Source organism: Pelodiscus sinensis, chromosome 18 (genome assembly GCF_049634645.1).
Source record: "Pelodiscus sinensis isolate JC-2024 chromosome 18, ASM4963464v1, whole genome shotgun sequence".
NCBI lineage: Eukaryota > Metazoa > Chordata > Testudines > Trionychidae > Pelodiscus > Pelodiscus sinensis.
Window position 1 is genome coordinate 15,093,823 of NC_134728.1, and position 71,008 is coordinate 15,164,830.

At 44.3% G+C, this 71,008-nt stretch overlaps 3 protein-coding genes across 8 annotated transcripts; 1 reads left to right on the forward strand and 2 right to left on the reverse strand.

Moving 5' to 3' along the window:
* Positions 1-333: 333 nt before the first annotated feature.
* On the reverse strand, positions 334-16,959 carry CSTF1 (cleavage stimulation factor subunit 1). Of its 2 annotated transcripts, none has more exons than XM_006129399.4 (6): positions 15,877-16,959; positions 10,392-10,587; positions 6,773-7,050; positions 5,956-6,153; positions 5,137-5,527; positions 334-1,226 (listed from the first exon to the last, which is right to left on the reverse strand). In XM_006129399.4, the coding sequence occupies exons 1-6, from the start codon at positions 16,021-16,023 to the stop codon at positions 967-969; spliced, it is 1,470 nt and encodes a 489-aa protein (XP_006129461.1). In that variant the 5' UTR covers positions 16,024-16,959; the 3' UTR covers positions 334-966. The 2 variants fall into 2 exon arrangements, with proteins under 2 accessions (XP_006129461.1, XP_006129462.1); XM_006129400.4 differs by lacking the exon at positions 15,877-16,959 and adding an exon at positions 11,261-14,883.
* Positions 16,960-17,089: 130 nt separating this feature from the next.
* AURKA (aurora kinase A) lies at positions 17,090-30,530 on the forward strand. 4 transcript variants are annotated; one of them, XM_075901162.1, is made up of 9 exons: positions 17,090-17,496; positions 18,369-18,427; positions 21,341-21,629; positions 22,189-22,240; positions 23,801-23,992; positions 25,226-25,364; positions 26,405-26,553; positions 27,203-27,377; positions 29,749-29,899. In XM_075901162.1, the coding sequence occupies exons 2-9, from the start codon at positions 18,374-18,376 to the stop codon at positions 29,764-29,766; spliced, it is 1,068 nt and encodes a 355-aa protein (XP_075757277.1). In that variant the 5' UTR covers positions 17,090-17,496; positions 18,369-18,373; the 3' UTR covers positions 29,767-29,899. The 4 variants fall into 4 exon arrangements, with proteins under 4 accessions (XP_075757277.1, XP_075757273.1, XP_075757276.1 ...); XM_075901158.1 differs by having other exon boundaries at positions 17,137-17,496; positions 29,718-30,530; XM_075901161.1 differs by lacking the exon at positions 17,090-17,496 and adding an exon at positions 17,524-17,610 and having other exon boundaries at positions 29,718-30,530.
* FAM210B (family with sequence similarity 210 member B) lies at positions 21,314-46,947 on the reverse strand. Of its 2 annotated transcripts, none has more exons than XM_075901163.1 (3): positions 46,320-46,947; positions 40,837-41,012; positions 21,314-21,626 (listed from the first exon to the last, which is right to left on the reverse strand). In XM_075901163.1, the coding sequence occupies exons 1-3, from the start codon at positions 46,782-46,784 to the stop codon at positions 21,620-21,622; spliced, it is 648 nt and encodes a 215-aa protein (XP_075757278.1). In that variant the 5' UTR covers positions 46,785-46,947; the 3' UTR covers positions 21,314-21,619. The 2 variants fall into 2 exon arrangements, with proteins under 2 accessions (XP_075757278.1, XP_014432179.2); XM_014576693.2 differs by lacking the exon at positions 21,314-21,626 and adding an exon at positions 31,913-36,412 and having other exon boundaries at positions 46,320-46,939.
* Positions 46,948-71,008: the final 24,061 nt, after the last annotated feature.

The following is a 71,008-nucleotide window of genomic DNA, read 5'->3' on the forward strand; positions in this document are numbered from 1 at the left end:
GCATCATGTTGGCAACTCTTTCAAATGCTTTGATCTAGTTCTCTTTAAAAGGGGACCAGATCAAAGTGTATAAATGATTGTCAACGAGTGCATCAGCAGGATGCAGTTATCTCATGAAAGGGGTATGTGTGTGTGCATATGAAACAGTGTGCATAAAGATTCACACTCCAACTTGCCATGAATTAAGTTTACATATACAAACCCTGGGTGATAAGAGACTACTTGAATCAAACTGAAACCAAATGCATGCTATACACTACCTGACACATGTAATCAGGTCTGATGGGCTGAGGCCAGGTGTTAGTTAAGAGAAATTAAAATGAAAGTCAGCCATGAGATTTCAAGTCTGAGCTTTAATATCAGAACTAAAACATCTTTTGTTGAATTCATCTAAACCACTTAAAAATGGATGTTCAAATTCTTATGGCACAAAATTCTGGCTCAGAGCTGGTGGGTCATTTGGCCAATTAAAAAAAAAAAAATACAAAAACAGGGCTTTCACCGCACAATATATGAATCAGAACTGAGCAACATCTTAAAGCTTTTTAAAAAGTATCTGGCCAAATTCTACTGAGAATTTGTGCAATCCATTCTTTTTAAAAAAATACTTTTAATAGGTTTGCACAAGTGTAATGGAGAATTTTACACAGATTGAGTCTCACTTAAATTACTAACATTTTGAAAATTTAGACATACAAGAGCAAATTTAAAACTATCCCTGCAGTAAGGATTAATTGTTTTTAGAAATAATGGTTGAGACTACTTACAAAAATTGATTCCACATATACTAAAAAGGTCAATGAGTGAGAGAGAACTAAATTTCAGTAATTTCATCTTTTCCCACCATGTTTGACAAAAGTTAAATACAGACACAGAATGGTTCTTGTGCAGGCATCTGTTGGCAGTACACTTAATATAAGATGGTATAATGCATCTAGGTAATCTCACTGGTTTATGAAACTGTCTTTAGTCTGTGGTTGACCTTCGGTACCAAAATCGAGCTCTGTAGTCATCACTGCATGTCATGAAACCAGGATTGGTCGGAGAATGAACAATACAACGGACAATACTGTTATGCCCCAATGACAGAAGATTTCGCCGTTCTGCAGTTCTTGAGTCCCAGCAGCAGAGACTTATGGTCCTTTCATCAGGTAGCAACACATAGTCCTCTGTGTGGTTAAAGACTGCCTGTGTTCTGTGTACCTGTCGTCCACTCAAACCAGCTCCTATAATAGCAAGGACATGATATTCATTGTAAGTGTAAATAAAACATGTAACCTAGAGTAGCCTTGTTTAAAAGGGAGACTGTCAAAAGCCTAACAAGGAGTCTCTCCTTTAGATATTACTTAGTAAGGACCATCAACAAAGGTCAGCTTTGTGTTCACTGATGAATATTTTAGAAAGGTTTTGAGAAAGTTCTGCCATAACATGTCTCCTCCCACCCTCACTACAAAACGCCTATTTGCCAAATCCCCAGTAGCACAAAGAAAAGCAGCAATAGTCACAGCCCTGAAGAATGACAATTATGCTAGGGAAAATGCCCTTCCAAACTGTTCATACACAAGGCAACGCACACCCTCCTGATAATATAATAACAAGATTAGTATTTAGATGCTGAACACAACTCAAGACTAATTTGAGAATTGGATCACTAAAGGGCATCCAAATTTACTGAAACTAATACCGGACCATCAGAAGTCAGAGCACTGCAGAAAGAACTGTGAAATGAAGGCATGTCTTCTTCATACTATTTTTAAATCTTTCTGGGTAGTTATAATTCAGATCACACTTCAAATCCTGACTTACATAATAAGAGATGAGTTTGGGAATAATTTGAGTATGGTGAATATTTATATTCAAGAGACTTAAAACTATTTTAATAGGGATGGTGAAATTTTCTTGTGCTCTGTCCAACATTGCATGGCACGTTCCCTAGGGATGCAAGCGACTAGTCGACTATCCGATAAGCATAAACTTACTGGATAGTCGAGTAGTGACTTGACTCCTTCCCCATTCCCCCCGCCGTTTCTGTCTCTGTCAGGGAGATGGGAGGACATGAGCCAGGGCTGGGGGTAGCTGGCTTAAAAGACTGTTCTTTCTCTCTCTCTCTCTCCCCCCTCCTTCTCCAGGGGGTGCTAGCCCTACTCCAGCTCTGCCGAGTGGTCCTATCAACTAATGATATAGTTGATACAAATTGTATTGACTATACAATAGCTCGCTAACTGCAATTTAACATCCCTACTACACCTGCCCACTCTTTACCTGACTCAAAACCAACAGCATTAGACTCTTGTGTGCAGAAGCATTAAATTCAGAAGCTCGCTGAAAGTGTATGCACAATACAGAAAAATTCATTATGTTACATATCCCTACAATGTACTTATGCAGAAGTCACAGCTATCAGTATTGGCATTAGGCAAGCTAGATACGGTTTTGCTAATAAAACTATATATGTTATTTATTTGTTGTGGCTTAAAAAAAGTCAGTGTAATCATTTTCAACTACAAGTGACTTTCAATTGGTTTGTTTTGGTAGGAGCTTTTTGATTTTATGGGAGGGAGGGCGGGGTACTGTTAGAAAGAGACAGACAGAAAGGGCATCGGGCACAATCTTTTCCAGAATTCAGCATCAAAGAGATGATTGGAAATAAAAGGTTTGTTTTTGGTTTTAAAACTGGAGTTCCACATTGTACTAATCAATATCTCCACAGTGTGAGGGTTCTTCTTCCAAAAACCATCTTGAAGAAAATCTATACACATTTCAACAAAACCGTTCACCTATAAAGTATTCACAGACCATTTCATAGAAATATAGAGAATTAGGGATGTTAACATGTAGTCAACTATACAATTAACTGATAAGCCTAGGCTTATAGGTTAATCTTGTTGACTACACACCTCTGCCCCTGCCCACTTGCAGCCTCTGTATCAGAGGCAACAAGTGGAGTGAGGGGGAGCTAGTGCCCATGAGGAGCTTGCATTAAGCAGGCTCCCCATGACCAATGGATTTGCCTACCTCTCCCAGCCTCATGCTGAAGTGCGGCAGATGAGGGGAGTAGGCTGGCGGTGATGTGCGCGGGAAGTCAATTTTAAAACCAGATTCTCGCATGTATTGGCTCTGTGGACCCACCTACCTCCTACAGAGGCAGCAGCATGGGGGACAGGGAGAAGGGCATGAGAGGCTGCTGTGAAGCAGCTTTTGCCCGCAGCAGGCCCAGGCACACAACAGACTGAGGCTGCTCCGCCTCCCATGGAGAGCTCCAACCCCCCATGGATAGGAACTGCTGACACCCTGCATTGCTGCCTCTCTATCAGAGGCAGCAGCATGGGGTGGCAGAGGGCTCCCTGGGAGTGGGGCCGGGGCGCACTGGCTGGCAGCCCTGCTCCCAGGGACTATTGAATAGCCATGCAACTGATAATATTTTGTGTAATTACACGACTATTCAAATTACACTATATCTAACATACTATAGAAAATATGTGACACCCTTCCCTTACTGAATCAGTCAACCAAATCAAAAGACCTTCATAGCACATAAGGCATGAGCACAATGGGAAATTCTTTGCTAACAGGGTAGGAACTGTTAACTAAAATTGGAAAGAGCACAGCTAATGGAGGAAAATGCACGTTATTATTCATATCTACATATAAAATAGAAACACTATCTAGCTTAGTCATTACTCCCACTGCAAAAGTTAATACTGAACTTTCTTATAAAAATGTTTCAGATATACTATGGCACACACAGACTTGACTTAATTAGAAAGATTATGTTTTGCTTACTTCTTTATCACGTAAAGTGACAGCTTTGCAAACATATTGTGGTTGTTTAATTAAGGCTATACTGCACCCTGCTGGTTAAAAATGTTACTAGTTTATACTTTGGGCAACAAGGACACAGGACTCCTTAAATTACACTAGCGCTTTTGCAGACAGAATCAAAGTGCCCTTGAAGGCAGGGGACTGGACTTGATGATCTCTCAAGGTCCCTTCCACTTCTAGTATTCTATGATTCTAATTTCTTGTTTTGGCAGATCAAACTGTCCTAATGTTTCTAGAATGTATTTTACAGCAACACAATTTCCAGTAGAGATTACAGAGGACTGACAGACAGAATCAATCAGCAAATACTTGCCAAAAAGATGACGATGTTTTTGCTTTTAACTTCCTTTTTGGAGTAACACAAGAGAATTGTATTTGATTATGCATTCCCTGAACAGACAGCAAACCAAACAACACAACATTTGAAAAAGTTAAGTAATGATGGAAAGCTATCCAACTCCACTATAGATTAGGGTAGGATACTGACCAACACATAAACAAACTTATGAACAGAATGAATTGACTTATCTGTGACCAAGACTAGAAAGAAAAATCTTGGGGAATCATAACACATCATCTTCACAGAATAAACTTACAATTAATTTTATAGATCACCATCCAACAGCACAAGGCTATCATGATCTTGTGAGTAAATTGTGAAAAATCTTTCACATATTTAAAAACAGACAAGTCTCGAGGGATAGCTGTTTTTGTGTTTGTATCTGACAAAGGGCATGTCTAGACTACATTCCTCTTTCGAAAACAATGCAAATTACGCAAATCGAAAGTGCAAATGAAGCACAGATTTAAATATCCAGTGCTTCATTTGCATATTCGCATATGATCGCTGTTTCGGAAAAGGGTGTTTCTGAAGTGAAACTGCAGTCTAGACTGCATACGAGTTCCTTCGGGGGAAAAAAACCCTTTTTCGAAAGAACCCGTATGCAGTCTAGACTGCTGTTTCACTTTCAAAACACCCTTTTCCGAAACAGCGATCAGATGCGAATATGCAAATGAAGCACTGGATATTTAAATCTGTGCTTCATTTGCACTTTCGATTTGCGTAATTTGCATTGTTTTTGAAAGAGGAATGTAGTCTAGACATTGCTAAAATGGCTTTTACCCATGAAAGCTTGTGCCCAAATAAAATCTGTTAGTCTTTAAGGTAACACAAGACTCCTTGTTATATTTAAATGAATGCATCAATCCCAGGACTAAACACTTACAAATTTTGAACTGTATTAAATATTCAATCCCATTACCAGACGATTACTTCATGAACAATTTTTGCTTGGTAAGTCATCTGCCACATACCTGTATATTTGACCAGCGTTCGACCTGTGGATATCTCCCAGAGTTTACCTACAGAGTCTTTTCCACTTGACAGGATGTACTTTGAATTTTTTGAAAAGATGGCAGAACAGACTTCAGCCCCGTCATGGGCTTTCTCAAAAGTAGTGATGCACCGATTTGAAACACCGTCCCATAATTTGATGCATCCATCCTTACTTCCAGTCACATACATATTAGCACTAGCATTATAGTTTACGGAACATATAGCATCGGTGTGTTGATCTTGAGGATTGCAAGACACAAAACACTGGAATGTATTGATATCATAAAGCCGTAAGGTAGGGTGCTGGGTACCAACAAGTATGAAGTCGCCAGAAGGATGAAAAGAGATGGAGCGTAACATTTCTGCTTCCTGCATGATGAGAAATATATAAATCAATATCAAGAACCTATTTCAAGAGAGAAAATCCTGGTAGATTCACAAGTCTGAAGTTATAGTTTCATATTTACAAAGTTAAATTCTTAATTGGTAAAGACAACCAAAGGACTCCAATTCTGTTCATAAAAGAAATGCCAGCACTACTCCTTACATTTTCAGGTTTTGCTGGTAGCACATTTAGAGAGGAGAGTGGACATCAGCTTTGAAAAGATCACAGGCACACATTTTATGTACCTAATTTGTGTGCTTATCAGAAGACTATACACAAATTGGATAATTGCATACTCCTGTGTACCTAGTCATTTCTGCATGCAGACACAAATTAGCTGTTACCATGGTAGTTATACACCTCAAGCTTTTTTGTTTAACCTCCTTACCCCCCTGAAACGATAGCCTCTCACCTGGATATATTTGAAGGCTCTCTTGGCAGAAGGTTTTGAATAGTCAAACAATTTAAGTGTATAGTCCCTTGAACCAGATGCCAGGATCTGTTCTGTTGGATGGAAAGCTAAACATGTAACCTCATCTACGTGGTCATATAAAGTCCGGATAACAGGATGATTTTCCATATTCTGCTGTGCTGTCTCATTCATCATGACCTTCAGAAAACATTGAAACAAGTCAATAAATAGTGTCTCCTTCTGACAATGAATGAACCATAAAACACTCTCCCACTATTTATGTCATTACTCTATCCATTTAAAAGAAAAACCCAATCAAACATGTAGGATTTCCTGGAAGAAGAGAAAAAGTGAATTTTAAACATGCATCAATTAAAAAAAAAAAGAGCACACAATTTTCTCAAAGTTCTTTGCAAATATTGGTCATAAACATCCCTATGACAAGTGTACAATATCCTTCTTTTACAGAGAAGCAAACAGAAATTGACAGAAGTTAGCAATTTGCCCAAAGTCAAAATGGAGTCAACGGAAGAGGGAAACCCTCCCTCCCCCCCAAATCTCAGCATTCCCAAGTGTTAGCTGTATGCTCTAATTCAAAATACTACCCTTCTTGAATAAAAGTCACCTTTGTAATTAAGACAATTTTGCTCATGGCAACAGTCTTAGGTTGTGAACTGCCACTAGTGTGCAGAGTCCACACTACAACAAAAAATACTTTTCCGTAAGTATGCTATCACAGGCAGAACACATGCTATAAAATGGATGTATAATTTTTATCACTCACTGACTGATCATCACAATTCATGTGATACTTTACCTCAATGGGCATAGCACTTTTTGCCAACATTCTCTCTGTATCAAGAATTTTTATTGAGGCATCAGCAGATCCTGTAGCTATTAACTGCCCATCTCTGCTATATGTAGCTACGCGACATGGTCCTTTATGAGATGTGACATAACAGGTCTCATATTCAGAAGCCTCTGGTGACATAGTCTGGACATCTGCGTCAAATTCTAAGTCAATCCCTGTTCCTGGAGCTACTGTATCGGAGCGTCCAATTGCATACTGAACTGCACTGTCATCATTCTCCATTCCTGAAGGACAAGAAATGAAATATATTTATTTTCTCCACAAAAAGACTAAGTCTTCAAAAATAACCTAAAAACTGCTTCGAGTAGCTATGATTATATCTACAGTGAGCTTTCACAGGAAATAGTAACACTGCATAGAATTAAAAAAAAATAATAAAAAATTTTTTTTACAGAACCTTTCCCATAGCAGCTCATTAAAGAATACTCAAGAAAAGAGTTTATGGCCACTATCACTACGGCTATATCTACATTATGGGGTTTTCCCGGGATACCAGTGGTATCCCGGAAAAACTCCGCTGCGTCCAGGGAATGTGTCTGCTCTTCCATTTTTTTTTGCGGAAGAGCAGATGCACTCTTTCGGAAGCCCTGTCTTCCTCCTCCTACGACGAAGAAGGGCTCTTCCGAAAGAGGAAGCTTTTCCAAAATTTAGCCCAGTGTAGACGGGCCAAATTTTGGAAAAGCCTCTTCCAAAAAAAAAAATCAGAAAAAGATACGCAAAGTGCAGAGTGCAATTTGTGTACTTTTTTCTGATAGATCATTGTAGTATAGACATAGACTACTATAATGAAGCAGTCTCACTAACAGGGTCTTGCTTCATGACCAGGTCTCCTAGGCACCACAATAATTCAATTCAGAATAATGAGAATCTTTATTCCTCCATATACATATAATCCATACTGAAACACCTTCTCTTCAAGGTCGCATCTTCATTGGTAAAATGAGAATTTAATATATTAGTACAGAGGTGGGGAACCTTTTTTGGGTCAAGGGCTGCTGACCCACAGAAAAATCAGTTAGTGGCCATACACAAGAGAGAAGCCAACTCCTCCCACCCCAAAAAAACCCCATCCTCAATGACATGGCCTCTGACCGAGAATCAGAAAGACACTCCCCACATTCCCTTCAAACACCAGAGCCCAGACTAGTAGACTTCGTGTACTCCAGCCCCGCGGGGGGAGAGGGCACTGGAGTGCCTGCGTGTGTTCCCCAAAGCTTGGGGATGGGGGGGAGGGGAGGGGAAAGGAGGCAAACCTTGGGAGATGGATCCAGGCAAGCCAGAGGCCTAAGGTTCCCCACCCCTGCACTAGTGGAAGCTGCAGCTTAAACAGGGCACAAACATTTTAAACTACATCATTAACGCTTCTCTGAGCAGAGGTATATGGTATGCCTGATTTATGTCATCTAGCTCTGTTCAGAGCGGAGCTGAATGACATGGTGTTGAAAACGCTTACTATTATCATCAGTAGTAAGTCAGAGATGCTAATTTTCCTAGTTTAGACAGATCTAAAGCTTACTATGTTTATGCTCTCAGAGGAGTCAAACTCTTATTTCAATTTGCTATGCACCCTACTATTACATTATTCAAGTAGAAATTGAGAGATCACGATGAAAGATACCTACACTATGACCTCAAATGACTTAACATTAAGACATATGTAAAGTTTAAGGCTGCACTTCAGAGCCCCTTGTAGTACTTTCATCATGTTTCATCTGAGCCAAACAAAAGCTAATTGAAATGCTGCTATTCAACTCAGGACACTCTACAAAATAAGAAGGCAGTTTGATCCTTTGTTGTGAGTTCCTGTCTCTCTCAAGTCCATTAAAGCTTGTACTGCTTTAAATAGTCTTTCAGGGTTTGTCTCCGCTGTGCCCAGCAACCAATGCTGCAATGCTCCATCCACCAGCCATCGATTTGTTGATGTCCAAGCACTCGCCTATCAACACATGTACTCCACCAGGACAAGAACAGCAGATATAGACAGGAGAGCAGTCCCAGCAAACCTTACTGCGCACAAGACGCTGCAGTAAGCGTGTCAACTTCAGATATGCTACTTGTGTAGCTGAAGTAGGCAAATGGCGGGGGTTAGTGTAGATAAGGGCTCAGTAATTGTATTAATATGATAGTTAATTCTGCAGCAGTTTTTGCCCATATAAAAATTATTCCAAGTATAAAATTATTTCTGCTCCATGGAAAAATTAGAGGTGCTTACTGAAAGCACAATACCTTAACAATAAAGCGTCTCCAACACTAATAGTGCAGTAGACATACACACGATAGCTATCTTCAAAGTAATCTTAGATCTATAAGAATGAAATACAAAGCTTTTTGGATTTCACTTACTTTTCCATTAGTATACTTCTGCCTAACACAATTACAAGATTTTACACAATATTCTGTTTGCATCTGAGTGTGAAAAAATTAGCCTACCATCTATTATTTATACTCCAGTAGCACATAGCTGTCCAGTAGCACACCCAAAGAGAGTCTGTCTCTTACTGTGACAATTCCTATCCCAAAGATCTTACCATGTTAATATATAAGAAACAAAAGGGTGAAGAAAACACAGATGTACAAAGATGTGAAGTGACTTGCCCAGGGTCACAAAGCAGAGAATAAAACCCAGGTCTTCTGAGTTCCAGTCCAGCATCCTATCCACTGGACCACACTGCCTCAATTACACTTGATTAGAAAGTAAACAACTTTTAACAGAGGTTTCCTATTAAGTTCCATCCTCCAATACATAGCGCATTCACCTGCTTAAAAAAGAAATGTTTAGACTTACACCAGCACTCAGACATTTGTCAGACAACCATAAAACTGAATTCTGATCTGGCAAGTAATACCAGTGAAGTAACATGTTACGTGTCTATTATTATACACCCTACATGCCTCTCTCCTCCTAACATGAAACCGTTCCTATGATAAGTGGTAACTGAACTGGAACCTCATATGAGAGGGGGAGCAACACGCAGTTAGAGCCCTGAAATTCTGAAACATTTCTAGATATATAACAGTCCACATTATGTGCCTTCAGGATACAATGTAACACTCACCATTTCTCCGCTGTCTGTGAGAACTGGTCTTGAGTAGATCTACTAGTGCTGATGATGTTCGACTGGGTGAGTTAGTTAATTTCTATTATATTTATACATGGATTATTTGATTTTAATCTGTGAGATCTAATGGCCCCATTTATTCAGTATGTTTTTAGAAGACTGCCAAGAATATTCAGGGCTTTAGATATGTACTATTATAATTTGAAAGAAAGAATCAGAACAAAAAAGTTTTACTGAAACAAAAAGTGTTTTCTATGCATAAATAGGTCAACTGTACAGCAACACTATTGTTGCTATATGTCTATATGTTACCTTTGTATAAGTTAATTAAAGCATTTACTTTTGATTGCAATGAGTCCACTACAGAGTTACAGAGAAGTACAGTTGGAAGGGAGCTGTAGAGGTCAAGTCCAGCCCAGTGCTGTGGTCCGGACCTATTTACCTGGACTTCATCAAGAAGTCTGCAATTCCTAGTTTATGCACACTAATACTACATTACAGTTTACCTAGTTTAATCAGATGCAGCAGTTGTTCAGAGGGTGCGCAGACTGACTGTGGCTTTATCTCATTTATCAGGCCATTGGCAATGTTTATATATCCATCGTACAGCAATTGACTAATAATCAGTTTGTAAAGTTGTTGACGATCTTTCAAGCTTACTTTTGTTCTATACATTGTGAGCAAGGAATGCCTTGCCGGTGCCTGAAACAAGAGAGAAGTAGCAATTACAAAACACAGTTAACATTACATTGGTATAATCGTTCATATAAAACATATCCTAATATCTTTCATGGCTAAACAGTACCATTACTGTGACAAATTTAAAAAGGTATATACCTAAAGGAAAGCAATTTTCTGATAAGATTCAAAACTAGATGGAGAAATTAGAAAATAAAAAGCTGTAACAGCAACAGCAACTACAGAGAAACCAGTCCACTAGCACTCAGACTGTGATTAAGAACTGTTAGGAAAATGAGAGAAGCAATGTTTACCTCCTGACAGCAGCGTTTCTTTAATTCAACTAAGCAGGTGTGGGGAGATGATTAAACAGTTGTGAATGGCAGGTTAACATACTATTTGTAGGGAAAACAAACGTGTGTTGTAGGGATTTCAGTGAAGCCACCACCTGTAACCCCGTATTATCTCTCCCCCAACCCACTCATTTCCAGCCCCGAAGATCAATCGATTGTTATAAAAGGGGAGGGGTGAGAGCAAACTAAGGGACTGGGAGAAACTGGCTGGAGGAGAGTGAACTGCCTAGCGGCTCCTTAAGACCGCGGCCAGAGGAAACGGCCTCCGGCAAGCAAGCAGAGCTGTAAAGCACTCAGCTCAGCAAGGCACATAGGAAAGTTGTTCACACCACCCCAGTACCTACCAGCCCGTATTTCTGTCTCCCTTGCTCTCCCCCTAAAATGGCGACTGGAGCCCGGAGAACATCGATAGATGCTCGAAGAGGCGGCGGCTAAATATTTCAATCACTCCAGCGCAATGTGCAGCTTTGCGCTACTGAGCATGCTCATGGAAGGTGAGCATGCTCACGAGCATCTGCTAATGAAGCCCCCTTTGCTGCCCGGATTAGAAAACGTGTTCCCGGACCCGCGTAACAAGGGGACAGGGAACAAACCGGAAAGGAGAGATGGAATCTGCACTGCTGCGAGCCAGCCTGCCTGCCCCAAACAGGCACGCAGCGAAAAAGAGAGGGAAAAATCAGGCGTGGGGAGCAGGGGCTGGGACTCAGAGCCCCTGCCAGATAACCGGGCTGGAGGGTGGGTCCTGGACCAGAGAAATTGGGGAGCTGTCTGTTGGGGTTGCAAAAATAGGCTACTGCATACCCTTTACGAAGCAATGTATCTCAGCAGAGCTAAATTCATAAAGGGACAGTGCCTCTCAATGCCTAGATGAGGCACCTCTTTCCTACTTGAAATGATGCATTGAGCAGCTAAAGAAGACAAACCCAAATTTTTCCCCTCTAAAAACTAGCATTCCCATATATGCTTTTAGTGTTTTAAAGAATTCCTTGTTTATGTCTACATAAAGCCTCTGAGCAGTTCATTAATTTGTCTGATCTACTGTCCCAGCACTCTGAATTAAATTCCCTTCTTTGTGAACCACTGCCAATATTTATTTACAAATATTTTAAAAAGTATTACTTTCTTAAACTTCATTTACATTCGTTAACACAGTGCAATGGCAACCATGTGCACAATTTATATTTTAACAGTAAACTAAATATAATAGCTGCTAGAGGTTTTAACAATCACATCGGTTCTTAGTATAAAATTGCATATATTTTTACTGTGATTTTACAGTTTTGAGGGGGAGGTTGCACAAACTTATTCTTTTGGATCAAATGACTAAGAGACTTATATGATAGGTTGGCATCAAAACTTTAGTTTCCCCTGCCTTTCTTAGATCGGCTTGAAACTGTGCGTCTCCTGGGCAGTAATTGGGGCAGTATTAAGCAGTTCACAAGATACCACCCCTCATCGTCCCTCATCCCTCTTTTATTAATATTCATGTAAGGATGTTTGATCATAGACAGAGATCTTCACACCAGTCTCTCAAATGCTTGACAGCTATCTCAACACAGTGCCTGGTACCCACTATCCTTTTCTTTAATTTTCCTGTACTACACACCACTCTTTGAAGTACTTAATGTCATACCACATGGATTATACTGAGCCTGTGTACAGAAAGGCTAACTGGAAATTACCTCTACTTCATCCCCACCCCACCCCACGACTAAAGTCTTGAATGGCTCATGGAGGACTATTATGATGACCAAACATAAGCCACAGCCTCATGGCAAATCTAACCCACCAGAGAAATCTGAAATAAAAGCAATAGGCGCAATTTGCTCCAATCTGACTCTGTCAAAAGGGAGCTTTGATTCCGTGGAAATGTAATCTGAGTATAGCAGAACAGTCTGTAGGTGTGGATTATTTTTTAAAGAAAAAAAAATACACATGCGATTACTCCCAGGGAAACATGAGAGGGTAGGAGAGTAGATGGGAATAAGAGCAGAGAGTTTGAGTTAGATCAAAGGAGAAGGGATAAATGGGTCTGGTTGGGAAGGACAGGGTTTGAGAAGCTTAGGTGAGGAGGAAGAAAGGTCCATGGAAGCTATAGGGGGCTGGAAGAATACTCCTTTCCCATGTACAAGCAAAAAATCTTAAAGGCCTCCAAGCCCATCTAGAGAGGTATCAATTGCCCTCTTCCCCTCACCCTTAGAATCTGTAGCTCCCCCTCCTGGTGAGCTGGAAACTGCGGGTCCCAGCTCCCACCAGTGGTGTGTCTGTCCCTGTGTCTATATTAGTATCTATATGGTTAGCCCCCACTGCCCAGATGTATTTCCCTGATGAGAGCCAAGCTCTAGAAGAGGTTGGTTGACATAAGATGGGTTGGAAGGTCTCACCTCATCTCCCTATTCCCTTCTCCCATAAGCTAGAAGATTATTATTTTAAAATGCTTATTTTTGTAGTCATTAAGCAGTGTTAATGGGGTGCTATTGTCAATTAGCTACAGCAAGGAAAGAAGGTTCCTGATAGTGAAGGATAAAACAGTAACAAGACATATCTGTCCTCATCCTTACTGTTGCACAAGATTCTGATAAAGTGTGCATCTACTACCTAACACAAAACCATGTGTGTGCATGCGCTGATTCCAAGCATTCATTAAATAAAGTAAACCATACTAAACATTGAGACTAAGAAAAAATGAAATCTGCTTATTAAGTCAGCTATTTGCTACTCATTTTAAAGTTAAGATTCTTTGTTCACTTAGAAACTGGAAAAATCTACTGTGTGACTTCTGGAAAACAAAGTTGTGGAACACAAGATCCTATTGGATGGAAACAACAGTTGGGCCACTCATCCCAAAAGTATTTAATGTCAAATTCTGATTACTTCTTAATTGTGGCAAGTTTTCTATTTTAAAAGTTTATGTTCCAAATATATTTCTATAAGCTAATAAAGACATCACTGATGTGAAAACTACACAAGAAATCTAAATTAGGCATAGCTTTGTTACATATTCCTAGTGAAGTCAGAGTATATGGTAAAGTAAACATGAAGAGTGGAATGTTAGATCACATTTACTCCAGTACATTAAAATAGGTCACAAGTATGGTACCCTAATGAAAGAAACTGAGTTCTTCTGTATGAATTCTGAATATTGCGTTTAATTAGTGAAAAATGAAAAACATGATAGAATCCAAAATAACACTGTAATAAGTAGGATAGAGTTAAATCTGCAAGCATCAAACAGTTTAAGGCAAGCAGATGAGGGTACCAACTATTATTTAAATATGTCCCCCAAAATATTTGTAAGTCATTAATACAGTTCTTGAAATAAAAAGTAACATTAATCAATCTACTTTTATGTACAGTTTTTGTAATTAGGAAATCATTTGATTAAATTGTATTGATTTTGCAGAGTACAAAAGCCTATTGCTGGAACCTTATCATATGCAAGAAGGAAAATTAAGATTGCATAATGTTAGAAACACAAAATTGTATTAGAAATACACACCATACGTTTGAGCAGGAAAGTAAATAGAAAATTGTTCATTGCACAAGAACAGAAGTTATGGCCCAGTATCTAGACAGTTGCACATAGAACAGATGGAATAACTTGGATAAAGATCAGAATTGTGGTAATAATTCTACATCAACCAATACTTGAACTGCAGCAAATAGTGGTATATTTACCAGAAAGTTAAAAATCACAGCAGACATTTGTGAAATATTTTACAATTCTGAATTAATTGAAATTATATTTGGCACAATGTTTAGTGTCATTTTTTCCATTTATTATATTATATTTCAAAGGCACAGTGTGACTCCTGCAAGAGGTGGGCAGGTGCCCTCTGTGTTCCACTACAAACACCCTAAGCAGTAAAAAGAAAGAGTATATAAACTTTGTGCAATTATAGTTGTGATATTTACAAAGTGGATATACTGTATAATTTTAAAATAGATTTTTTTTACAGTTATACAGTCAAAATACAAATGATTAAGTGTTCAATTTTAATGTACATTTAGATAAAGTCACAAAAATAATTCTGTTTCTAAAAATGCTGCCATGCAAAAGGCAGAAGTAAGCAATTCTGGTGACATATTATGTTGATTTGTAAACAATTCTGGTTACATATGATAGATGGGAGCACTCCCATCACAACTTTTTTCTGTGGACCAGAGAATGGGAAGAATTAGAGGTAGCACACTGTGATGGGAGTGCTCCCCTCAGTCATAATATGCTACTTTGGACGAGAAGGTGGAGAAGTATAGAGGGAGCCACAGTGCAATAACAGAATACCTAGATGGCAGTAAGTGGTATCCGCAGTAAACTGTACTATGAACAAGGGAGTACATGCTGAACAACCAAGGGTCCACTATCACCTGCTGGGTGTCTTAACCCATGGGCATCACAAAAATGTGGGCATATACAGACCCCTAGCAGCATGGAAAGGCAGGCTCTAGTCCTGATCTGGAAGCACAGGGAATTCTAACAACAGAAGTTTAGTCCAGAAGAATACAACTAATTTATTTCCAGTGGTAGGAAACGTGGGATGTAATAATCAAGGCATGGTACGCTAAGGAATGATAAAGGAGCAGAGATCAATGGTGATTTCTGGTCAGACATTAGAAAGGGATTAAAGAGCCTAGTAGGATCTGTAGTTGAAATTCAGAACTCCTTGAGTTCAATTCCTATTTTGATGGAGTGAGAGCAGCTTGATCTCAGGAGACTGGACAGGAGAACTGCTACGTTTTATTGGGTCTAGACTAGAAAGCCTAGGGATACTGCATGACATCGCCAATGTGCCACCCACATCCCAAGCCTTGCAGGAAGCCAGGCCTCTAAGATGACTGCAGAATTTAGTCGACAATAGGATGGCACTTTCAGACAAGGCACTTCAGGGGGCATCAGCTGAGGGCCTATCCCAAAAGAACAGCTCCCACCCCACCCCACCCCACAGGCGGTCCAACTCACCTCAGCCTCTAGAAAAGGCAGCCGCAGTGGCCGTGGCTCAGGAGGTAGGGGGCCCACGTTATTCAGGCCTCGGGGAAGCAGGCGTCTTTCACAGGCGGAGGGAAGGCGACGGCCTGACAGCCTCCTCACACCTGGCCTCGCCGCCATCGATCACTCGTCAGCGCCACACACCGAGACCACAATCACGCTTGTCCTCACGAGCGCGGGGGCAAGGGGAGCTGCCTTGGAGCACACGCCTCCAAAGGCCTCACGTTGTCCTCAGGCCGGATCGCACAATGGATCGAGGGCCCCTTGACAGCCCCGGTCCTAGGGGAGCCGCCTCACCGCTAAGTACAACGACACTGCCCAACGGCCCGCTGGCGTCGGTGCTCGAGCGCCCACGGCCCCGCCGGTGCGACACGATGGCTCCGCGTCTCCTTCGCGTTTGCGCTTCACAGCCCCCTGGGCCCCGTCACTGGCCGCACGTCACCGCTGGCGCGACACGCTGCCCAGTGACCCCCTGACGTCCCCGCGCGACGGCCACGGATCCCACGTCCCCGGCCACGGGTGCGACACGCTCGTAAGGCAACAGCCGCCCCTCTCCCCAGAGCAGGGGGTCTAAGCACCGTCTAGCGCAGCCTTCCCTGTCTCCACCCTCAGCCGCGCCGCGCACGCTCTCTGCGCCGGGCCGTAATGGCCGGCCAGGAGCCACTGATTGGCTACGCTTCAACCGCGCCGCCCGCCGATTGGTTCCGAAGCGTGCCTCTGGTCGCCGAGCGAGCCTGTCCCCACGTCACGGGCACGGCTCGAGCGCAGGCGTGCCCACGGCCTGCCGCGCCTTGCAGTCCCTAGGGTGGGTTTAACGCGACGTGCGTGCTTTACGCAGCAGTTGCCGCTCGCTTCTTCCGCTAGTTTCGTAGATGGAGGCGCCCGTTACGGAGTTTACTTTACACAATCACCGCGTGCTCGGTCTTTACGCAAATCGCGTCTCTCCAGCCCAGCTCCTGTCCACGCAGTTACTAGCAGCGGATTTGGACTTGCAGTTTTCCCGCGCTAGGGTTTATTTTGGGGGAGGGTGGAAGTTGCCAAGTTTGGTGTGTGTGGGGGTTGTCTTTTTAAAATGGTTGCTTCCAACTGACCCTCAGCGAGGGAAGCGTGGCGACCATTTTGAAAAGAAGCTCCACCCCCGCGCGGGCGTGAGCTCGCAAGCACGTCGCTTCCACAAAGATTTTTCCCGCCCTTCAAGTTAGCCAATGGCCGCGGCCCTGGTCACGTGGGATGGGGAGGCCAATCATGTATCTGAATTTTAAAAATAGCAGATTGGAGTAACAGGCCGCTTTGTGTTCACGTGGCTGAGCGAGACCAGTCGGGGGCCTCCGCGGGCGGGCACCTTAAACAAAAAAAAAACCCAAATCTCCATCAGCCGATCGTTTAATTATCTGTTGTACGGGCTATTCACCGCTACTACGCGGTGTGTGCGGGGGGAGAGCTAAGTTAGTTACAGGCGGTAAAGTGCTGAGCAGAAGCCGGATCCCGCCCTGCCCAGGGGGTGACTGGAGACTACACGCTTCATCCGTGGTGCAGCAGCACTGCCAGGGGCGAGCAGCGTTTAGTGTCCGGCAACGCTGCGCGGCGAGGGAGGTGAGACTGGGGAGCAGAGGCGGGGCGCTGGTCGGGCCAATGGAGAGCGGCGGCGGTTTAAAGGGTATCGCTAGGAGGGCGGTTTGAATTCAAACTGCTCTGACGGCGGTGACGGTGAGGAGACCTCGGGCGCTGGGGATGGGGTCGCCTCGGGGGCTGTAGTGTAGGGACGGAGGGGAACGGGGCTTCCTGGGGGCTGTACGATTGCGGCCGCGTTCGGGGGCTTCTCGAGTGGGGGGGGAGTGAGTTGGGGGGGTTGCAGCGGGGGGGGGCTTCTCAGATGGGGAGAGGGTGAGTTTATGGAGGGGTTGCAGCGGGGGGGTCAGTTTATGGAGGGGGTGCAGCGGGGGGGGGGGTCAGTTTATGGAGGGGGTGCAGCGAGGGAGGGTTTCCCAGGCGGGGAGTTTCCTGCAGGTGGGCGAACGTTGCAGCAGAAGGGGAATTGTGAGGCCTGTGCAGTTGCCTTTGAGGCAGTTTGTGAGCAGGAGCTGCGGGGAGGTGACGCCTTGTAATGGGGGAGAGGGTTGTCCGAGGAGCTGGATTTGAGGGGCAGGATCCAGGGACGGGGGGTTGTACGAGGAGGAAGAGCAGCTGAAATGGACACGGGGTTCCTAGACTCGGATTTTTCTGGCGGCTGGGAACCATCATCATCTACTCTCCCGGTGGTAACGAGAGGCGATTGAGCAGGACCGGATGTGGGAGACTACCAGTAGCGTGAGTGTGAAAACTGGATGTGGTGGTGTGGATGAGGATAGCAGAACGTAAGGGGGTGGGGGGCATGAGGAAGAAGTGTAGGGGGTGACAAGAAGGGTGCTCTGTTTATAAAAATTTCCATTTAATAATGTCTCTGCAATTAAATGTTCTCTATTTAGGTAACATGGAGAAAAATGGTAAAGAGAACCACAATGGGCTTCCTGGTCACAGTGTTAAGGTAAAGAAGTCTTGTACACTTGCGAGGCAAACACATTTTATTTGGTATGATCAGACAAAGATTCTACAAATTATCTGAGATAATTATCCAACTCTTGTATTGAAGCATTATACTCTGACATGGAATATTCACCAAGCTGCTTTGTCAGTAGCTCACTATTGTGAATACAACTTGTAAAGCTTCTATATATAGATTGCTTTCACATGTCGTAGGTGTTAAAACGTTTTCTTGTGGGGTGGCAGCTTAATCCATTCTGGGATGTATTGGTGGGAATGTTCCAAACAAGACACAAGATCTACATGTTTTGTTAGTCTTTAAAGTGCTGTTACACTATTTAAAAAAAAAATTTCAAGACACGAGATGTAATTCTTCCACCCCACTCAACATTGATAAGATCTGGCTGAAGTATTGTGTTCAGTTCTGAGCACCATACTACAATAAAAAGGGCTTCTTTTTAGTCTAGAGCAGTGGTTTTCAGACTACCAGTTGCAATCCAGTATTGGGCCACTGAATGTCAGGCACTGGGTCCCCTTGCTGTAGGATGACTAGTGGGGGTGGGAGGGGAACTAAAGCTGGCTTCCTGCCTGTCCTGGTACTGCACTGTGCCCTGGAAGCAGCCATCAGCAGATCTGGCTCCTAGGCAGAGGACCACTAGGTTATGAATACTGCCCCCCACCAAAAACACTGGCTCTGCACTTCCATTGACCAAGAGCTCAGGGTGGGGCAATGTTGTCTGTGGGCAAGAGCAGTATGCTTGCCTGCCTAGGAGCCGGGCCTGTGCCGGCATCTTCTGGGTGCGGTGTGATGTGCAGTTCCAGGACAGGCAAGAAGCCTGCCTTAGCACCCCCACTGTGGCTGCTTGCTGACTAGGAGCTGTCATAGGTAACCCTGTGCCCCTTCCTCCAAACCCAGCTCACTTCTGTACCCCAAATCCTTGGCCCCACGTAGGAGCTGGCACTTTAGTCAAACTTTGTTGGGTTACAAGCATCAATCATTTTCTTCAACTGGGTCACAAGAAAAAGTTTTTAAAAATCACTGGTCTAGAGAAGAGAGGGAATATAAGCATTTAAGTGCATGAAAGGTTGTTAGAATGAGGAGGATAAAATTGTTCTCCTTATCCACTGAGGACAGGATAAGAAGTAGTAGATTTAAATTGAAGCAAGGGAGATTTTAGGTTAGATATTAGGATAAACTTCCTAACTGTAAGAGTAGATGAATTCTGTAATAAATTGCTTATTGGAGGTTGTGGAATTTGTCAGAGGTTTTTAAGAATAGGATAGACAAATACCTGTAAGGGTGGTCTAGATCAGTGGATTTAAAACGTTTTTTTTCTTGTGTTGCCCCTAGGGATGTTAGTGATTAATTGAATAGTCATGTAACCGCATCAAATTTTAACAGTCCCTGGGGGCAGGACTGGCAGCCAGTGCGCTCCTGGCCCCACTCCCAGGGAGCCCCCTGCCACCCTGCTATTGGGGGTCTGAGCTACCTCTGGACAGAGGCTATGCCAGCATCCCTAGAAGCAGTTTCCCCTTTCCCATTGATGCTGCTGCCTCTGATAGGCCAGCTCCCACCTGCCCACCATCCTGTGGCAAGTGGCGTGTGAGAGTCAATCCGTGTGGGAAGCTGGCTTAAAATCCCGCTTCCCATGTATATAGGCTTCCACTTGCCCCCTCACGCTGCCCACTGCTGCTTCTCTGAGAGGCAGCAGCACTGGGGTCAGGAGGCAGGTGGATCTGGTGTTGGTGGGGAGCTGGATTAAAAATCAGCTCCCCACAGGCACCAGCTCCCTCCTCCTCCTTGCTGCCTCTGATACAGAGGCACTGAGGTTGGGGGCGGGGGGAAGGAGAATGTATGTATTCAATAGCCTGGGTTTATCAGTTAATCCTTATCCGTTAATAGTGTATTTGACTACACGTTGACATCCCCAGTTGCCTTCTCGGGATGGGGGCAGCATGCAGAGTCCTGTGCTGCCATTTCACCCCTCTCCCTGCCTAGGAGCCCACATCTGCTTCTGGGCCACAGCATGATCCATGGTGCTGGGACAGGGAGGAAGCCTTCCTTAGCTAGTCAACCTACAGTAAGGAGACCAGTAACCAATAGATTGTTGCACTTTTACATGTGGGTGGGAAGCTCCCTCCACACACACACATACACACCAATGCTGATACAGAGACAATAGTGTGGGGGGGGCTGCATGTAACCGTGCATGTTAAACAATGCTCATCAGGTAACTGGGTAAACATTTACGCTTTCACATTCCTAATGTCTACAGTTCAAAATAAAGTCATCTTAAGTTAAATCAACATACAGCCACCACAGGAAATAAAGTGGTGTTTTATGTCCACGCTGTGCTTCCTCAAAAGGAACGCTTCCACTGTTTTAATTGTGCGGGCCATTATGGCACACTGACAGCCAGGCCCCCTCTGCAAAGTAAGTAATGCTGTGTCTAGACACATTCTCTGTTGCCCTAACTACGTTGACCTAAGTGCTGTGCCTTATGGCATGTCAATGTAATGGGCAACTTACCTCAGTAGAAGCTACATTTTCATGTAGATGTTTACAGATTAAGGTTGACATAAGCTGCTTTATGACAACCTAGCTAGTATATACCAAGCCTTACTCCTGCCTCAATGCAGGGGACTGGAATAGATGACCCATCAAGATTCCTTCCAGTCATACATTTCTATAATTTTATGGTATCCTTTGTCTTTTTTTTTTTTTTTTTTTTTTTTAAATTCTTCATGGGTATATGAATTTAGTATAATGGAGCAAATTAGCCCATATATAGGCAGGAAGAACTCTTGCCTCCATTAATAAATGGACAGAACCTAGGAATAAACTATATAACTTTCTATTATGTTGTATTTGTTCTATTGTAATTAAATGTTTGATTTTTTTTTTTTTTTTTAAAAGATTCTACCTTCTATTGGGGATGGGCCAAAACGGCTCCCTGTGCATCAGCAACATCCTCAGAATTGGGTACCTGGAAGCGGAATCCAAGCACAGCGTGTTTTTTGCCCTTCAAATTTGGCTCAGCGAGTTCCTGTACAGTCACAGGTTCAAAAATCTGCACTGTCAAACCAGAAACAGTCTCAAAACCTACTGATGCAGCAATCTCGACCAACTTCTGTAGTTCAGCCAATTTCTGGACCTCCGGCTCCAAGTAAAAACAATGAGGAATCTCAACAAGCCTCAGTATCTGGTAAATATAAATGTGTAAATAAATATTTCATCTAAAAATCTGTGGTCAACTGCTACATATTAATTGAATCAGCATGTATTCTTCTGACATGCATGAGAAATTTATCTTGAACTATAATTTTTTTCTATTATTTTTATTAGCACTTCTGATTATCAGTTACGGACCAGGACCTAGCTGTGCTAAGTGCTGTGCAAGCACAGAATTAAAAAGTCCTACCCAAAATACCTTACAATCTACAAGATTGTACTAGTTGTACTTTTATTAACTTGAAGACAATTTAGAAGGATAGTTTAGACTTGAATAGAAAGTTCTCCTGGATTAAAAAAATTTCTTGAAACTAATGAGATGAGGCCTACTCTTCCTCAGGCCATATTAGTTTCTCCTACTGCAACTCTATATTAATCTCATATCAGTAAAATACTAAACAGGCTCAGATTGTCCTTAGTGTTTGAGCCTTGTGTCTGTCTAGATTGCTTCCAAAATGATTTGTCTCAGATGGTGGTGGTAGTTGTGTTTATGAACTATAGTTATGAAGGCGTTCAATTCTCCTTATGTGCAGCAAAAAACCAAGCAGAAGGGACATCTGGCCAGAAAAATGAAGAAACTAAAAAGTAAGTCCATGGGTATGTTTGACATCTTTGGAGCCCAAGCTTCACACTTTGTATTTAGGACTAAACAATGTAGCATTTTTGCTTGCAGAATATTTGAGACTTAACAAACAGGCTCAACCACAACTATTGTTTTTATCAGGAATACTGTCTCTGCATCTGTAGATACAATATTTGGAGCTATGAATGAGGTAATTTCATGAAGTTCCAGGTAGGGATATTAGCATATAGTCATGTAAACGATTAACCAATAAGCCTGGATTTATCGGTTAATCCAAATGACTACACGCACTTCCCCCTCCTTGCTGCCTCTATATGAGAGGTAACTGGAAGGTGGGAGGGCTGGTGAGTCGGATTTTAAGTTGGCTCCTACAAGCACCTGATTGAGGCAGCAGCTCAGAGGGTGATGGGAGCAGGCAGGAGCCGGTACACACAGAGAACCAGATTTTTAAGACAGCTCTCTGCATGAGCAGGTTCTGTGGAACCCCAGCTCCTTCTGTCCCCGTCCCCCCTTGCTGCCTTCCACAGGCGAAGGGGGGCAGGCGGGAACTGGTGCTTGGGGGGAGGGAGCTGGATTAAAAGCCAACCTGCCCCCCAAGGCACCGGCTTCACAGAGGCACTCCCTCTTTTCCCTGCCTGTACTGTTCCCTCTGCATCAGAGGCAGCAGCATGGAAGGTGGGACAAGCTGGATGCCAGAACTCAGGCCCCCACGGACAGAAGCTGCTCCATGGATGGCAGGAGCTGGCCTGTGCAGGGAGCTCGGTTTTAAATTGGTTCCTCTTGTGGACTGGCTCCTGTCTGCCACCTTGCACTGCTGCCTTTCCTGCCCCCAAGGACTATGGAATAATCGTGTAACCACTAAGATTTGGTGCGGTGACACAATTATTTAAACTAAATAATATCAAACATGCCTAGTTCTAGGAAATTTTTATTTGGTTTCATGACCGGATAGCCTTCAAGAGCAAAGGGTTTCATAGTTTATTTTAAAGAGGAAAAATTTGCATACTCTTTGGCCAAAAAAGAACTATATGCTTTTTTAAAAGAAGTTATCCTGAGTGAAGATTTGTTTTTCCTAGTATGGAAAACCACAACTTAATCATTTTTTCCATGAAACTGGATAAGATTTATATTTTGAAACTAAATGCAAAATGCCTCTGCATGTATACATAAACATATAAGGAAAATGTATTAATAGCATGTGGAAGACGAGAGGTATGGCTCAGCTTGCAGGAGAACATGCACTAAATTTAGGTGTGTGCACTGTCTACCACTACTATGTGCACACCTTGATTTGTGTGTACAGACTGCACATTTGTGTCTACGTTGCACAACTGACGAGTGGATACAGAAGTCTGACCAGAGAATTTATCCTTACATGTCACATTCCTTTTCCAAAAGATAATTTGCATTTCTTGGGTGACTGGCTGTAGGAAGGAGGCCAGATTTTGATCTTGGATAAATTTGACTTTGATGGAGTTATTCTGGGATGCTACCTAGTATAAAAAGAAATTCTAATCCTTTGTATGGCTTCTAGCAACTTAAAACTATTTAACTTTCTACAGAAAGCAGTGGTGTCTTGATGACTTCGAAATTGGCCGTCCTCTGGGAAAAGGAAAGTTTGGAAATGTGTATCTGGCTCGTGAAAAGCAAAGTAAATTTATCCTAGCACTGAAGGTGCTGTTTAAAACACAGCTGGAGAAAGCAGGAGTAGAACATCAACTGCGGAGAGAAGTAGAAATACAGTCTCATCTTAGGTAAAATATATCTAAAACTCTTATTTTAGATATGTTTGTCTGCTTCAGCAAAAACGAGACCAGTAGCACTTTAAAGACTAACATATTTTATTTGGCCACGGACCCCTTTTAAACGCGAAAGAATTTTGCAGAACCCCTAATAACAGTCTAATATATGGAGCTGAAAAACTCCACCACAAATAAGTAAGGATAATAATAAACAAAAAACAAGTTCATGAGATCAACCTTTAGTTTAATTGCCCATATTTTAAAAACAGAAATCACATAATATTAATTATTATTTTTTTAAATCATAAAATGTTATTGTAAAGGAATTTTCTCACAGGAACCCTTATTTTCACTTTGCGGAACCCCATTTCGGAAACATTGATTTAGGGTATAAGCTTTGGTGAGATACAACTCACGTCCTCAGATGCTGAAGAGAAAAGAAGAAAAAGGAAGGGATGCAGAGATGGCAGTGGCTCTGTATTCCTTCCTTCTAAAGCACATATTGGGAAATAAAGGAGTTGTCCTTATAAACCCCCCTACTGTTGTCAAACATTGTACAAGGGGACTTCTTCCTCTCAGTGCTTTGTTTTAGATGCACAAGTTTGTGCAACTCTTAAACGTTCTTTGTGCAACTCTTAAACTTTCTAGTCTTCCACATTCTAGAGTGGGAGAAGATATTTTAACATCCCAGAGGCTATTGCTACACTACAGATTACTACATTAGTGCAGTGACTCTAAGATGACCAGAGAGAGCTCCTCTGTCACTTAATTACTCCATCCTCCACAAGAAGCAGTAGCTGTGTCTGTGGGAGATGCTGTTCCATTGACATAGCAATGTCCAAACAAAGTGCTCAGGTCAGTATTTGTCATTGAGGGAAAATGTGCCCTCTAAGCTCTAGCAACTCCAGAACTTTATTTACTAGTTTAAAACACTCACAGGCTTGCCAAACTCTGAGGCAAAATGCTACAGGACTTCAGTGAAGAAATTTCTTAAATGCAATGGCTAGCAGACTTTTTAAAAAGTGGTAACAAAATAACATCAAGTCAGAAGGGCCTTTTATAAACTAAACTTGATATGTGCTTAATCAGCGGTGTAAAATGTTAAACATCTAGTTCCTCCAATGCATGAAACTTAAAGTAGGTACTAGTAACTACAGAACATCTATATGGGTGATTAAAAAACATATTTTATGTGTCTGTATAGAAATGTCTTTGTGTAGAACATATATACATGTTTTCTTGCAGGCATCCCAATATTCTCAGGATGTATGGCTACTTCCATGATGCCACAAGAGTCTACCTAATTCTAGAATATGCACCTCGTGGAGAAGTCTACAAAGAGTTGCAGAAACTAACCAAGTTTGATGAGCAGAGAACTGCTACTGTAGGTGTATATAGGGCATTTTTATCATCCACCAACTTTGCTAACACAGTTAATATTTGAAGTATGAAGTGAGATCTTTATATTAAAACTGGTATTGCACTCATGTAGCTATCCCTGCTAAAGTCCATGACTTTTTGGTAGATAAAAGTCGAACTGATGATTTAATCTTTAGTTTTGAAGTTAAATATTTAGGAATAGTGTGGGAAGTTAGTCATGTGCATCATGACGGCTCACTATTAGTTGCTACTTTGAGGTCCAAGACATCTCAAGTAAGTACAGAGTAGGAATGTTAAAATGTGGTGAACTGACGAGTCAATAAGCACGTTCGCATTCCTCCTTTGAAATGGAGGGCTCTTGTACATTTCAAAGGAGGAGTGCAGAACTTCAGGTACTGCCCGGGGCAAGCTGTACAGGACTGACTTCATTGACTCCGGGCTGCACAGGAGTTCCTGCTTTGAAACGTACAAGAGTCCCCAGTGGGAAATGCTCTTGTGCATTTCAAAGCCATGGAGCCTGGGGTCAGTGGGGACTCCCCTACTGACCCCAGTTCCATGTGGCATTTCCCTGGAACCTGGGGTTAGCTGGGGAATCCCCAGCTGCCTCCTTTGAAATGTGGAGGCGGCATTTCAAAGGTGCAGCTGCCGCACAACTGATCCCGGCTCAGTTGTGCAGAGCTGCCATTTGAAGTACACCTTCTGCCCTCCTTTGCTGCCTCTTGTCTCGTAGAGGCAGCAAGGGGGCGGGAGAATCGACTAGTCGAGAGACTATCAGATGATAAATGCTTATTGGATAGTTGACTATCCAATAACATCCCTAGTACAGAGGTGGGGAGTATGCTATAGAGCACAGCATTAAATAGCCAACTGGATTTAAAAGGGTGAAATAACTTAACATTTTCTACTAATATAGGCCTTATTGGGCTGAAACTGACAACATTGTCAATTTCACAGAGGATGTCTAGGACACCAGCTTCTAACAGTTAAGCTGAAGAGGTTACTATGTCTTTAATGTATGCTATTTCTTGGGATCACTCTTTACAGTATATGACAGAATTGGCAGATGCTCTATCATACTGTCATTCAAAAAGAGTAATTCATAGAGACATCAAGCCAGAAAACTTGCTACTTGGGTCAAACGGAGAGTTGAAGATTGCTGACTTTGGATGGTCTGTGCATGCTCCATCATCTAGGTAAGAATTCACACACTAAATACTCTATTGTCTCTATCAGCACAAAGCTTCCTGGCTCTAAATAAAATCTAAAATTGTATGCATTAAACATACTACACTGTCACAGCACTAATAGCAAAAGGATGGTGTGTGAATCCCACATCTGCAGTGTGTCTAGAAATATACAAGCTATTTCAGAGAATCCCAAAACTGATTGGTTTGCCCAGTTTTACATCTCACTAGCCTACCTTCATCCTAATCCCCTTCAATGTGCTGGTGCAGAGAGTAGCAAGAAAGCAGTTTTAGTGTATTTGGAGTCTTGCTTGCTGTGGGAGAACAGTAGGATTTCCATTGTTAATTGAAGAATACAGATCTGCTCCCTCTGTCATTGTCCAATGTATTGAAACTTGAAGTGCGCACCAGATACAATATGAACGTATGCACTTCATTGTGTAACAACACACATTATCAGTACAATGTTGTCCTCAGGATGGTATCTAAAAGTTAATATTCTCTACTTGAATTAACTGGATAGATAAATAAATATGAGAAACTAAAAATTCTTGGTAGAAGCTGGTACTAGTAAAATAATTTTGAGACTCTAGAAATGGAAAATGATGTCCCATAAACACCACCAACTTCAATATGAAATCATTTGTGTGTGTTTTAGGCGGACAACTCTTTGTGGTACACTTGACTACTTGCCTCCTGAAATGATTGAAGGGAGAACACATGATGAAAAGGTGGATCTTTGGAGCCTGGGGGTTCTCTGTTATGAATTTCTAGTAGGGAAACCTCCTTTTGAGGCAGACACATACCAGGAAACTTACAGAAGTATTTCAAAGGCAAGTATTGGGTCATTTTCACTTATTCCTCCTTGGTCACATATTCAGTGATATTAAATAGATAGGGTGTGATAAAATTAAACTTTTCTCAACTACTTAAGGGAGGGAAAATGGGTCCCTGACTTCCCATAGGAGACTAATCAAAGAGCATCCAAGCAGCTGTGATCCATCAGGAATTACCTTGTATTTTAATGTAAATTGTTAGGTTCTTCTCAAAGAAGGGGTTGGTGGGCAAAGCCTCAGAAGCGCGGGAACCCGCCCGGTGCCCCTGGTCTGCTGGAGACGGTCTCCAGCAGACCAGGGGCACCGGAGCTCACAGGTAGCAATCCGCTACCTCGACCTCCGGGGCGAGAGAGCCCCATTCGTAAGTCGGATCCGCGTAAGTCGGGGACTGCCTGTACTAAAAACGATGAGCAATTGAGTAGTTGAATTCTGGCATGTATGGTTCCATTGCTATTTGGAGGGGGAATTATTGGCTGTATTGTTAGGCATGTTTGCTAACTGGTATCTTTGAAATTATCAGAATAATTGAAAGGGCATGATGTGGAGTTTTGACAACATTTGCAGAATTTTATAATACTGCACAGATTATTATTTTTTTTTTTTTTTTAAATTTTGGTGCAAAATTCTCCCTTGAGTAACCTGAATGGCTTCTGTATAGTTGAAATGTGACACGAAGGTTGGGGGTGGAGGGGAATCAGATCTAGTGTATTGGACTGATGGGATTTTTTTCTTTACCTATATACAGGCAGTCCCCGAGTTACGCGGATCCGACTTAAGTCGGATCCGCAGTTACGAACGAGGCCGTCTCCCTGGTCTCCAGCAGACCAGGGAGAGGAAGCAAAGCGGCGGAGCACGCGGGCAGCGGACAGCCCAGACGCGTGTTCCGCCGCTTTGCTCCTAGTCCCCCTGGTCTGCAGACCAGGGAGACGGGGAGCAAAGCCGCGGAGCCCGAGGGCAGCAGGACAGCCATGGCACGTCTGGGCTGTCCCGCTGCCCCTGTGCTCTGTGGCTTTGCTCTGGACGCCTGTGGTACAGAAGCTGGGGCGCTGCCGGTTGGTCCCGTAGCGCCGCTCTGAGCGCTATGGGACCAACCCGGCAGCACCCCAGCTGCTCTGCCCCAGGTGTCCCCAAGTCAGCCGCTGCTGAAACTGACCAGTGGCTGACTATAGGAAGCCCCTGCCCCAGGCTTCCTGGAATCAGCCGCTGATCAGTTTCAGCAGCGGCTGAATCTGGACACCAGTTCCGACTTACATACAGATTCAACTTAAGAACAAACCTACAGTCCCTATCTTGTACGTAACCCGGGGGGGGGGGGGGAAGAGAGTGTGTGTGTGTGTGTGTGTGTGTGTGTGTCTCATATATATATATATATATATAAATAAATTTAACTTTTGCTGCTAGATGGCAGTGACTTGGTCATGTCACTGCATCCCCAAGAGCCCTGACCACGTGACCACACCATGAAATGGGGAGGGGGCAGTGGCTCCCTCCCCACGTGCCCTTTGGCCCATCCACCTGCCTGTGGGCCCTGCCCCATGCCTGCTCAACCCACATGCCTGCCCTCACAGGTTGGCTCTGTGTGACCCAGGGTCAGATGCACTCCCCCAGGCCTGCCACAAGCTGGGCAGATCTTGCACCCCGGCCACTTCCCCAGCTCTCTGGAGCGGTCACTCTGCTCCAGGCTCTCTGGTCTCCCCATGGAGCAAAGCTGCCTCAACAGGCCGGTGCGCAAAGGCTAGGATGGGGGTGGGCTGCGGCTCCTGCTGTGGTGGCCAGGGCTGTGCTGCCCGGCCTGGAGGGTGAGGGGGAGACAGGTTGATAAATTTGTTGGAGGGGGCAGGCTGTGGGGAGGGGGAGATAAGGATGGGGATGGGCAGTGCAGTAAGGGTGGATGGGGTGGGGGGAGGGATGGGTAGTGAGGGGGCAGGGAAGGATGGGTGTGGAGGAAGGAGGTGGGGTAGGGTTAGGCAGGGTGGGAAAGGGGAGCATTTAGGGAGGATAGTGAGTGCAGGAATGGAGGCAGGGGGATCAAATTGAAGTACAGGTGTGTGTGGCGGGGGGGAGAGCTGAGGCTGGCCCAGCCTGTCCCCGGGGGGGATGGGGGGGGGGGGAGGAAGGTGAGGGAGAGGCCAGGGCTGCCTACCTCCAGAGATGGGGGTTGGTGGGCAAAGCAAGCAGGGGGCACTGCTCCCTAGTGTTCTAAGCTTTTCTTTGGCTCATCTACATCCCAATGTTCTCTGCTTTACTTCCTATATAAACCAAAACAATTCCTAATACCTGAAAGCATTTGTTCTATATTCTTTACCACTGGAATAGTAATGTATTTCTTGTTTTTAGGTGGAATTCAAATTTCCTTCTTTTGTAACAGAAGGCGCTAAGGACCTAATTTTAAAGCTCCTGAAGCATAATCCATATCAGAGGCTACCACTGAAAGATGTGCTTGAACATCCATGGATTATCACAAACTCTACAAAACAACCAAGCAGCCGGAAGAGCGAGGCAGCTCCTGGTAACAGAACACAGTCTTAGCAAGGTGTCCATTTCATACTATAAACAATCTCAAACTGTAAACAAAGAGAGCCTTGTAGGCATAACAGCTGTACTGCAGCAGGAAAAGTTGCTTGCCATCAGATTTTAAAAAAAGACCTGCTCATTAAAACAGACTGGGGGAGCAGGGAACTCCTCAGATGTGAGAGCAAGTCACCATTTTAAATTTTCTCCTATTATTATAATGGAGAAAACAACAATTTTTGTATATATACAGAGCAGTTTGACAAGAAGCACTATACTTGAAATCCAGTTTGCCTCTGGGCCATATACATTTAGAATGAGGTAAAGCTAAATGTGTTCTTTCCTTGTGATGTGATCAGTCTTTATTTCTAACTCGTACTTACTAATAGCATGAGACAGTTATGGTTCTGAGTATGTCATGATCAAACAGTGCAATAATAAATCCTTGAGTTACCTGCATAGTAATTTATTGGGCTGCTAAAGTTATCACAAATGTGCAGTAATCTGAAGCTGAGTGTAAAAGATGAATGTCTCTTCATTAATGTCATGTATTTCTATCTTCTGTGTGCTCCTTGGACTGCTGTAGTCTTGATGGGTGAGGCATTTGAAATTTGTTAAATAAAGTCTTGTTAAATCTAACATAGATGGGGTGGTAATGTTTATTTTATTGCATATACTCTGCAATATATATTATTGCATATATCTATTAGAAATAAACATTCTTACATTTTACTTTTTTTTAAATTTATCTAACAAATGTAGAAACTTCCTATTCTGACAGCCAGATCTAGACTTCAGGTTTTTAGAGCCCAATGACTACTGATGTTCCTCCATGGAACTATACAGTAATCATTTCAGCTCTTTATTTAGTACAAATATTTGCTAAATTATAGTGGTATGATCTGCTGAAATTGTTTTGAGGTTGAGTAAGGTGTGGAAGTAGGCTGAGCATTCTTTCAAAACAAAAGTAGCTTCCTACAACCAGGGTGGAAGCATTTGTACTAGTTAAAGTACCCATCAACCACTAACTCTTCATATGGGCCTGCATCATCTTAAATTACTTAAACTTGTGAAAACAGGCCTATATTCAGATTAAGGACCCACCCGTGTTTTTAAAACAAGTTACTAAAACCTTTACCCTAACCAACATAAGAATAGCAATGAAGGCGTGAGTGTGTGTGTAAGTAATATGGCAGAAAGTTTAAAAAATGAGAAGAAAGGTGGTTAGTGCTGAAGTATCATACTTCACAAATTTAGTAACTTTAATCTACTTCAGGTAATAAACTTGTGCTAGTTTTCCTTTGCATGTAGTTATGTTGTATGGAAAATCCAAACCCGGGGGAGGAAAAGTGTTAGTAGCAGCCTGGTTATTTGTCCTTTGGCCTTTGTCACAAGGTCAGTTCATGGATTCTTAGGGCATATTCCCTGCATTTTCACAGAACTGGTCTGTAGGGATTAGGGAACAAGCACTGAAGTTCATTTACAGGTAGACAAATGTAGGCTGGTGAATGAAACAACCTGAAGTTCAGAAAAGAGCAATTGAAATGACTAGTTCTTTCCTTAGGGGCGCACACAGAAAGAGGTTCTGAAAACTACTTCGGCTAGGTAGTAACACAGAAGCCCAGGCTATTATCTCACCCCTGATGAAAAAGATTTGTTTTCTATGGAGTGTTTTCCAGCCATGATCCAATGGCATGAGTTGGGACAAAATAGGAGTAGAGGTTATTACAGGACTATAGAAAAGTGTTGCCACAGGATTTGTTCTTGCTGTCAATATACAATATTCTGTTCAACTATTACAGTAAGAATATGAAGTCACAGGTGTCCACACTTAGTTGCATTAGACATCTTGTAAAAGTGAAAACAGAATCTAAGTACTTCTGTTCTACATGCAATAGATTTTCCACTTCATGTTTCTTTGGTGTTTGAGTAAGTTTTTTTGCAACTATATCCACACACACACACACCGTTACAGAATTGCACTGCATGGAAAAACCTGAGATTTCTTAGTGGGAAATAAATGACTAGAAGGAAAAAATATTTTATTGTTTTCTATTACTGCTAACAGCTCTGTAAAGACTTTATTACTATTTTACAAGCGAATTCTGTTTTGAAATTACCTTTAAGCTTACAAGGATTCAGAAATTCAAAATAGTCTTGATTTTAAAATAGCAAAATTCATCTAAACAAAGGCTGCAAATGAGTTTATACATCCAGATTTGTCTAATTCAGAGGTAAGTGTCTCAATCAGACTTAAAGGGGACAAGTGCAGTTTAATTACTTCTTAGCAAATGAAATTAAATTTTAAAATATAAGCAGCATGTGATATGTTGACAATTTTTGAAGTGAGTAGTTGCCAGAAACCATGACTGCATTGCACAAAGTAACAGATGAAGGCTACTTTTTCTAATGGTGGTACAGGAAAAAAACATACTTTACTTTAAAAAGGAAAGAATAAGGTGATATGATCATTTGAATAGTAGAATTGTGACTCTTGCTATATCATTAAATAGCAACAAATGACTGCAACAAGTAATCAGACCATCAGTAGATCCCTGCAGGGATGCCAAATTTGTATCCAAGCTGTATCCACAAATATGAGTAGTGGTTATCTGCAGATGTGGGTACCCAAGGATATAAAGTGAATATCCATGGATATGCAGGGCTCTACCCAGAGAAAATGGATTTTATAAATAATGGGAAAGGGAATAAAACCAAAAATGTTTCCTTTTAAAAAAATGTTCAGCTAGAACATCAATCCCATAAAGGCCTCCATGTTTTAGCAGCTCACAAATCACGGGAGACTAGGGCTGTATTGTTGAGTCATCAATGCAACATGCCCCTTCTAACTTCAATTGTTTTAAAATATTTCATTTATCCATAAAATCCATTCTTCAGTAGTAGCACCAGAAGGCAATTTCAATTTAAAAGTCAAAACACTTCCACAACTAAAATGAAATATAAATTCTGCTTGATAAGTTGATTTTATAGTTACTTATGGATCCATTTCAGGGATATGAGGCTCCCTATTTTGCCTCTGCACAAACTACCTGTATCATGGACCACAGCAAGAGAGAATGAAGCTTCCTAGCCAGGTAGGCACTGGGAGGAGCATTGGCTTCCCACTCCAGTGAGCCAGCCAGAAGAGCTGAGGAGGAGGAAAGGTGATGTAAGATGAATTAGAAGGCTGGTGTAGCTTACATCTCCCATGCAGTGAAGAGGAAGCAGGGGACCATACTGCAACTTTTAGTCACAATATGGCATCAGTTCCCAGGTTAGTGCAGTTACATGCTGCCCATTACTCAGAGCATCTTGCAAGCAGCCAGTCTAGCCCTAAGTCATCAAAATCTCTTGAGGCACACACAATAGCTTGTTTGGAACCCAGTCTTGGGCACTCTATTGCATGGTATATGTACATACTAAACTCCATATTTGATAGGAACATTTTCATATAGTAATAAAATATTTAAGAAGCAATTTTCAACTGATTATTAAAAAGGACAAAAGTTAAAATTGCATTATTGACAGATCCTCAGTTCTTTGCATTTCCCTCAGTTTGGAGGGTGAAGGTAAACTAGTTTATTTATAGTCCATTTCACTTGCTTTATGCCACAGTTTTCTCTTTACCCAATACTACAGAGGAACATCCAGATAAAGATACTGAAATTATTTCTATTTCATTTGGCAATTAAAAAAAACCTGGATATTGGGTCAAACTACTTGTAAGAGCTCATTCAGGTAAATCTCCCTTAAGCTATGTCTACACTGTAGCCTTCTGGAAAAGCTTATGCAAGTGAAGCATGGAGTGGAATTTTGCTGCACTTCATTTGCATTATTAGCCATTTTTGCACAAAAGGCTGTGTGCAAAAAGGAGCTTTGTAGATGGATCCTTTTTGTGCAAGAGGATTTTTTGCGCAAAAAGGGCTGATAATTAATTATGCAAATGAAGCACTGCAATATTCCACTCTGCTTCATTTGCATAAGCTTTTTTGGAAGAAGGCTACAGTGTAGATGTAGCCTTATTGTGACTTCACAGTAATACTTCTGCAGTGCAAGAGCAATGTAGCACATTAAGTGTTTGGAATTTATTGCAAAGATCATAACTAAGCTTTTTTTTCCCCTGTTCATATCAAAATAGTTAATATGCATCCTATAGCAGGTAGCTTAGATCTACACATTTCTTGGCTTGATTAATTATAGACATTGCAGCAGTTTGTAGAAACAAGCCCTATTCACTTGTGGACAAACATCAAAGGGAAGAGCACTTTAAAATGGTATCTGCTATGAGTCATGCAACAGAGTCAAAGATATAGGTCACTTCCATATTAAGTCTGTTAGTTTAATGTAAGAATCAAATGACTAGCTGGTACACTCGGTCTGCAGAATTATAGTGTAAGGACTTCAGGAATGTATATGAGGTTCTGCAGGAGCAGAGAACCCACTACAGTTAGTTTTCAGTAGTTGATGTATATCAAACTCCATGGAAGCCTTGCCACCCACTTCAAAGGGCTTTGGATCATGCCCATAGACTGAAACTGTGGTCCTGCTGAAGTCAATGACAAAACTTCCATTGACTTCAGGGGACTAAGGATTTCTAGAGCTCTGTAAATCTACAGCTATCTGCTTTATATCCTCAGATGTGGATATTCACAAGTCATTTTGTACAAATACTAACTTTCCTTTGTTTGATACAAAATTTGTATCTAAACCCCTGCAAAAATCTGCATCTGTAGCTGTCACTCATTTTTGCAGCTATGGATACAAATTTTATATCAGGACTAAGGATTTCACCCAAGTCTACAGTAGTGTTTCAAATTTTTTTTACAAAGTACCCCCCCTTTAAAAAAAAAGTACCCCCAGTGCCTACAGTTTGACAATTTTTTTTCCCCTACCATTGCAACTCATTTGTTTAAACAACTTAATAGCTGGATGGGTGATGAAATTTTTGGGTGTAAAAAGTACAAAAATAATAAAAGCACTAAAACAAACAAATATTCAGTTCTTTCCAAGTTTCAGGTGTGTTGATGTACCCTTCAGACTTCTCTCAAGTACCCTAAGGCTATGTCTACACTGTCCCTGTCTTTTGCAAATTTGCAAGTGAGGTGAAGAATGGAATAGGTGAAGAATGGAATATTGTCATGCCTCATTTGCATAATTAATTAGGCTCCATTTTTGCACAAGAGGCTTTTGCAAGGTCTTGTGCAAGAGGGGGTTTTTGTGAAAAAAGGAGCCGTATAGACAGCTCCTTTTTGAGCAAAAGCCTCTTGTGCAAAACTGGACCCTAATTAATTATGCAAATGAGGCATGGCACTATCCACACTTTTCCTCATTTGCATATTTTTTGCGCAAAATGGGGGTAGTGTAGACATAGCCTAAGGGTACTCATACCATTGGTTGAGAAACACTGGTCTACAGCACTCTCAAACATTCCAGTAGGGTCAGTTGCTAGCCAACTAGGAGAGGGCGCTTTTAAATGATACTCAGTATCCAGACAACCCCTGGAAGTACTCATCTAAAGAAGTGGGTTGTACCCATGAAAGCTCATGATACCATCTACAGGTTTAGTTAGTTTTTAAGGTACTGCAAGACTATTTGTTGCTTTTCAAGTTTTTTCAGAACAAATTATATTGAAGTAGCAACAGCTAAATACTGGGCACTCAGTTTGTATCAAATGAGGTATCACGTGATGGGACACATTATGCTTCAGAGAATAAATGAGGATTCCATTTTAATTTAGTGTTTGGCATGAACTGGGTTTTACCAAGTAAGTCCCAAAAGGCTGAACTGTAAAGATACTAAGATGTATGTTCTAAACAGTTTCCTTATTTTAAATGGTTATGTTACCACTTACAGGAGTTTTCAGATACCATTTTAATAATGTTCTCAAGGGAAGGGAAGTAAAAAATGCAAGAAGAGATCAGGTTGAACCTTTCTAGTTCGACACCTTGGGACCTGACCAATGCTGAACCAGAGAATTTGCCAAAGCACGGGAGGTCAATATTGTCTAGCAGCATTACCGACCCTTTCACTGCTTATTGGGCTCTTAGACATTTTTTGGCCAATTATAGCTAAATACCAGCACAGAACACAGAGCCAGGACTAGTGGCTATAAACAAACTTTATTGAGACTGGGGGACGCTTGGACACACCCATGATAAGTGAACATCTGGCTAACTGAAAACATGCCAGACCAGAAAGTGCTGGACTAGAAAGACTCAACCTGTATTGACATGAGTCCAAACAGGGTAACTGCTGTTGCACAGCACTTTTAAAAGCTATATGACTTTTTAAAATAGAGGATTTTTCATGGGCTTGAAGCAGGAGGTTTGAAGATACCAATCTTACGTAAATATCGGACAAGGAATGGCACAGAAACTAAAGTAATGCTGATTCGGACCGGAGCAAACACTTTGTGAATAGCATAAGCCAACACAAATGTGCTTGTACCAGCAGCCATTTTGGATTGCACCAATGCTTCACTGAATCCAAGCTTTAAGAGAACTGCAGTCATGTCCACGCCACTGGGGAGGAAAAAAAAAAATTGTAATTTTTTAAAAAGGAATTTCAGAAAGTGGTACCAATTCCCTTAGGTCAGTAAAGAGATCTTTTGTCTCACTTAGGACAATCTGGGTATGCACGCTCTTGTTCCCCAACTAAACACCTACCTTTAATTATAGCAGAACAGTAGTAAAGTTTACGTCATCACTTAAAAAGCAGTTTAACTATGTGCCAGATTCTGATCTAACACAATGGATGAGTTTTTAAAAATGGAGCCACTCTCTCTAACATTAGATGCCAGTTTTTTCTGAAGATTCAAGAGGCCGATGGTATTTGACAGTTCCTTTTTTTATGTAAATCACAATCCTGAAGAACAGATGCATTAAGAAATTAAAATGACAATACACTCAACTGTGATTTACTTAGAGGCACTATCAACTAGAAGTCTAATCAAACTGTAATGTGAGATATTACGTTGATCTCTGTGCCCTCCCATACCTCTCAGCCAATTTTTGTGGTTTTACAATTTTTTTTAAATGTTTGTATTTTCCCTTCCCAATTACTCTGTGAAAGGTCCACACAAAATAGAGAAATTGACTACACACATGGTGCTATAAAATGCACAGTGTAATATTTTCCCCTCTTCACTGCTTTACAATGATATAGTTCAGGATCACCCCAATAGTCAGATATGCCCCTTTACAATTAAAAATATAGAAATGTAGGGTTTTAAGGGATCTCAAACAGGCATTTTCCTAATCTGTTTTTAAAGATCTCCAATGACAAGGACTCCACTGCCTCCCTACTAAGTAAGGCCCCTGCTCTGTATCAAAAAATCTGACAGAGTAAGACAACAACATTCCCATACGTAAATCTGAAAGTTCACTAATGAATGAATAAGAAGGCTGCTTGAATGCAGAATCACTCATGTAAAAACAGACCAAAGGAAAGAAAGAGGGACTTGTCTTTTACTCCTGCCATCAATCAGTCCTGCACACATTGCAAACACACAAGCCACAACTATTTTCAATTGTCTAGAATAAAGGGTGGATAAAATTCCATGAATTTTAAGGAAAAAAAATAGTTTTAAAAATGTAATTCATCAATAAAATACTAAATTTCTCATTTAAAAATAACAGTTACAATTCAATTTTATTGTAAACATGCCACACATACACTTGCAGTCTCATAAAAATGATTTAATGGCTCTAGTCTGTCCAGCCTAACAACCAGCTCTTGCTTTTTGAAAGTTCTGGGCTTTCAATTTCTGTTAGTCTGCTGAGAAACATGTGCAAAGACAGACACAGGCTGCATAGGATTGTTTTTGTTCTGTGCTAATGTGGTGGTGAACCCAGGCCAAGTTAAGACACTGTCTAAAGACAGAAGCAGCATAGAAAGGAACATGGGAGTGGATGTAAAGGAAAAAGGAAGACATTATTCAGCACATACATAGCTTTCTACAGTCTCTACACTTTTGCCACAAAAAAACTTCTTAGCTTCCGGGTGTAAGAGAGACCGTAACTGGGAAGAAATTTGAAGAAATTTGTTCCCTGGGTAAAAAAGGAAAATGTGTCAAGTGTAAGCAGTGCAAGATGACGATGCAGCATCTAGCTGTAAGAATGAAACATCATAAGGAAAACTGCTTATTGGGAGAAAATGATGTGGACGAAGATGTGGCTATGTCCGAAGAACAATGTGGATCAATTATGCAATGCATCATTCTTCAAGACTGTCTTTTAGTACAAGTGTGATTTAACAAGTAAATTCCCAAGCGGTTTGCTATGTTGGATGTTGCTAGAAAAAAGTTTAGCCTACCTAATCTTTATGGCTTGATTAGTTAACTAGGTTTAGAACCTTATCACATACGGAAAGCTACAGTAAGATAAATCTAGAGTTGCCAGTGGTCACAAAGTGTCATTTTCTTATTTTATATTACATGCCCCTTATTTTGGAACATCATGGTCACAGACCATAATGCTGATGCCATAAGTGTTTTCCTATTTTACTTCTGCATAACTCAGCTTTCCCAAAGGAACCCCATCATATAGTTATTTTAAGTAGGGCTTACTCCAAAATTAAAACACTTTAAGCAGAGTCTTGGCTGGCAGTGAGCCAGCTCTCCACAAGCATTGGCTCCCACCTGCTCCCCCGCAGCATCCCCTGGGAGCCAGCTCCCCCACGTGGACAAAGAGCCTGTATGTAACCATGAAGGTTAATCCATGAACCCAGGCTCATCAGTTAACCATGTACACGGTTACACTTTCACATCCCTAGTTCTTACTATTCCTAACGTACTGCTACTGCATCTACAGCTTGACACAGGTAATAAGTATTATGTACAATCTTAAAAAAAAAATTACACAAATTATACCCTCTTAGATGTTGTAAAAAATGCTGTAAGTTAGCATGTTTTAGTGATCAGATTTGCACCATTGTTTGAAAAAAAAAAAAAAAGTGAAGATGTATCAGTGGGAAACTTGATTTACATCAATGTGGGGTTTTTTAATCAATCCACCCTGCTAGAATAGGCTTTACATTCTGGAATGTTTCCCAAACGACAATGCAATTGTCCACTTTTCCTCACTACAATGTTTGTACTTGGCCATATACAATTAGAGCTAGCAGGATTTGATTTACTTCCTTTGCCACTGGTAAATGTCAATTTCACCTGCCACAGAAATCATCAACAACAAAACATCCCATCAACAGCTGGCAAGTGCACCTGCAGGAATCTGACTTCACTGGCTCCACAGCTGTGCAGAGAGCTCTCTGCAGCCCTGGTGACTCATTCCCTGGCAAGGAGTACAGGGGTCATCCCTGGGCAGGAGCCATTCAGTAGCTGGATGGCATCACCCCGTAGTGGGGGACTCCTCCTCCTTACGGCTCTGGCAGAAGATCTCTGCTTTGCCAAGCCAGGATCATAGCCTCTCCTGCACCTTGTGCCCTCATCTCAGACCTCTCAACCACATAAGGAGCCCCTTGCAGCCTTGCTGGCAGGGCTACCCTAGCCCCACTCTCCCTTTGTTTCCCCACAAACATAAACATTAAAATAGTTAAAAACTAAAAGCTTAAAAAACCCCAACATTAAATGTCAAACATACACAAAAAAAGATTGAATTTTGCTGTGCTTTCACCGTAATGGTGCATTAACTGTTTTGTAATGCTGGAGTTACGTTTGTGCAGTGCTGCCCTCATGTGCTCTGTTCCTGTAAACAATTATGTACATTTCTAAAAACAGGACAGGAGCCCACCAAAAGCCACTTCTCTCCCCCCTCCATGGCTGTCTTTTTTTTTTTTTTAAATCCAATCCTGTATTTGTTTTCATCTTTCTGTTCCTTCGGCAGTTTTAGCAAAATTCTTTGAAGGAACAGCCTAAGATATTCTTTTGCTCTCCTTTACTGCATGCAGGTCCTGAGTAGATCTCCAGGGTAGTCAGGGTTGAATTTACACTTACTGTGCCCCTAGGCATAGTACCTTTGCCCTCCCCCCTACAGATGGCCTTCAAGTTTTCGGTAAGGTGAGGGGAGGGGAGGGGAGAGAGAGAGAGAGAGGAAGGAAGGAAAAAAAAAAAACTTTAACCCACTTAATTTTTAGGCACCTCTGGAACCCTGGTGCTCCTCCACATGTGCCTACTGTACTCAATTGGAAATCCAGCCCTGAAGACATTCACTTTATTTTTGGATACAATTCTATTTTTATCTGATTTATATTCAAATTAAAACAGTGTTTCTCAAAGTGGTGCGTGGACCCATTCTGAGAAAGCTGCTACCCGGCCGCTCTTATTTGTTTACCTCCGGGCTCTGCAGCCACAGAGCCTCACAGCTCCCATTGGTTGCAGTTTGCCATTTTCGGCCAAGGGGAGATGCAGGAAGCAACAGCCCGGGTCACGTTGCTTCCCTCAGGTCCCCTTGACTGCAAACGGAGAACCACAGCCAATGGGAGCCTTCTGTGGCTGCAGAGCCAGTACGTAAACAAATCGGAGCAGCCCTCTAGCAGCTCTCTCCGAGTGGGTCCGGGGAACACTTTGAGAAATACTGAATTAAACACACAAAAATCTTCTGCTCCAGCACACAGCATGGCTCTCATATCTACACAGACCACACCAGTGTTTCATTAAAATAGCCTGTCTCCAGAACATGAACATAAACTCCCTTCTGGATGGCTGCACGGGCACATTCCCCATCCTTCATGCCCCCAAGTGGAGAGCAAGGTACATTTTAAATGCAGCTCTACTTTTGTTTGTCTCTATACAGACTGGTCCCAAATCAGCAACCGCTTCATACACGGATTTTCAACTGAATGCCATAAGACTTCTGCATACAGAGCTGACACAATATTGGGCCCTGACTAGCCTCAGAAGTTAAATAGTACTAAAAAATTCCATGCCTGCTTGATATATTATATACAAGATTACCCAAGCCCAGAAAGTCTTCAAGCGAAACCATACCTTGAAACAGCCAAGTAGAATATTCCCAAAGACATTAATGAAATTCCAATGTGGAATGAAACCCCTACAGCACCGTATTCTTTAAAAACTTTTTTCAGCTGCTGGGATTTGTTGGGTTTCTTCTCATCCTCATCACTTGGATCTGTGATCTCCTTTCCAGGGGATCTACTTGTGTCCTGTACAAAAAGAAAATGATGATTTAGAATGAACACTCACATGACACACAGTGTCCAGGTTCCAGTTAATTGATCACGCTTCTTGTTGAGAAACAAAACAAACCACAAGATTCTACTCCGTGCTGTTCTCAGCTTCTTTAGATAGTGGGGCAAACAGAGATGCATAGGATTAGGTGTAATTTACTCTATGAAAGAATGGCCACTTGAGCCATTAACCCACCTTAAGGGGTGCATTGAGCTCTGTGTGGACCCAGCGCTGGGGCAAATTTTTCCATTACAAAAACCACAGACAATATGATCCTGAAACTGACTCAGTTCAAGTAGAGCTCCATCCACACAGTCACTTGTAGGATAGGATTCTTAGTTTTCACTAGAGTAATTCAGCTTTTTACCTCAGGTCTCAGCCACCTGACACAGATCCTTAAAGAGCACTGTATCACCAAGTGATTGATAACCCAGAAAGCACATTTGACAGAAGTCAGCTTAAAATAACCCTGAATAAGGCTCAACATTTATAAGCTCTTATAAATCATGTTCTGTGCATTAGCAACAAAAAAAGAAGGAATGTGGGGATTATTAACATAGCTTGGTAGAAACAAGCAGCACAGTTCTCTTGTAGTAAAAATGCCGCTGCAGCGGTAGCAGCAGCAGCAAATGCAGATACACTAGCACTGGTCTGGCAGCCTGATCTCACAAATAGATTTCTGTCATAACCGTTGGGGAACCCACTTCATTTCTCTTGGCATTTCTATAACAGAATAAGGTTTAAAAATAGAACTGTCATATTAAAAGTATGTTTCAAAGCAGCCAAATACTAACCGGGCACACAAAGCAGTTGGTATGCCTCTGCTTCTAAATCTGACACAGTCATGCCTTAACCCCGGAGGAAATGTTGGCCAAGGCAAAAGGGAAAACCTTGGGACCCAGACAACTGGACAGACAAAAGGATTCCCTTCTCTTTGATTTATATAAGTAGTGATGCTCGTCTGCTACCCACTGAGATTGGAGCCCACTATTTATCTACAGCAGAGACAGTGCCACTTGATGCTTCCCACCAGTCAATGTTTCTCAAATCCTGACCTGAACAGAGGGGAGAGTATTTCAGTTTCCTTTGCCCATTCCGTCTTTTCATTCTCTCAGACTGCCAATAAGTGGGCTCTGCTAAGCTCCACATTCTACTGTATATTCTTTCAATTTACAGTGCTAAAGGGCATCTCATACAGTCTGGAAGGGATTCTTAGTATCTCTAGGTTAATTTTATCAAAGCCAGCTTGGCAAAATGAAAATCACAGGATCTAAGATTTAGTATGTTCCTGTAGTGCAAGTGGCTTCTATTTCTTTCAATTTTGCTCTTACTAATCTAGGGCGCTAGACTATATTGAGGCAGTTTTTGAACCAGTATTGGCAGTGAGGAAGAGATTAAGCCATGTTAGCCACTGTTTATTATCAATATCCAGTATGGTCATGCCCAGTATTCTACTTTTAGTAAAGAAAGCTGAGAGAACAATTTTTTTCTATAACTTCTCTGCTAGAAAGTCTACATACGTGGGGGAATAGTCCTGTTATTATGAGACATTTTCCTGGCTTTTATACTACCCTGATAAAATGGGTTAGTGAAAGGATCTGAGTCCCTGCTCCCGCTTCTTTTACCAACAGGCCTCCCCTTCCGTTCTCCTGTGTGGAAGAGTCCTCATAACCACAACAAAGCTGGCCCCAGGATTTCTGGGGACTCAACCCCATGTTACTCTGCTCTGTGGCATGGAGTCTTCACAAACTGTCTCTGAGATGTAAGGGCAGTTCACAATCTGTTCCTTTTAGGCCCCAGGCCTCCTGAGGCCCTGGCTGTAGCACAAGGATGCTGAAATTCAGATACTTGCTCTGGGTGGTAGAACTATTCTCCCAACTGTCAGACCCTCCCCCGCCCCAGTCTGGCCTGCAAGGCCTCTTGGGTGGTTTAGTCGCCCTGTGCTAGGCCTCTCTCCAAGGATCCCCCCTGCTGCTCAACACCCACAGCTCCAGCATGCTCCAGCTCTATTCTCTGCTGCTCTGCCTCCAGCTCCTGGGCTGCTTCTCTGACCCCTCTGACTCTGTGGCTGCAACCCTGCTCCCAGCATGAATCTGCTCCAGGGCTGTGTGTCTGGCTTTCTCTGGCTGGCATAGCTCTGTTCCCCAGCTGAGCTCAGGCACATGCCTGCTTAGCTCAGCCCCACTCTGTCTGACCCAGAAAATTTCACTTTGCAAAGAGAATGCGACTCTTCTCAGCCTCCTCACTCCCTGATTGACAGGGTGGGTAGGCCAATAAGACTGACCCAGAACATTGGCATCTTCCCATTGTCAATGGGCTGTCAGTCTCAGGATACTGATTTCTCATAGACCCTTCCTTTTGATACTGGGAGCTAACCAACCAACCCATCTCCCCAAGTTTTAGTAAGGGGCTTACGGCCCCCTTTCATCTATTTTTCTTGGTCCCAGGGAGTCCTGTTAGACCAGAAATCAACCCACCAGAACAAAGGCACTCAATCCTGGTCATATCTCTGATTGATGAATTGGGGCCGCACTGAGGGCAGATCCATATTCATGAAATTTTATTTCAGATTATTATTCTGAGACAAGAAAATTGAGTGTTTACTTTTAGAATCCATCCCGCAGAAATGCAATGAATTAAAAAAATCATGAGACACAAGCATCTGTAGTTATATGTTCCTTAGCAATGCCTACAAGAAAAACAAACTGTATTAAGAATAAGAAAGGGTCTTGAAGAAGGGTCTGAAATAAGATTGTTATATCTAATAAAAGAAAAATACATATGGCTAATAACATGCAGATTGTGGGTGGTCTGAGGCAGAAGAGAAAGAAGCTTGTGTCAAGAGCTTAAGTAATGGTCATTGGCTCTCATTCAGTTCTCAAGGCATTGCTATCTGCAGCATTTCTGGTTAAAACAGAAAAATTAGATCCATCATTTCCTATTTTTCAGAGGCACTGCACACTGGAACCCCCATTGATTGGTCCTTACTGATGAAAAGCACCTCTGAAAAACCAAAGAGATGTGTTATTTATGGTTTATAACTAACTAGGCCATAAAAATTAACCTGGAGCTGAACCTTCACATTTAGCAATCCTGGCACAAACAAGTTAAAAAAAAAAAAACCCAACACACGAACACCAAAAGAGAGAGAGAGAAAAATTCCAGACACTCACATACATTTCACACAAATTATGGAATTTTAAAACATTGCACATTTTGTTTGAACACGCTCATGTTGTATTTCTAACCAAGGCCACTCCTATATTTTTTAAAGTTACATGTACTGAACACTGAAAATATAGGTGCAGCTAACTAAGGAGCACTTCCATACTCTGTTTTTGAACTGAAATAAGGAAGAGGCCTTTAGTCCCCAACCTCAGTACAGTTTTAATTGCCCTACCCAGTTTTAAGTATCCTAAGTGACTGGGCCTTTTTCATACATCTTGGGGAAATTATTCTGCAGGCTAACTGACATCACTGTCTGGAACATTCAGCCTAAACTTTCCAATTGAATGTCATCCATTTTCTCTTGTTTCTTAATAGTCACTACTGGGGTACTTGCAATCTTCTATAAAATTCAAAGTATGCAGTCAGCATGTTGCAGGAAATGAGATTCCTTCTCCAGTATTTAATAAGAATATATGTGCGCACACTCCCCCACCCAACTCTCTTCTCTGCTTCAACACCTTTTGTTCCTAAAACCTATCATACAAAAACTTCAGGAGCTTGACAACAAGTAATGTTTTTAGCCAGTGTGTGCAGACTAGGACACAATTCTTCTTAAAAAGGAAGTTGTTTTTAAACTACCTCTTAAAAATGTGTCTAGTCTGCGCAAGTTGGCAGCTATTACAACAATATAACTAGAAAGATTTGAAAAAACAACAAACAACTTCACATGGGATGGAATAAGAATATTTCCCTCCCTGTACCTTGCTGTGAAGCCATCTCCCCAAAGGAGACTCCTTGGCACCTTTATTCCCTCAATAAACTTTGACGATGGTGCAGAAAATTAACCCATTTGGGTCAGAAAGGGTGTATCTACATGGCATCGTTATTTCAAGATAACTAGTGTTATTTCAAAATAACAATGTGAGCGTCTACACCCGTGGTCCCCAACGCGGTGCCCGCGGGCGCCATGGCGCCCGCCGGGGGATTTCTGGGCGCCCGCTGAAACATCTGGGTTGGCCCCGCCCCCGACGCGCGGCACACGCATGGTGCCGGCTCCAGGCGCGGGATGCATAGGCGGCCCCTCCCCTGGGCGCGCGGCACATGCACAGGGCCGGCCCGTGGCGCATGGGCGGCCCCAGCCCTGGCCCCAGGGCACATGAGCGGTGCCGGCCTGGGATGCGTTGCCGGCCCCTGCCCCGGGCGCGCGGCACATGCGCAGTGCCACCCCCGGGCGCGCGGCTCGTGGGTGGCCCCGCCCCCGGGCGCCCGGCAGCCACGCAACGTTGGGGACCACTGGTCTACACAGACATTTTGTTATTTCAAAATAATTTTGAAATAACAGACTGCTTATTCCTAAATCTGTAAACCTCATTCTACGAGGAATAACGCCTATTCTGAAATAGCTATTTCGAAATAAGGTGTGTAGACGTTCCACTATTGCTATTCTGAAATAGAGCCCCGGGAAGCACTGGGGTGGAATAACCTAGAATGGCCCTGGTGAGGGGCTAACTCAAGATAGCACATCTACATTAGGAAAGCCTGCCTTGGACTAATTTTGAGGCTTCCTTGCAGTGTAGACGTGCTATTCGAAATAAACTATTTCTGAATAACTATTCCAGAACAGCTTGTTTTGAAATAAGTGCATAGTGTAGAGCAGCGGTCCCCAACCTTTCGTGGCTGTCGGGCATCCGGAGGCAGGCCGCTCACACGCCACGCTTCTGGGGGTGGGGCCACGCATGTGGCACGCACCCAGGGCAGGGGATGCCCACGCGCCCTGGGACGGCACCACGCATGTGCCGCATGCCCGGTGGCGGGGCCAGCCCAGATATTTTGGGCACCGCGTTGGGGACCACTGGTGTAGAGGGATCCAAACACGGCAGAACCGATGTAGCACACCGATTAGGTCCATCTAGCTAGCCCAGACACAGCTTCTTTTCCTCTCAGTGGGCAGTGTCCTCCCACTCCAGACCCCACGCATGACAAAGCACGAACGGACTGGAGGCGAGGAAGCCTGGGTGGCGTGTTCCTATGGACCCGGACACACGCTACAGAGAAGCGACGCTAAACCCACTCTGCAAGTTACTGCTGACTCAGCCTGAGTCACCCACACCCACCTTCCCGGAGCCGCTGCCGGGGAAGTTGCTGGCAGTTGCTTGCAGACTTATCTGGGGCTGCAGATGGCTGCATGCAGCGTCCTCTTGCACCTGCTGTTTGTAGCCGACACTCTGGCGGGGGGGCAAATAACCCGCCTCAGTAGCGCTGCAGCCAGCCCGGCTGCCGGGATCAGCTGGGACAAGCAGCGCAGCAGCGGGCAGGAGGCGGAGGGGGTTTCGCCGCTCCGCCAGGAGGAGCCAGCTGCTGCCCTGCAGGAGGCTGGGTCGCTGCTGCCTCCTGCGCGGAGCCTTTCCTCCAGCCCGCACCTGGCCGCCTGGGCTCGGCAGGGCCCCCGCCGCTGCTCTCGGGCTGCGGCAGCCGCTGCCCACCTTGCTCCAGGCGATGCGGACCGTGGCTTGGAGCAGCGCTTCAGAGCCCAGCCACCGGCCTGCCCCAGGCGGGCCCAGGTGCACCAGCCAGGGCATTGCTGGAACAGGGGCCCGCGAGCCCGGCGAGGGAAGCAGCCCAGAGCCGCGGCCGGGCCCGCCCCAACCCAAGCACACTCCTCCTTAAAGGGACAGCGCCCCGGCCGAGGGAGCAGGACCGCAGCTCCTGGCAGCCTCCTCCCTCCGGCCCTGGCGCGGAGGAGCGAGAAGACACCTCCCCCCTCAGGGCAGCCAGCCCAGCCTCCGGCTTCTTGGCTCCGCTTAATCCCCAGGGAACGTGTTGCAGATGGGGGCGGGCTCAGCCCAGCTCAGCCTAGACTAGGGTTGCCAGGTGTCCAGTTTTGAACTGGGCCCTCCAATATTTGCACTTTCTATTCAGGAAACAAACTGAGAAAATATAAATGTCCCAGAGTTTCTAAATCAGATGTCATGTAGTTTGTGATGTAATGTCAAGTGTGCCCATAGTTTTGTTGAAACCATCTGGCAACCCTACTCTAGGCTGGCAGGGCTATTAGGCATCAGGCCAAAAAAGGCCAGGCTTGTGCACATGTAGGAGGGGGTGCTGCTGAGTCAGCAGCTGGCTTGGCTCTCCCTGCACCTTAATGGGGAGTAGAGCACAAGACAGGGACTTGGCAGAAGGTGGTAATTAACTGACTAGAGATACAGCTCAAGGGCTAACTGGGGCTATGTCTACATAGCAGGCTTCTTGTGCAGGAAGCTTTCTGTGGACGAGATCTTCCGCAAAAACTTCTTGCGCAGGAGCGCGTCCACACTACAAAAGCACATTGCAAAAGTGATGCACTTTTGCGCAAGAGAGTGTCCAGACTGCATGGATGCTCTCTCACAAGAAAGCTCTGATTGTCATTCACAGAATAGCCACCAGAGCACCTATGCTTTTTTCGATTGGCTCTTTTTGCGCAAAAACCCCATTGCCCATCCACACACACACCTTTTTGCGCAAGAACTCTTACACAAAAAGGAGTTATTCCTCATAGAGGAATACCTGCACTGCAAAACCCCTCTGTTCTTTTGATTTACTGTAAATTTACTTATGCAAAAACGCACTTGAGGTGTGGACGCTCCATAGGTTTTTGTGCAAAAACCCTATAGTGTAGATGTAGCCTGGGTGAGTAGCATTTCCCTCCGCCCCCACCCCCCCACCCCTCCTGCTGCTAAAACTATAAAAGCAGACAGGAAGGACAGGCTAGGGAGGAGGGCAGAGCAGGTGAAGAAAGGCAGGAAGAGCTGTTAGTAATAAAACAGTACCCTGCTTGTAAAGGGTCCAAGGTCAGCAGGAGGCCATGCTTACTCCATAGAGTGAGGAGGGCTAAAAAGCACATCACCTGCCTTTTGGCAGAGGACGGCACCCCCCCTCATGGATCCGGAGGAGATGCATGGAAGGGCCAGAGCCTTCTACGTCAGTTTGTTGTCCCCGGATCCGACCAAAGCCAAGACCTGCAGGGTGCTCTGGACGGAGCTCCCAATGGTCAGTGTGGGTGACCAGGACCTGCTGGAGCTGCTTCTCACTCTGGCCAAGTTCTCAGAAGCCCTCCGTCTCATGCCCGTTAACAAAACTCTGGGCATGGACGGGCAGACTGTGGAGTTCTACCGCGTCTTCTGGGATGGCCTCGGCCCAGACCTCGTCACCGTCTGGGCCGAGTTCTTAGAGAGCAGGGTCTTCCCTCTGTTGTGCAGGCAGCCTTATTGCTGAAGAAGGGGGACCTCCGCGACCTTCAGAATTGGCGTCGCATCTCGCTCCTCAGCATGGATTATAAGGTTGTAGCAAAAGCCATGTCGCTGCGACTGTGGTCCGTCCTGGCGGACGTGATCCACCACGACCAGACCTACACTGTTCCAGGCCATAGCATCTTTGATCATTTGTTCTTGGTCCAGGATTTCTTGGATCCTGGATGTAGGGACGGTCTGTCGTTCCCTCTCATGACCCTAGACCAGGAGAAGGTTTTTGACAGGGTGGACCATGGGTATCTCCTGGCACTCTGCAGGCCTTCAGCTTCAGACCCCATTTTGTGGGTTTTCTCTGGGTGCTGTATGCCCTTGCAGAGTGTTTGGTCAAGCTCAACTGGACCCTGACCGAGTCAGTCAGCTTCGGGCGGGGAGTACGTTGTAGGGATAACATATTAATGTATTGAAAATGATTCCTCCAAATGGAAGTGACTCCCTATAATTTGTTCCCCACAACTTAGTGTTTAGATTTATTATTAATTCTTATTATTATTATTATTATTTGTTAAGATTGTTAAATGTTTAGATTTATTATTATTATTGTCCCTTTAGAATATAATGTATTAGGTCATGTAACTTAGAACTGTTAAGAATATAATCTATGTAACCAGAAACAGCCCCCCCCTCTGTGCTCCAGGGCATGCTCAAGTTTGTGCAAGGGGCTGCTTGAAATTGACATTGCAAAGATACATTGTAACAATGCATTGTCAAACCACTAACTCTGCTATGGGAGCCAAGCCCTGTAATTGACTAAGGGCATTGTTACTTAATTGACGCCTGTTCTCTTTAAAACATTGTAACTTTACTCAGCACTCAGAGAATGTTTTAAGCAATACCACCCAGAAACTTTTTGTAACTACAACTCTGATATAAGTAAAGTTATTATTACCAGAAACTTTTTGTAACTACAACTCTGATATATGTAAAGTTATTATTATACAAAAACATTGTATGGGAAACATTAAGGAATGTATGTAAGAGAGAGAGAATGCTTGGATGATGAGTGAATGGTTCTAAGAGGTGCCAGCCTGAGAATACAGCAACAAAGGGCTGAAGAAGGCGTCAGGTGTCAGTGCAACCAAAAGGTGTCAAGTGGAGAAACTGGAGGTCCACCCGATGAGATCACTGATGAGCACCTGGCAGCCACCCTGGAGACATCAGCATGATACAGCAATTTCCATAGACTGGCATAGGAAGAAATTCCTATAAGAACTGGACTAAAAAACTATGGAATCAGAGTCCAAGGTTCTGCTGCCAGCCCACCAGGAGCTTCAGATGCGCATCTGATCAGGACTTCGCTCCCCACTACCATCACTTGTGTACAGAGTACCTGGCCAGTATCCTGTCACAAGCAACTTCCAGGCTGGTAACTATACACAGAACTTGAATGAATGGATGTATGAATGAATGGTTTTATATATATATATATATATATATATATATATATATATATATATATATATATATATATATATATATATATATATATATATATATATATATACACACACACAAGTGTATAAGGGTTAAGTAGTGTTAGGAATAAGTAGTTAAACAACGTTGTTTGCTTCTATCTTTTCTTTATTTTTTTATTATTATCTTTACAATAAATGTGGCTTTTTGCCTTATCCCCCTCATAAGATCCTGCTTGCTTTTATTTGGTACAACAACGTCAGGGGTGTCCACTGTTGGGCCAGCTGTACACACTGGTGATCGAGTCCTTCCTCTGTCTCCTCCTTCGGAGGATGACAGGGTTGGTGCTTCAAGAGCCGGAGCTGTGGCTGGTCCTATTGGCGTATGCCGATGACGTGCTCCTCGTGGTCCAGGACCCGGGCAACCTGGCGCGGGTGGAGGCCTGCCAAGAAATCCACTTGGCGGCCTCATCCGCCCGGGTCAACTGGGTCAAGAGCTTTGGCCTGGTGGTCAGGGACGGGTGGCAGGCAGGCTCCCTCCCACCCGCGCTTCAGGCCATCAGGTGGAGCATGGGTCCACTGCTCTATCTGGGCATTTATTTATCTGCCATGCATCCTTCTCCACTGGAGAATTGGCAAGGCTTGGAGGCCAGGGTGGGTGAGCAGCTGCAGAGATGGACAGGACTGTTCCAGTTTCTCTCCCTTCGCTGGAGGGCGCTGGTATTCAATCAGCTGGTCCTGTCCATGCTCTGGCACTGGCTCAACACCCTGAGCCCGGCTCCAGAGCTCCTGGCCAAGCTCCAGAGGATGGCCCTGGAGTTCTTTTGGCCAGGACTGCACTGGGTCTCTGCAGGGGTTCTGTCTTCCTCTGGAGGAGGGGGGCCAGGGCCTGGCCTGTGTGTGCAGCCAGGTCTGGACCGTCCGCCTCCAGGCCCTGCAGAGACTGTTCTTTAGTGCAGATATTCTGGCGTAGAGCACTTTGGCGTGCGCCTTCCTTTGCCGCCGCCTAGGGCTCCGATATGACTGGCAGCTCTTTTTTATGCACCCGAGGGGCCTTCCACGAGATCTCTCAGAGCTGCCAGAATTCTACCAGAAACTCCTCCAGATCAGGAAACTGTTCTCAGTGACCAGGTCTGTTGTGGCCACCGAGGGAGCAGACCTCCTCGTGGAGCCCCAGCTCCATAATCCAGCCTTGTGCGTGCAAGTGGCAGAGTCTCAATTGTTGCGCCGGAGGCTGATTGTGACAGACCGGGCCGTGTCTGGGCACAGCTTAGGGCGTCCGCTCAGGGCGAATTGCTCAAATCCGGGGCTCTTTACAGTCCCCCTGACTGGCGACCTCTCCACACAGGCCACAAACCAGTCTCACAGAGCGCTTCAGCTGCCTGCCTGAAGCCTCCCGAGCAAAACCCCTCCGACACCCCAGCAATACCCGTGCCCCAGATGGCCCCGGGCCTATACACAGGTGGGGGGTCCTAGCACCCAATCCCACCTACCCCGAACAAGTTCTGTCCGGTTCCAAGAAACCAGCCACAGATCCCTGGTCAATTTACCCTCTGGACCTTACCACAAATCACGCTGGGCCAAACCTTTAGAATCTATATCTAAAGGTTTATTATTACAAGAAAGAAAAGCTTGAGAGTAAGGTTATTAAAGTACAGTACGTTACATGCACCGAATCTCCCAGTTCTCGATGCAGGCGCTAGCAGAGATGTTGCAGCTGCTGGTTAAAAGTCCTTATTGCACATCCTGCGATCAGGATGGGTTCCCAGGTCTTCCGGGCTCTTCAATCCCTGCAGTGCTGCCTCTGGGATGAAGTGCTGAGCTGAGAACAAAATGGCATCGACCACATGGCCTCTTTATACTCCTTCCTGGCCTCTTCTAATATGTAGCAGGTCACCTGGTCCTCAGCCTCTCTCTATATTTCCTGCTGGCTGCCCTCAGGTGACAAATCCCATTCTTTGGGTGTGTCCATAGCCTATTGAGAGCCATTGTTCCACAGGACTTTGCTACTCAGCCTGTCCATAGCAATGCTTAACCACATTCACAGAAATATTCAGCTTCCACACAGATTACAGATTCCTACCTACACACACAGACATTATACACTCACATAAATAGCGTACATAAGATCAACAAACAATAATCTCCCATTCAATACCCCACATGGCTCCCCCCATACCAATTTCTGGGGCCAACACCCCCACCTAGGGGTGCAGCAGCGATTTGGCTGCTTCCCTCCAATTCAGCAACGTGACACTGATCCTGGCAGAAACCACCAAGGTTGGAGACTTTCTGGACTATGACAGGAGGGATTGGGTGGATCCCCGAGTGCTCACTCAGCGCATGGGGCTCTCACCCCCCAAACCTCACTGCGCCTACTCCAGGAGGTGAAGGCGGCCTTACCGCAGCCCGCTCTAGATTTCCTGCAGAGGTCCCTGTGAGGCCACGCCCCTCCCTTCCTGCAAACCCTCCATCCATTCTTCTTGGGCCCCTCTTTCGTGCCCCCCCCCGACCTTCCCATCCCTGGATCCCCAGCTGGCTGCAAGATCTGCAGCTGGTCTGCTTCTGAACAGCTCCAAGAGAACACCTGTACACGCTTGTGCTCCACACTTTGCATTTCCTCACCCTTGTGTCCCACCCAGACACCAAGTGGCAGGACTACCTAAGACCTATAGAGGGTGAGGAGCCCCGATGGGCCAGCATGTATTCCACCCTAATTCCGTGGCCCATCGGGGACATCAGTTGGCAGCTCCTGCACAGAGCCTGAGCACGGGCGTGTACTTGGCACGGTTCACCCCTATCCCAGACACCTGCCCTTTCCGTGGTGTGAGGGAAAACCTGGTGCATGCATATCTAGAATGCGTCAGGTTGCAGCCCCTATTTTAGCTCCTCCAGAACCTCTATTGAGATTCCAGCTGCACTTTTCCCCACACTTTTTCATTGATGCGCACCCCATTTGTGGCCCCACAAAGTTGCGAGATCTCCTCATCAACCTCCTCCTGGCCCTGGCGAAAGCTGCAATATACAATGCCAGGAGGAGGATGCTGGACGAGGGGCTTCTCTGCGACTGTGGGGCCTATTTCCATTCCTCCCTGGTTTCACATATCCATGCAGAGTTCCTTTGGGCGGTGTCCACGGGCTTCATTGACAGCTTTGAGGAATAGTGGGTGCTGTCCGGGATTCTCTGCTCGGTGTCCACATCCAGTTCCCTTGTTTTGACCCTGTGACCTGCACCCCTTGACCGTGTTTGTTTTTCATTATTTGTCTCCCGGAATTAGTTGATCCCCAGGCCTAGTCGTCCCTCCTGCAAGGCTGGGGGAGGGGCTTTTAGAAGTGGGCGGGCTGACACCCACCCACTCCTAAGTTTCAAATAGTGACTCCCTAGAGTGCCCTGCAAGAGAGAAATTGCAGTTTCACAGCTGCCAACAAGTTTGCTCGGCACACCTTGGCCTAGCCATAGGCTGAGTGACAGTGTCTAAGGCCCAGCCTGGGCTAACAGTTTATAAGGCCCAGCCCTTGGTCAGAGCGGGGTGGACAGACAAATGCCTACTAAAAGCAGTTCACTAGTTTAAAGCTACAGCTGGGTCCCAGCCGGATAGAGGTCGGGTCTCCTCACTGATGGAGAGCCGACAAGTGCAGGGGCTTTGCCCCACAGGGGGAACTTGCCACCCAGGTTCACCCGCTCCACTGCATCCCAGCCCGGGGCCCTGAGGGTATGTCCACACTGCCACCCTAGTTCGAACTAGGGTGGCTAATGTAGGCATTCGAACTTGCAAATGAAGCCCGGGATTTAAATATCCCGGGCTTTATTTGCATGTTCCCGGGCGCCGCCATTTTTAAATGCCCGTAGTTCGAACTACCTGACCGTGGCTACACGTGGCACGAACTAGGTAGTTCGAATTAAAGCTCCTAATTCGAACTACCGTTACTCCTCCTGCAATGAGCCTCCGGCGTGTAGCCATGGGCAGGTAGTTCGAACTACGGGCATTTAAAAATGGCGGCGCCCGGGAACATGCAAATAAAGCCTGGGATATTTAAATCCCGGGCTTCATTTGCAAGTTCGAATGCCTACATTAGCCACCCTAGTTCGAACTAGGGTGGCAGTGTGGACATACCCTGACAGTGGCAGCACAGCAGCCACTGCGTTGGCAGGGATCCTGGCCGCAACACGCCGACTAGGTCTGTGGGTCAGTGGGGATCCAAGCTGCAACTCGCTGCCCATCCAACCTCCATTTCCTCAGCCACCCCAGGGTCAGCTGTCCCTGGGCTGCTTCCCAGTTCTCCCCGGGGGCCTACCAGACTCAGGCACTACTCCTCAGGGTCAGCTGGGGACAAAGGTACTGGCAGGTTGTCCATGGGTTCTGGCTCAGGCAGAGGCCCAGGTGGACCAGTCCAGTCATCGAGGCCCAGTGGGGGTCCCAGAGGTCTCAGTGTGTCTTCAGACTGTGGCAGCGGTCTCAGCAGCTGGGGCCAGCAGGGGTCCTGGCAGCCCAGCCCAGCCCAGCCCAGCCCAGCCCAGTCCTCATGTTGGGTATAGCTCAGCTGAACCCTTCACTGCAGGAGCTGGGGCCAAGTATCTGGCCTGTTCAGCTCTCAGGTTCTGACTGAGCTCTCAGCTGTTATACTCCTAGTCCCACTATCCAGCTTCCTGTAGGCGGGACTAGGTGAAACTGGACCCGCTCTCCAAGGGGTCTTACAGTGTCCTTCCTCTTCCACGTCAGAGGGAGGCCATGTTGGTGTCCCGGGCTTATTATACTGCTGGAGGGAGGGGAGCTTAAAATATAAGTCTCTACCCCAGGGGTGGAGAACCTCAGGCCTGAAGGCTGGATGCAGCTCATGGCTTGCCCAGATCTGGCATCTGAGATTCTGCACCCTCCCCCCACAGCATTGGAGAGCCCACACTGGCACTCCAGCCCGTGCTATCCCACCACAGGGCTGGAGCACACAAAATCAACTAGGCTGAGCCCGCTAGGCTCTGGTGCGAAATGTGGGGAGTGTCTATCTTTTCAGTTGGGGGCCATGTCAATGAGGGCGGTTTGGGTTTGGGTTTGGTTTTTGTTATTGTTTTGGATTTTTTTGCTTTTCACTTGTGTGCAGCTCCCAACTGATTTTTCTGTGGGTCAGCAGCTCCTGACCCAAAAAAGGTTCCCGACTCCTGCTCTTCACCATGATGGCTAGGGCTGTAGAGCAGCCTCATTATTCTCTCTGTAGAGGTGCGTCTACACTGCACCCGTTGCTCGAAATAAGCTATGCTATTTGAGCTACACAAATTGTACAGCTTATTTTGAAATTTGGTGCTGTCTACACAGCACTTATGTCTAAATAAATTGCTATTCTGAAACATCCTTTACTCCTCATGGAATGAAGTTTACAGGGATGTTGGAATAGCGAGTCTATTATATTTTGAAATAACGGGCACGCTCAAAAGACATGGAATAGCTATTTCAGGATACTTCTGGTATCATGAAATAGTGCTGCAGCGTAGATGTAGCATAGGTGGTCTCAATTCTACTACATGGGACAGCACACCACACCCAGAAGGTATGTGGTATGTGGGTTACATACTTCCTCTAGCTGAGGAAGCACAACGCAAGCTTCAGAGACTGCTCAGTTTAAATCCCAGATGAGCCCCCACCTGTAACACTGACAGTAGCATCAAATCTGGGACCTCAGAACATGATCTTTCTCGCTGGCCTCAATGCCACTAGATGGGACAGTCTCCCATGGCCAGAAGGCATGTGAGTTATAACAACACATCTCATGGTTGCAGAGGAGAAGTCCACAGGCTCTGGGGCCTGACTATAACCCTTCCTTAATTACCGGCACAAAGTTTTGTTGTTTGGGATTGTGTGTGTGTGTGTGTGTGTGTGTCTGCACGCCTTTCACATTAATGCAAATCTCTGAGTTTAAGTAGTGGACAAAGAACATGGAGATGGCCTTCCTGGGTCAGACTAATGGTTCTTTGAGCACTGTATCTTGTCCTCCTACCGAAGCCAGCGTCAGATGTTTCAGAGGAAATGAACAGATCAACTCATGGTAAAAGATTCATCATTGAATGAGAGGCTACGTCTACACTGTCTGTTTTTTGTGGAAGAGGAAATGCAAATGAAGTGCTTATTTGCAAATCTCACGCTCTCATTTGCATATTCTCTTCCGATCCCTTTTGCGGAAGAGGTTTTTGTGAAAAAAACCCACAGTGTAGGCGGGGCCATTTTTCAGAAAAAAAAAACCCTTTTGCGCAAGATCCTGTAAACCTCATTTTTTTTTGAGGAATAAGGGATTTTGCGCGAAATGGGTTTTTCCCCCCCAAAAATGGCCCCATCTACATTGTGTTTTTTTTTCACAAAAACCTCTTCCACAAAAAGGATTAGAAGAGAATATGCAAATGAGAGTGCGAGATTTGCAAATGAGCGCTTCATTTGCATTTCCTCTTCCACAAAAAACAGACAGTATAGATGTACCCTGTCCTTGTTTGCTTCTTTGTGAGGTAGAAAGAAATCCTGAAAAATATCTGCCCTAAAACAAAGGAATGGGAGGGAAGGTTATGGAGAAGGGGTGTTGCATGTTTTCATATTGGAAATTCAGGTGGAAGAATCAAGGCAGCTGGAAATCTAGTGAAATGACAGTGCCCAGAGGCTGCCATATGAGTAGTTGACATAACAAGGCGAGTGTCTGCACTTCCAAGCCTTTTGTTTTTAAATAATAGGCTTCTTATTTCAAAATAATAATTCCTATTTGTGAAGAGGAATACGCTTATTTCAAAATAGTTATTTTGGTAGTTATTATTTTAAAATAAATAACCTGGTAGTGTAGACATAGCCTTTCAGAGCTAAGAACGCTGAGAGTGGACCTTCCATTTTAGTTTTCTTTCAATACCTATACATGTACCCACTCTTTGATGTACACAAAGAAACATACATATAAAAAAATCCTCTACAACCTTCTCAAGATCTTTGTCTGAATACACAGGAGGAAAGGAAGAAAGAAGGAAATATTGTTATTGTCATGTTTAGGGTTCGACAAATAATGTAATCTACTCGCCTGTGGCAAGTAGATTACAACCCAGAAGAGCCGGCGCAGAGTGATCTGCGCATGCACAGAACGCAGAACGGCGTGAAATCGCGTGTCTGGCTCGCCACAGGTTCTGCACAGAGGGGTGGACAAGCTGTGCATATTGGGGGTCTGACATAGGGGTCAATGCCTAAACTTCTGTCATTTTTAACTGTGCAACCTTCACATTATTGAATACAGTTCAGTGGTGGACTTTTACACAACACCTTTCCCCCTGCTCTCCATAAAGAGAATTCACCAGGGCCGGATTAAGACCTTTAGAGGCCCTAAGCACTGAAAAGATTATGGTGCCCCCCCCATATGTAATTCAAAATATAAACAAGACTATACCATCAAAAATCTCACCAAATCTTTTTTGGTGCCCCTGCTTGGCTGGTGCCCTAAGCACATGCTTAATTTGCCTATTGGGTAATCCAGCCCTGGAATTCACTCACACTTTGCTCAAATGAATCCACTGCCAGGATGAAAAGTGATTTCCAAATGGCACACCAAATGCTACTCAGCTGTGAGGTGGTCAAATTTTGCATGTTTCAGAAAAATCACTGCACCACCATAAATTTCATGGAAACACTTAATGCATCTAAGTGGTAAACTGTGGCTCAGAAAGATTTTTCTTTTTTCTGTTCCCTAATAACCCCTCCTTACTTCTCTATGCATGCTATTAGTTCCACAGTGCTGTAAGTATACACAGCCCTGTACAAGAGGAGAACTGTGTCAAATACATAGGAGGTTTTCTCCCTGGAAAGGCTTGTAGAGTAGGAGCACATGCTGGAATTGCACAGGAAAACAAAGAATGCTACAATGCGGAAACAGCATGGTGGGTGGCCGTTATCAGTAGGCTGCATCACAGTGCAGATGGGTTTTGAAGATTCTTGTGAAGGAAAAGAGCAGGAGAGCTTTGCATATCTTAAATGAGCATCTGTTCCAGACATAATGGGCAGCAAACTCTGTATGAGCATTTTAATCCTTCCTCCATAAATCTAGTCCCTTTCTGTGAGCTTGGAATTTGGGTAGTTTCGAAGACCACAACTGTTAATCCTACCAAGTTTTTCTATTACTGCTCCAAAATATTTGCATGTTTGTTTCCTATGCTTATCTACAGACCAGCATTTATCATACTGGGGGATAGAGTTATTAGCATGTTGGTACCATGACAATAGTATGTCTCCATTTGGCCTTGCCTAAGTGAATGTAACCAGCTCTATTATAATGATGCCCCTGAAATGTGATACAGCTCTGCAAATAGCCTGTTTCTTATCTCATTACAGTGTAAATGCGAAGCAAGACTGTTGAAGGCAATGACATTTCATAGGCATAACAAAAACCAACATAGGGATCTTCCTGGTCTTACAGGTTTGATGTGTTCCCTTCAAGTCGGGCGAAACCATGGACTATCCCATCTATCCATCCCCATACATCTGTCCATCCCCATACATGTTCGTCTTTCTATTTATCTGTCCATGGTAATTTTATAGAACATGTTATCAGATGATCTACAGCGGGGTGGGCAATAATTTTTGCCTGGGGGCCACTTCAAAAATTGAGGGTGGGGCCTAAACAGAAAGGGCCATGATTGGCCTAAAGGTGGGGGAGCCCCTTTGCCCCCCCTTCACACCAGGCACCCATGCCCTGGAAGAGCTTGGCACGCTCCCCCATCCCCAGGCCAATCAGAGTCGGGGGGGGGGGTGTGCACAGGAAGCCTCCTCCTGAGGAGTACATGGCACATTGAAGTGCTGCGGGCTCCTCGCAGGGCCGGAGCAGGGCAAAGGAAGCTTCACAAAGTTCCCCCGCCCCCAGGCTCTGATTGGCCTGGGGGCAGGGGAGTGCACGAAGCCTCCTCCGCTATCCCCCGCACCGTGCGAGCAGTGTGCGGTGCTTCAAAGCACCACCTGCTCCTGGCAGGGTGGGAGGAGGCTTTGCGTGCTCCCCGCCCCTAGGCTCTAATTGGCCTTGGAGCGAGGGAGCAGCAGGGCCTCCACGGGCTGGATCCACCCGCTTGGCAAGCCGAATCCGGCCCACGGAGGCCCTTTTGCCCACCCTTGATCTACATGGATCCTATCTGTGATAGAAACGTTACAAGAGGAACCGTAAGTAGAACTTTGCATTTTTTAAAGTATTAAAACAATCGCCTGTTTCTAATGTTTTAGTGATTCTAGAAATTATTATGCAAAGGGCCATTTTATAGATAAAATACTGAATGTGTGATGACTGTAGAAAATATTTCAGCTGACTATGCAGTGCTTACACCCACCTCTTGGGAGATGGGGAACTTATTGCCCTTATGGAAAAATCTACAGACAGTACTGATCATGCTAGGACCTACCCCTCCACCCTACCTTCAGGGTGCCCCTTATCCCACTCTTTTCCCCCTGCTGCAGCTGGCTTCAGTTCTGTCTGTCTGCTCCTGGAGGGGGAGAGAGAGAGACTAGAGCCCAGCACCCCCCAGGTGAATGCCCTAGCTGCTAAACCATGGTGGGACCCACCTCAGCACCTTTCCTTCAGGGTGCCCTTTATCCCACCTGTCCCCCTGCCAGAGCTGGCTCCAGTTCATGCCCTAGAACAGGTGGGTAAGAGGCGGCTTGTGGGCCGGATCTGGCCCACAAAGCCACCGGATCTGGCCCACAGCCGCCTAGCTGGCATCCTTACTACAGAGCAGCTGCATCCACTTTAAGCAGCAGGCTGCTAATTACTCTGCAAACTGGGCAGGAAAGAAAAAGCTTTGTGGTGTCCCTGCCCCCTAGCTAAATCCCCAGCTTCCATTGGTCAGTTTCTAGCCAATAGAAGATGATACATTTGGCTGAAGGCAGGGGCAGCGAATTAAGCCTCCTCACTCCGTCCTTCTCTGGTCTGGAGCAGAGCCACTTGGAGCAGTATGCTCAGCATGCAGGAGGAGTTCCTGCAGAGCTGCTGCCTGGGAGCTGCCTAGGTAAGCACCTCCCAGCCAGAGCCTGCCTCTGCCCTCCTTTCCCCCCAATGGCCTGCCCCAGACCACCACCCAAGCCCTCTACAACTCCTTTCCTCAACTCCCCCCCAGACCCTGCACCCCTTCTACACCCCTCCCCTGACCAGAATCCTCTCCTACACCCATACCCCTCCTGAACCCTGCATTCGAAGCCCCTAACCCAGATCATAGCCCCCTCCTTCACCCAATCTCCCTTCTACACCCCACCCACCGTCCCAGACCCCACACTCCCTCCACAGAAGTTCAGCCCTTGACCACTCAGTATAATCTTGGAGTGCCCCCCCCCCCATTAACAATTATTGCCCACCCCTGTCCAAACATGTTCAGTCCTGTTCTGGGTGGACCATACTTATATCTGACAACTGCCTGAACGATCTCCTTCATTTTTACACTTTGGCAACTTTTCTTTAACTTGCGCTGCTTATAAAGTTTGACCTAAGTAAAATTGAACAATGCACCAAAGAAACAAGCATTCTCTTGATGATGCAGTCTCTTTCTATGTTCACTTCCCACTTCAATGTTGCAGTCTTAGATCAGGGTCCAATATAATCAGGGGAAGGAACTCTGATTAGTATGTGACAGTGGCCACATGACATACTCTGCAGTTTTAGCCTCTGAATCATCTAATTTGTTGTCCCTCTGGAATGCATTGGGTCACAGCCTCCAAAGCCAAGTTGTCATTGTCGATGCAAAACGTCCAGTACTTAACTCTTACAGTTCATCCTGGGACACCAATCAGGAAAATGTTCTATGAAGGGTTTTCAGCCTTTCAAAGCTAGGCATCCAGTAACACATCTCATTAATATTTCATCTTTGGTTTGCTTTTATTTTAATCCCTTGTGTTAAAAGACCCTCTTTGAACTTGTAAAATATTTACCAGCTGTTAGTATTACAGGTCTCGTGAGGGAAAGATGAAATGTTATCCACCGCCGCAGTGATAGTGATATCCACTGAATATTAATGAGAAGCACTAGCTTTTCTGGTTTCTGTATTCCTTCACCTCAGTGATATACCATATTCAGCTTACATATAAACACAGGTTAGTGCTTACATCTCTGTTAGCTTTATAATACATTTGGTATGCATCATTTTGTAGGGTCACCAGCAGTACTGATTAAGGTAATTTCCATGAGATTTTACCTGTTGTCTCAGATTTGACCTATTGCCTCCAAGTAATAAACATGGTCTTTCCTAATACATGCATTCCTCAAACAGGCAGCAGCACAAGATTGTCTTATATTATGTATCTTTGTCTCTGTAATCTCCCTCGACAGCCAAGGTATTTTACATACATATACTGTAACAACATCAAAGTATATAATTAAATCAATACATAAGAACAGAAAAATGGCCATGCTGGGTCTGACCAAAGGTCTATCTAGCTCAGTTTTCTATATTCTGTCAATGGTGGTGCCTCAGGTGGGATGAACACAATGGCTGTGTCTAGACTGACAAGTTTTTCCACAAAAGCAAATGCTTTTGTGGAAAAACTTGCCAGCTGTCTATACTGGCCTCTTGAATTTCCGCAAGAACACTGACGATCTCATGTAAGAAATCAGTGCTTCTTGCGGAAATACTATGCTGCTCCCATTTGGGCAAAAGTCCTTTTGCGCAAAAGGGCCAGTGTAGACAGCTCAGATTTGTTTTGCGCAAAAAAGCCCCAATCGCGAAAATGGCAATTGGGGCTTTTTTGCGCAAAAGCGCGTCTAGATTGGCACGGACGCTTTTCCGCAAAAAGTGCTTTTGCAGAAAAGCATCCGTGCCAATCTAGTTGCTCTTGTCCGCAAATGCTTTTAATGGAAAACTTTTCCGTTAAAAGCATTTGCGGAAAATCATGCCAGTCTAGACGTAGCCAATAAGTAATCTATCCCCTGTCACCCATCCCCAGCTTCTGGCAAACAGAAGCTAGGGATATCATTCTTACCCATCCTGGATAATATCCATTGATTTGTCACTTAAAAAGAATGGCTCAGGTTTGGGAATCCCCCTAACATCGTAAGCCGTGAAGACGGAAGCAAAGAATTTCAATTAGTTTTCCACAATGATCTTATCATCTCGATCGTCTAATGGCCCTGCTGGTTGTTTATCAGGTTTCCTGCTTCTGAGGTACTTAAAAAAAGTTTTTCTATTATTTTTTGAGTTTTTGGCTAGCTGTTCTTCACATTTTTTATTGGCTTTCCTTATTATGTTTTTACACTTTACTGGACAGTGTTTATGCTCCTTTCTATTTTCCTCACAAGGATTTAACTTCCACTTTTTAAACGATGCCTTTTTATTTAATCGTTGAACTAAACATTGAAATAAACGTTTGTTGATATGGAAGTATTTGAAAAGTTTCCATGCATGTTGCAGGGATTTCACTTTTGGTTCTGTACCTTTTAATTTCTGTGTAGTTAACTTCTTCATTTTTGTGTAGTTATAACATAAGAACGTCCATACTGGGTCATACAAGAGGTCCATCTAGACGAGTATCCTGTCAGCTAACAGTGGCCAATGCCAGATGCCCCACAGGGAGGGAACACAACAGGTAATCATCACGTGATCCTTCTCCTGTCATCCATTTCCAGACAAAAAGAGGCTAAGGACACCATTCCTATTCATCCTGGCTAATAGCCATTGATGGACCTAACGTCCATGAACTTACCTAGCTCCTTTTTGAACCCTGTTAAAGTCCTAGTCTTCAGAACATCCTCTGGCAAGGAGTTCCACAGCTTGACTGTACACTGCATGAAGAAAAACTTCCTTTTGTTTGTTTTAAATCTGCTACCTATTAATTTCATCTGGTTACCCCTGGTTCTTATATTATGGGGACAAGTGAATAACTTTTGCTTATTCACTTTTTCCACACAAGTCATAATTAAATGCTAAAGTGTTGGGCTGCTGCAATGTTTTCCCCACTACAGGGATGTTACATTTAATTATATGATAGCCACTATTTCCAAGCAATCCAGTGTTAACAGGGGAGGCTAAAGGGCTTGATGGAAGGAGAGAGAAGCAGCTCTAAAAGAAAACAAACAAAAAAAAAAACCCAGCAAGGGCCCTGGCTAATTAGGGGCAGTTGAGACAGGGCTACTATAAATCAATTAAGGGCCAGGTGACCTGATTTCAGACAGCCACAGGACCTCTTTAAAAACCTTCCCTGTGGGAGAAGGAGTTTGAAGAGGAAGGAACAACTGATAAGGAGACTCAGAAGAGCTGAGTGGAACAACATCAGCACTGTTAAAGGCTGCAGGGGGAAGTGAGGGGCTCCAACAGGGTGTGTCTGGAGGCTTCTTTCCCCCCAAGTGGCCAGAAAGTTCAGCTGGTGGCTGAGGAGGACTGTTTACTCAGCCCCGACTGGCCCAGGGCATCAGCCCCCAACAGCCTTTTGTTTTGCCAAGGGACAGAAGGCCAAACACAGAGAAAAGGCAAGTGGGACTTGTACCATGGCCCCTAAACTGTGGGATAGTGGGCAGAACAAGGGTCTGGGACTCAGGAGTGGGACTGACCCTGCCACATGAGCTATATTCATCTTTTGAACCAGACCCTGCACTCCACAATATAGCACTCCCTCAGCTATGTTGTTCATAGTAACCAAAGCAATTTATAAATCATTGGTCTTATTTAAAAAAAATTAAAAGCCTATATTATTTTCAAACTTTGTTTCTTATTACAGTAAAACTCCATTAGTCCGGCATCCAATGCTCCGGGACTCTTGATGGTCCGGCGCCATCAGGAACCCGGAAGTGCTGGGGCAGCTGGACAGGCTTCCCCCATTCAGCTGCTGCTGAAACTGACCAGCAGCTGAATCGGGGAAGCCGGGAGCAGAGCAGCTGGGGTACTACCCGGTTGGTCCCGTAGCGCTGCCCTTCGGGGCTGCGGGACCAACCCGGCAGCACCCCAGCTGCTCTTGGGGACGCCTGGGGCAGAGCAGCTGGAGTGCTGCCGGGTTGGTCCCGCAGCGCCAAAGGACGGCGCTGCGGGACCAACCCGGCAGGACCCCAGCTGCTCTGCCCCAGGGGTCCCCGATTCAGCCGCTGCTGAAATAGATCAGCGGCTGATTCCAGGAAGCCCGGGGTAGAGGTGCTCTGCCCCGGGCTTCCTGGAATCAGCCGCTGATCTATTTCAGCAGCGGCTGACTTGGGGATGCCTGGGGCAGAGCAGCTGGGGTGCTGCCGGGTTGGTCCCGCAGCGCCGAGGGGTGGCGCTACGTGACCAACCCGGCAGCAGCCCAGCTGCTTTGTCCCAGGCGTCGGGATTCAGTCGCTGCTGAAACTGACCAGCAGCTGAATCGGGGAAGCTGGGAGCAGAGCAGCTGGGGTACTGCCGGGTTGGTCCCGTAGCGCTGCCCCTCGGGGCTGCGGGACCAACCCGACAGCACCTCAGCTGCTCTATTGCAGGCATCACTGATTCAGCCGCAGCTGAAACTGACCAGCAGTGGCTGAATCAGGGACGCCTGGGGCAGAGCCAGACTATCGTAAGGGGGGGCTATGAGGGGTCTGGGGTGGCATCCCCTCCCACCCCCCTCATAGCCCCCCCTTCTGGTAGTCTGGCATATCCGATAATCCAGCACCCCCTGGGTCCTAAAGGTGCCGGATTATCGGAAGTTTACTGTAAATCAAATGCCCTTTGCCCAGATATGTCCAGAGTTGGGTTTTGACTCCAGACTCTACTGGCAGATCAGAATAATCCCTAAACATCACCCTTGACATTGAATATCCATTGGCAGACATCATCCTCCCCCCCATACTTCACAATCTCCATTCCACAGGTGTTAATGTGCACGCTTTCTCTCCCTAGGTTTTCTGCACTGGAACTTATTAGTCTCTGAATGCCATCTGGTGACTGAATGTTGCATGTGCATGCTAGAGAGTCCTTACTGAAGCCTTGATTTTGTTCTGTCCTAAACAACTTTGTCCTCATTCACAACTATTTCTGATTCAGAGACGGTTTGTATCTTCAAGTCAGCGGCGTAGCCATGGGCACTCTCATAGCCCCACAATATACCAGTGTCTTTATGGCTGACCTTGAACAATGTTTCCTCATCTCTCGCCCTCTAGCACCCTTACTCTACTTACGCTACATTGATGACATCTTCATCATATGGACCCACGGGAAAGAGAACCTTGAGGAATTTCACAGGAATTTCAACAACTTTCACCCCACCATCAGCCTAGATCAGTCCACAGGAGAGATCCAGTTCCTTGACACTACAATACACTTACATTTCTACTATCTTATACCGGAAACCTACTGACCGCTACACTTACCTTCATGCCTCTAGCTTCCATCCTAGACACATTTCTTAATCCATTGTTTAAAGTCAAGCCCTAAGATACAACTGGATTTGCTCCAGTCTCACAGACAGAGACAAACATCTACAGTAGCAGTTCCCAAACTTTTCCAGATGGGGACCCATTTTGACAATTCAGGAAGACTTGGTGACCCAAGGCAATTCAAAAACGGGAGGAGGAGAAGGAGGGTGAGGGAGGGGCGGAGACACTTGGCAACCCTTTTGAAATGTAATGGTAACCCATATTTGGGAAACCCTGATCTACAGGATCTATATAGAGCATTCTTAAAACTGAAATACCCACCTGAAGAAGTGAAAAAACAGATCAACAGAGCCAGAAGAGTACCCAGACATGAACTATGTCAAGACAGGCCCAAAAGAGAAAACAACAGAATACCACTTGTCATCACCTACAGCCCACCATTTAAACCCCTCCAAACAGCGGAACCATTAACTGTGGTTTGCAACCTGTCCTTTAAATCAGCTTCTTTAGCTAATGACTAGAAGATAGCTAACATGACACTAATATTTAAAAAGAGCTCTACAGGTGATCCTGGCAATTACAGACCGGTAAGTCTAACATCAGTAACTGGCAAATTAGTTGAAACTATAGTAAAGAATAAAATTGTCAGATACATAGATGAACATAATTTATTGGGGAAAAGTTAACATGGTTTCTGTAAAAGGAAATCATGCCTTACTAATCTACTAGAATTCTTTGAGGGGCGTCAACAAACATGTGGACAAGGGGGATCCAGTGGATATAGTATACTTAGATTTCTAGAAGGCCTTTGGCATGGTCTCTCTCCAAAGGCTCTTAAGTGAAGTAAGTTCTCCTGGGATAAGAGGGAACGTCGTCTCATGGATTAATAACTGGTTAAAAGACAGGAAACAAAGGGTAGGAATAAATGGTAAGTTTTCAGAGTGGAGAGAGGAAACTAGTGGGGTCCCCAAGAGTCTGTCCTGGGACCAATCCTATTCAACTTATTTATAAATGATCCAGAGAAAGGGGTAAACAGTGAGGTAGCAAAATTTGCAGATGATTCCAAACTGCTCAAAATAGTTAAGACCAACGCAGACTGTGAAGAGCTTCAAAAAGATCTCACCAAACTAAATGATTGAGCAACAAAATGGCAAATGAAATTTAATGTTTATAAATGTAAAGTAATGCACATTTGAAAAAATAGTCCCAATTATACATGCTATATGATGGGGATTAATTTAGCTACAACTACTCAAGAGAGAGATCTGGGAGTCATTGTGGATAGTTCTCTGAAAACATCCACTCAGTGTGCAGTGGCAGTCAAAAAAAGCAAATGCTGCCTACAGATGTGATCACCTCATCTAAAAAAAGATATATTGGCACTAGAAAAGGTTCAGAAAAGGATAACAGAAATTATTAGGGGTTTGGAACAGGTCCCATATGAAAAGAGATTTAAAAGACTTTGACTTTTCAGCTTAGAAAAGAGGAGACGGGGGGATAAGATAGACGTCTATAAAATTATGACTGGTGTGGAAAAAGTGAATAAGGATATAGGAATGTTGAATTTAGATTAATGGCTAATTGAATTGTTGATGCATTTTGCATTGGCCATTCAATTAGTGGATAAAGGTGCCTTTGCTTTTGAAGTGTAGTAACAGCCCAAGCCTGTTGGTACACTTAAAAGGCAAAATCACTGCATGGAGCAAGTGCCTAGTGGGGGACTCAAGCAGTCTCCTATTGGCCCCATGCCACCCGCAACATTTCAAAGCGACAGTGTCACATGGAGCTGGGGGTCATCTGGGGACTGCCCCACTGAACTCAGGCTCCACACGGCCCTGCTACTTTGAAATGCTGCATGCAGCCTGGGCCAGCTGGGGACCCCAGGCTGCATGCGGCGTTTCAAAGCGGCAGACCCTGGGCTCCACGTGGTGGGGCTGCTGCTTTGAAGCTCCCCTTCCCCCCCCGCAATTGCTGCCTCTTTCTTATAGAAGCAGTGGAGGGGAGGGGGAGGGGGAGGGGAGAAGCAACTAGTCAACTAGTCGTTTACATCTCTATAAAGAAAAGTTATTTACTTATTTCCACAATGTAAGAACTGAGGGTCACCAAATGAAATTAATAGGCAGCAGGTTTAAAATAAACAAAAGGAAATGTTTCTTCATGCAGCACACAGTCAACCCGTGGAACTCCTTGCCAGGGGATGTTGTGTAGACTAGGGCTTTAACGGGGTTCAAAAAAGAGCTAGATAGACTCATGTAGGTTAGGTTCATTGATGGCTGTTAGCCAGGATGGCTAGGAATGGTGTCCCTAGCCTCTGTTTGTCTGGAAATGGATGACAGGAGAAGGATCACGTGATGATTACCTGTTGTGTTCCCTCCCTCTGGCGCATCTGGTATTGGCCACTGTTGGCAGATAGGCTACTGGGCTAGATGGACCTTTGGTCTGACCCAGTGTGGCACTTTCTGTGCTGTATTCACCTTCTCTCTATAATAATTTATGTTCACTCAAATTGAGTGTAGCCATTGTGATTTCTAAACTGTAATTGCTGTTTTTTTAGGCTTACTACACTTTGCCCTTGGTGATTTTCATGTTTGAGCAGTCAGACAGCTGCTCTCAATTATGCCATTACACAATTATTATTACACTGTTATTTATCATCATCAGAAATAAAGAAAACCATGGGTGAAATCCTGGCTTCACTGAAGTAAATGGGAGTTTTGCCATTAACTTCAATGGCCAGGATTTCAATGTTATAATTGTTCTCATCTAGATGGACTCAGAAATATTCTTCCTGCTTGCACTGGTGGAATACATTTATAAAGAAGTGCATTTAATCAACTCAAGTGACATGGAAATATTTTTAACAAGATCTATTCCTTTCATTCCTTGCTGGTAATTCTAGCACAAGTTTTTAATTCAAGAGATATCTAAAAATGTAGTCTATCTTTTTGAATCAGTGAATTGGAAGAAACTGTGACAACTTCCTCCATTTTAAATGGTTCTTGTTCTTTAGTTACTCTTTGTAATTTCACTTGAACATTTTCTTCCTGTTCCTCAGTTTAATTATTTAGTGAGACTGAGCACTTAGTTCAGCCACTTTCATTTTGATAGCCCCTAAGACAACTTCCAAAGATTCTTCAGATTTTGAACCACTCTTCATCATATCCCTAGACAAAGTAGAGCAATGTTCTGAGAACAAGGAAAGCTTACTATGCTTTTTTTAAATTTCATAAAAATGCATGGTAGTACATTCAATTTACATTTTACAACATATTTGTGACTTTTCATAATACAGGGGTTGAAAAGCTGATCAGCCCAACATATGATGCCTTTTAATGGGGAAATGAGTTAGACCGATTTTGCAGATGAGTGGAAGGTAATTGCATATGTGTGACCCTGAATAATTTCATATTAGTATTCGTGTGTTATGAATGTAATGAGGAAAGCCAGGAGTGGATTATGTGCCTCATTCAGAAAAGGAACTAGGATAGATTTTCTCTAGAAATTAGGGGCCTGGATTTTTTAAAGGAGAAGGAGAAATTGTTGAATTAACGGCTTTAACGCCGTTTTCTTTTCTTCACACCAGGAGACACAGGTTCCAACATGACTTATGTCATGAAATAAATGAGAGAATGAGCGTATAGCAAGCACATTGGGAGGATTCACTGAGTCTCTGTTGCTAAGGTAACATTCATTGAGGGAATCAACTTCTATGCAGAAGAACAGCACAAAGCCCACTTCAGTCCCACTTACATCCTATTCTGAGGGGCTGGGTGCTTGGACCTTTATCCTGGCTCTCTGCACAAAGGTGAATTATACCTTCTGAGGAGAGCTGCTTTATTGTCCATTGTTTCCATTTTGTTGTGTCGCAAAGGGTGGGTGAAGCGAGATAAGACTAAGAAAAAACAAAACGAGCTGACTGTACACACAGTAGCCTTCTAGTATTCTCACGTGGAGGAACATGAATGGATGATCAGGGTGTTTCTGTCAGAGTAGTGAGTCCTGGCCATTGAGCAGGAAGCTTAGTCTCTGAGTTGCTCACATTTGTGCCTTGTTGGTGCAGTGCTGGAAAAAGGATTCCAGAATGAATCCCCGTCTTCATCTGAGAGCTCCCCACAGCTCTTCAGTGTTGTGTGGCTTTTTCATTTGAAGGGCATGTAATGTACAGTTACTGTGCATGTGTGTGCAAGATAATCATATTTAATGGCTCCTGACAAGTGCGGAATCAACATCACTATTCCTTCTAATCTGTTCCATCTATGTGTGGATTTTTTTTGTACATGTGTGGAATAAGTTTTATGTGCACTAAGGTATGTGTTGCACTTCCTCAGACCTTCTGAGGAACAAACCCAGACAAAGGATAGGCTGGAGCAGTGTTGCTTTTGGGTGTGCTTATTGGCACAGATTCTTAAGATTCAGGCTGGTGATTTGGAGGCAGGCTGCAAGAATGGTGTAGATTATTTTTGATTTCGCTGGTGGCTGGCATGCTGGCTACAAGAGCCGCCCAAGGCTAGTTGCGGCAGCCCCCGCCTGCACAGACGTCAATGGTCGTGACGTCATCATCGGGCACCTGGGCCGGCGGCGCCCTAGGTGACCGCCAAGTCTGCCTAGGCTCATGGGCTGGCCAGGCGTCAGCTTCTCGGAAACTCGACCATGGTATTCCTTGAGAGGTCTCTTTGGATCTGCAGGAGGCTTCACTTCCTCTGGGCTGACCCCAGCTTTCTGCTGTGATACTACATTTTGTCCAAGAGGAAGAGAGATTTCTGGCCACTTCTCAGTTAATTTATCTGCTTGCAGGGTATTTTCTGCCTTAAAAAGTCCCAGATCCTAACCTGCCTTTTTGGTTGGGTATTTCTCATTCACACCTCACACACATTCCACAGGTTACATACATAATCATAAGCAATATGATTTCTAAGTGAAGGGGTGCCTCATGGCCTTGGGTACAAGAAATTGCATTGTACTACAGATAACATACCAAAGGCATGATAAAAAGCTTAACAAATTATAACTAAGAAAGCCAGGGAAGAAGGGAAAAGCAGAGTAGTATGTTTGATCAGCTAGACACTGGTGAAGAGGAGGGAGAGGGGTCCTGTCAACTGCTTACAGTGTGTGTGAATGTGCACCACCAGTAGAAACACAAAAGCTAGCTGTGGGCACTTTGCAAATCAACTGGCCGGCATTCAAATCTCTCTGAAGTGGGTACACAAGTGCACAGCTTACAGGGAACACTGATTGACATCCCCAGGAAGTGCTTTATTTATCCACAGAGCACACACAGTATGGGCAGCAGCAGTGCAAGGTTCTTCCATGTGCCTTACCACTAATCTGGAGGGGAGTTCAGGCTCTATGCCCATTCAGACCCACTCCACAGAAAGGGGAATCGTTTTATGACGTAGACCTGGAACCAAGACCCACCAAACTCATTTCACATAAGCTACTAAAGAACCATCTACTGGGATCAACTCAGTCACTATTAATATTGTCTGCATTTGAAACAATAACCATAAGATGAGTGGCTGTAATATCCCATTATCAGTTCTCTGAGCCATCCAGTCCCTGCACATTCACCCTGGGATACCTACTGGAAGCAAGTTTTCAGATTTAATTTACTAAAGTATTAGCTCAATAAAAAAGTAGCCTTTCTTGATATTCACCAAACCTTTTCCGGCACCCATGGAGAACTTACCCTCTTCACATTGCAGTGAAGCTTATTGATTTATTCATATGGTTCAGCTTTCACTTAGCCTTCTGGCATTTGGATAAGATTTTATCCATTTACTTTGCCATTTGGTTCAGTACACAGCTCAGCTCAGCCAGATA

Coding starts and splice junctions, on each gene's coding strand:
- CSTF1 (XM_006129399.4), bottom strand. CDS start 16,023: ATGGCGGCGAGGCCAGGTGTGAGGAGGCTGTCAGGCCGTCGCCTTCCC. Junction 10,588..15,876: donor TGCCTTTTCTAGAGGCTGAG/GTGAGTTGGACC, acceptor CTCTTGTTTCAG/GCACCGGCAAGGCATTCCTT. Junction 1,227..5,136: donor AACGCTGGTCAAATATACAG/GTATGTGGCAGA, acceptor TTGCTATTATAG/GAGCTGGTTTGAGTGGACGA.
- AURKA (XM_075901158.1), top strand. CDS start 18,374: ATGGAGAAAAATGGTAAAGAGAACCACAATGGGCTTCCTGGTCACAGT. Junction 18,428..21,340: donor TTCCTGGTCACAGTGTTAAG/GTAAAGAAGTCT, acceptor TTTTTTTAAAAG/ATTCTACCTTCTATTGGGGA. Junction 21,630..22,188: donor TCAACAAGCCTCAGTATCTG/GTAAATATAAAT, acceptor CCTTATGTGCAG/CAAAAAACCAAGCAGAAGGG.
- FAM210B (XM_014576693.2), bottom strand. CDS start 46,784: ATGCCCTGGCTGGTGCACCTGGGCCCGCCTGGGGCAGGCCGGTGGCTG. Junction 41,013..46,319: donor CCGGCAGCGGCTCCGGGAAG/GTGGGTGTGGGT, acceptor CTTTTTGTACAG/GACACAAGTAGATCCCCTGG. Junction 36,413..40,836: donor TTCTACTTGGCTGTTTCAAG/GTATGGTTTCGC, acceptor TTTCCTCCCCAG/TGGCGTGGACATGACTGCAG.